Source organism: Budorcas taxicolor, chromosome 18 (genome assembly GCF_023091745.1).
Source record: "Budorcas taxicolor isolate Tak-1 chromosome 18, Takin1.1, whole genome shotgun sequence".
In the NCBI taxonomy this organism is placed as follows: domain Eukaryota; kingdom Metazoa; phylum Chordata; class Mammalia; order Artiodactyla; family Bovidae; genus Budorcas; species Budorcas taxicolor.
The window spans coordinates 40291329-40363417 of NC_068927.1; positions in this window are offsets into that span (position 1 = coordinate 40291329).

Genomic DNA, 72089 nt, shown 5'->3' on the forward strand with positions numbered 1-72089 from the left:
TTCAATTCAGTTCAGTTCGGTTCAGTCACTCAGTTGTGTCCGACTCTTTGCAATCCTATGAACTGCAGCATGCCAGACCTCCCTGTCCATCACCAACTGCCGGAGTCTACCCAAACCCATGTTCATTGAGTTGGTGATGCCATCCAACCATCTCATCCTCTGTTGTCCCCTTCTCCTCCTGCCCTCAATCTTTCCCAGCATCAGGGTCTTTTTAAATGAGTCAGCTCTTTGCATCAGGTGGGCAAAGTATTGGAGTTGCAGCTTCAACATCAGTCCTTCCAATGAACACCCAGGACTGATCTCCTTTAGGATGGGCTGGTTGGATCTCCTTGCTATCCAAGGGACTCTCAAGAATCTTCTCCAACACCACATTTCAAAAGCATCAATTCTTCGGCACTCAGCTTTCTTTACAATCCAACATTCACATCCATACATGACTACTGGAAAAACCATAGCCTTGACTAGATGGACCTTTGTTGGCAAAGTAATGTCTCTGCTTTTTAATATGCTGTCTAGGTTGGTCATCATTTTCCTTCCGAGGAGTAAGCATCTTAATTTCATGGCTGCAGTCACCATCTGCAGTGATTTTGGAGCCCAGAAAAATAAAGTCAGCCACTGTTTCCACTGTTTCCCCATCTGTTTCCATGAAGTGATGGGACCAGATGCCATGATCTTCATTTTCTGAATGTTGAGCTTTAAGCCAACTTTTTCACTCTCCTCTTTCACTTTCATCAAGAGGCTCTTTATTTTTTCTTCACTTTCTGCCATAAGGGTGGTGTCATCTGCATATCTGAGGTTATTGACATTTCTCCCAGCAATCTTGATTCCAGCTTGTGCTTCCTCCAGCCCAGCGTTTCTCATAATGTACTCTGCATATAAGTTAAGTAAGCAGGGTGACAATATACAGCCTTGACGTACTCCTTTTCCTATTTGGAACCAGTCTGTTGTTTCATGTCCAGTTGTAACTGTTGCTTCCTGACCTGCACACAGGTTTCTCAAGAGGCAGGTCAGGTGGTCTGGTATTCCCATCTCATTCAGAATTTTCCACAGTTTATTGTGATCCACACAGTCAAAGGCTTCAGCATAGTCAATAAAGCAGAAATAGATGTTTTCTGGAACTCTCTTGCTTTTTCCATGATCCAGCGGATGTTGGCAATTTGATCTCTGGTTCCTCTGCCTTTTCTAAAACCAGCTTGAACATCTAAAACTTCACGGTTCATGTATTGCTGAAGCCTGGCTTGGAGAATTTTGAGCATTACTTTACTAGCGTGTGAGATAAATGCAATTGTGTGGTAGTTTGAGCATTCTTTGGCACTGCCTTTCTTTGGAATTGGAATGAAAACTGGCCTTTTCCAGTCCTGTGGCCACTGCTGAGTTTTCCAAATTTGCTGACATATTGAGTGCTGACATATTGAGTATGACATATTGACTTACTCTTCACACAGCCTCATTAGTTGCAGCTCGCAGGCTCTAGAGCACAGGCTCAGTAGCTGTGGCCCCAGGGCTTAGCTGCTCCAAGGTAGGGATCGAACCCATGCTTCATGCATTGACAGGTGGATTCTTTACCACTGAACCGCCAGGGAAGCCCACTACCATCTTTATTGAGTACAGCAAGGGAACAGAGGTTTATTTTAAAATAACATGGTGCATCTGTGGGAGAGGGAGAGAGCGGGATGATTTGGGAGAATGGCATTGAAACATGTATAATATCATATAAGAAACGAATTGCCAGTCTAGGTTCGATGCAGGATACAGGATGCTTGGGGTTGGTGCACTGGGATAACCCAGAGGGATGGTATGGGGAAGGAGGTGGGAGGGGGGTTCAGGAGTGGGAACTTATGTACACCCGTGGTGGATTCATGTTGATGTATGGCAAAACCAATACAGTATTGTAAAGTAAAAAAATAAAATAATAAAAATAAATAAAATGGGTAACCAAAAGGACCTACTGTATAGCACAGGGAACTTTGCTCAATATTACGTAACAACCTAAATGGGAAAATAATTTGAAAAAGAATAGATACACATATATGTATAACTGAATCAGTTTGCTGTACACCTGAAATTAACATAACATTGTTAATCAACTATACTTCAACATAAAATAAAAAGTTTTTTAAAAAGAAAAATAAATAAAATAACATGGTGAATGGATTAGATAGAGAGGTATGTGCAAGTTTAAAGGACACAAGGAGTAATGGCAAGGTATGCAGAAACTAATTACAATGGAAACAGTTACCACCCACCCCCAAGCCTGAAGGGACTAGGGGAGGAATGGAGCTTACCAGAGATCCCTTGAGCGCTGAGCACAGAAGAAAGGTTGTCAGATGGAAGCTTTAGTCATGAATAACCTAGCCCCTGCCAGAATACCAGAACAATGGCAAACCAAGGTCAAGTAGGAGGAATAAATGCCCAGATCTCCTCTTGCCCTTCTACCCCTACCTTCTACCACCTGCCCTTCTACCTCCATGCCTCCACTGCACAGGTAAGTCCAGACAATGCAGTCAATTGAGGTTAACTCCTCAGCTAGAGAAGAGCCAAGAATGGATCTGAAAGTAACCAGAATAACTAGCACACCTTCCTCAGACAGTTATGCTCATCCATCCATACGTTCACATCTTAATTCATGCCAGAGATTATCTCTAATATTATATAAGACTATCATAAACATAAATCCCATTTCTCATTCATTCTAAACGCTACACTTAGGCAACACAGTACATCCCAATGTCATACGTTTTAGTCTCAACCTACCCATCCAACATCACCCCTGCTAACAATTTTGAACTTCATTCTCTAAATAATAAGAGATTCATGGTTGTTTGTTTCTTTGGGAAAATGAATCTGGAAAGATGTACTTCAGTTGAAAGCCATTGGTGGCAGGGAGAATATTCACTTGTTGACACCCAAACAAGTGAATTTGGATTCAGGAGTTATTAATAGATTCTTTTTTTTTTAGTGGCCTAATATTTGTATATAATCTACACACATTCTCCTGTGTATTTTTTTTAACTTTATTTATTTATTTAGACTGGGCTGGGTCTTCATTTTGGCACACAGGCTTTTCATTGCTCTGCACGTGCTTTCGCTGGTTGTGGAGAGCAGAGGCTACTGTCTAGCTGTGGTGCTCCAACTCAGTAGTTGAAGCTCACGGGCTTAGTTGTCCTGCAACATGTGTGATCGTCCCTGACCAGAGATTGAACCCATGTCCCCTGCATTTGCAGGTGGATTCTTAACCACTGGACCCCCAGGAAGTCGTGAAATAGATTTATAGGATTTGGTGACAGATTGGAAATGATGAGGGAAGAAGGAAGAATAGAGAATGAAGCTAATGTTTCTAATTTTGGAGGCTAGATCAATTGTTACACCATTCATAAAGTTAAAGCAAATGTAGAAGAACAGCTTCTGGTAAGAGAATATAATGAATTTAGTTATGGACATGTTAAATTTGAGATGTCCCAAGGAAATCTCTGAAGACAAACTCAGTGAGAATTATGACCAAGATGGCTCTCTATAGGTTCCTTTTTTTGAGCACTACCTCCCAACCCCTATTTCACACAAAAACAATAATTACTAGATATAAAAATAAAATTAAGAGATATGGTGTTCTCATAAATGAGATAAATACTCTTGAGGTCAAAAAATGAAACAAAAACTCAAATTAGTAAGAGGCAAGAAGGGCTTGAATTCATGGATGAGGAGGTTCTGGGAGTGGAGACAGTGATGACTGTAAGGTCAGTCCCTAAGATAGTTGTTCTTTGTGCAGAAGGAAGTGGGAAACAGGAGCCAAACTGGATTTCTGAAACCAGAGACTGAGGTGGGGACTCCCCACAGCCCAGACTGAAGGAAGGGCTGCTTCCAAGTCTTGCAAGGGGCTGCAGGAGAAGCTAGAAAATCTCAGTACCAGAAAATAAAAGTCTTATTGCTAGCTCAGTGATTATACAGTGATGTTCCCAATACCACGGTGACACAGGTGTCCTCGATCCCACATTTGATGTGGGACCCTGAGAGGTTGCCTGAAGTCAATTACAAACCATTTATATAGGAAGGAGGGATGAGGAAGAGAGAAGGAAATAAGAACAGTTAAAAAACCTCCCCATTAGAAAGACCTGGTAAACTAAAGTTCAAAAACATACACTTATGATAATAAAAATAAAAATTTAATCAGAACATAAATTAAATGATATTGATTTAATAGCCTAGTTTGACAAAGACTTTAAAATACCACATTTATCTATATCCCACCCCCATAGGAAAGTGTTCTTTAATGCATGACCCAAAACATCCATTATTCTCTTGATCAGGAATAAAAGAGTCTCCTTTTCTCAGGAGTCTGAAATCTGTTCCATCTAGTGACCTGTTGTAAGTGTCCTTTAGGTGGGGTATAACTGGGGTCCTGAATTTTTTTGTGCTAGTCATAATTGTTGAACCTCTCAGGAGTAGAAGGCTGCTTCTTCACCTGTTGCCCTTTCTACCTTTGTTCCTGGCAAAGGAACTTCTGGTTTTCCAGCATCACCCTAGTAATGAAGTCCTGTACCGCTGAAGCCTGGTAGCCATTTCTGGAGCCTTGATAGCTGGAGAACCCAGATTCTCTGTGACATTCTGGAAGCCTTCCCCAGCGGAGTAATTGTGCTCCCAAGAATCCTAGGACACAGAGCTGGCATTTTTCCTGCTTTGCTGAGGAGGAAAATGGATAAATTTGTTTATCCATTTATTGGCTGTGTGGCTTTGGACAAGTTGCTTAATCTCTCCAGTAATCCAGTTTTCTTAACTCTAAAATGGAAATATGTTGCTTACTGTGACTACTACCTTCTGGAACATAGTAGGTTTTTCATTAAAGCCTGCACCGCAGTTTTAAATTTCATCAGTGTTAAGTTTTTCTTTGAGGGAAGATTTTATATTTTTTAATTTGGTAAAATCCACTCAGAAGTCTTGTAACATGGTGAGTGATTAAACTGAGTAATACTGCCTAGGATTTTAAAAAATGGGGTGTTAAGAGGCTTATTTTCTCATATATCTTGTGTGCTGACACTGAGAGCAATTCTGTAAGAGAAATTTCAAAAATGCTTTAGCAACGATTAGTGCTGGTAGAGTTAGTGTATAATCTCCCAAGGTGACAACTTTGCCGTGTGGTATGTAAATTCTGATTTCTTGTTCTATATCATGTATTTCACCAAATTTGTATGTACCCTATAAGTTTATGCATACTTCTTTCTTTAACTACTAAATATTTTCCCTAATGGATTTTCATTTGAGGTAGTAATTTTTTTTTTTTTTCTAGCCTAGAAAAACCACTATACCACTAAACCCAAGAGACAGAGATAGAGCAGCCGTGTGCTCCTAGACTAGATTCAAGAAGTGTGGATGGAGGAAGGTGGGATGGGGTCAGAAAATAGGTTGTTATTTTCATTGCTGGCAATTTAGATTCAGAGGCATTTCAACTGCAGTCCCCTCAAGTGTTGAATTGAATAAAAGTAGTAACAGAAACCGTGGGAAGGGTGGTTGGGGGAGGAGCTGTGAACTCTTCTAGCTAAACACAAAGAGACAGACAGCTTGTAAGAATGCATCCTCAGCTTGAAATAAAAGCCACAAGAAGCCTGAGAGCCAGCTTGTACTGAAACAAGATGCTGCAATAGTAAAACAAAACAGACTGAAGTCCATCTACATTGGCAGAGTAGTGTGATTATTGAGTATTTGCTCCTCCAACCAGAAGGGACTATGGAGACAACCATGTAAATGAGAGGAAGAATAAAGCACTGATGCATTTGCATCTTGCCTAACATAAATGATCTAAGAATAGACATATTTCACATGCATCTTTAGTAAGAAGGAATGTGTCTATAAAGATTTACTGCTTATTTTACACTCAACCAGCTTTCTTATTTGCATTGAACTAGACACTATGCTGTACAGATTCTGTCTGAGAAGCTTGTCTACAAAGATGTGATATTCCACATTCCATTTTTAAGCCAGCTTTCCTTAGAAATACTGTTAAAGATGGTGGGCAGTATCATAGCTAGCCTGCAAATGTGTTTTTAACAAATAATATACCTAAAGTAAAAGACAAATACAAGAGAAATGAATTAAAAATTATGTTGCAAGAAAAGTAGAAACATAAACAGGAAAAAATAATCAGATATTGATTTATTTTTCTTGTTTGTAATCTTGAGAAAAATGACTTAATTAGTAAAATGAAGAAAAAGACAAAGACCTGTACATTTATGAAGGACATTTTAATGTACTTTAGGGATTGTAGAGTTTCAGTGCACTGATGCTTTACTGTACCTGCGTATGTGTGTGTGTATGACTTAGTCACTCAGTCATGTCCAACTCTTTACAACGTCATGGACTGTAGGCCGCCAGGCTCCTGTGTCCATGGGATTCTCCAGGTAAGAATACTGGAGTGGGTTGCCATTTCCTTCTCCAGGGGATCTTCCTGACCCAAGGATTGAACCTGGGTCTCCGCATTGCAGGCAGATTCATTACCATCTGAACCACCAGGCAAACCCTTGTTATACCTAGTTTACCTCAAAAATATGATTTTCTTTTTCATTGATATATTTCAGAGTCATATACTAGACATTAATTAAGCCTTTTATGTACAAAAGGTACTGCAATATGTGCTGTAAGAGAAACAAGAATTGTTCGAGACAAGTAACCCTTTATCAAGTTACTGGCAATTTATTTGGAGAGATACAGCATACATGGTACAAAAGTGTATATAATCAATAAAGAGTCTGAAATGCAGTACTTGGATACAATCTCAAAAATGACAGAATGATCTCTGTTCGTCTCCAAGGCAAACCATTCAGTATCACAGTTATCCAACTCTATGCCCCAACCAGTAACGCTGGAGAAGCTGAAATTGAACAGTTTTATGAAGACCTACAAGATCTTTTAGAACTAACACCCAAAAAAGATGTCCTTTTCATTATAGGGGACTGGAATGCAAAAGTAGGAAGTCAAGAAACACCTGGAGTAACAGAAAAATTTGGCCTTGGAATGCGGAATGAAGCAGGGCAAAGACTAATAGAGTTTTGCCAAGAAAATGCACTGGTCATAGCAAACACCCTCTTCCAACAGCACAAGAGAAGACTCTACACATGGACATCACCAGATGGTCAACACCGAAATCAGATTGATTATATTCTATGCAGCCAAAGATGGAGAAGCTCTATACAGTCAACAGAAACAAGACCGGGAGCTGACTGTGGCTCAGATCATGAACTCCTTATTGCCAAATTCAGACTTACATTGAAGAAAGTAGGGAAAACCACTAGACCATTCAGGTATGACCTAAATCAAATCTCTTATGATTATACAGTGGAAGTGAGAAATAGATTTAAGAGTCTAGATCTGATAGATAGAGTGCCTGATGAACTATGGAATGAGGTTCATGACATTGTACAGGAGACAGGGATCAAGACCATCCCCATGGAAAAGAAATGCAAAAAAGCAAAATGGCTGTCTGGGGAGGCCTTACAAATAGTTGTGAAAAGAAGAGAGGCGAAAAGCAAAGGAGAAAAGGAAAGATATAAGCATCTGAATGCAGAGTTCCAAAGAATAGCAAGAAGAGATAAGAAAGCCTTCTTCAAAGATCAATGCAAAGAAATAGAGGAAAACAACAGAATGGGAAAGACTAGAGATCTCTTCAAGAAAATTAGAGATACCAAGGGAACATTTCATGCAAAGATGGGCTCGATAAAGGACAGAAATGGTCTGGACCTAACAGAAGCAGAAGATATTAAGAAGAGGTGGCAAGAATACACGGAAGAACTGTACAAAAAAGATCTTCACGATCCAGATAATCATGATGATGTGATCACTCATCTAGAGCCAGACATCTTGGAATGTGAAGTCAAGTGGGCCTTAGAAAGCATCACTACGAACAAAGCTAGTGGAGGTGATGGAATTCCAGTTGAGCTATTTCAAATCCTGAAAGATGATGCTGTGAAAGTGCTGCACTCAATATGCCAGCAAGTTTGGAAAACTCAGCAGTGGCCACAGGACTGGAAAAGGCCAGTTTTCATTCCAGTTCCAAAGAAAGGCAATGCCAAAGAATGCTCAAACTACCGCACAATTGCACTCATCTCACATGCTAGTAAAGTAATGCTCAAAATTCTCCAAGCCAGACTTCAGCAATACATGAAACGTGAACTCCCTGATGTTCAAGCTGGTTTTAGAAAAGGCAGAGGAACCAGAGATCAAATTGCCAACATCCACTGGATCATGGAAAAAGCAAGAGAGTTCCAGAAAAACATCTATTTCTCCTTTATTGACTATGCCAAAGCCTTTGACTGTGGATCACAATAAACTGTGGAAAATTCTGAAAGAGATGGGAATACCAGACCACCTGACCTGCCTCTTGAGAAACCTATATGCAGGTCAGGAAGCAACAGTTAGAACTGGACATGGAACAACAGACTGGTTCCCAAATAGGAAAAGGAGTACATCAAGACTGTATATTGTCACCCTGCTTGTTTAACTTATATGCAGAGTACATCATGAGAAACCGTGGATTGGAAGAAACACAAGCTGGAATCAAGATTGCCAGGAGAAATATCAATCACCTCAGATATGCAGATGACACCACCCTTATGGCAGAAAGTGAAGAGGAGCTAAAAAGCCTCTTGATGAAAGTGAAAGAGGAGAGTGAAAAAGTTGGCTTAACGCTCAACATTCAGAAAACTAAGATCATGGCATCTGGTCCCATCACTTCATGGGAAATAGATGGGGAAACAGTAGAAACAGTGTCAGACTGTATTTTCTTGGGCTCCAAAATCAATGCAGATGGTGACTGCAGCCATGAAATTAAAAGATGCTTACTCCTTGGAAGAAAAGTTATGACCAACCTAGATAGTATATTCAAAAGCAGAGACATTACTTTGCCGACTAAGGTCCACCTAGTCAAGGCTATGGTTTTTCCAGTAGTCATGTATGGATGTGAGAGTTGGACTGTGAAGAAAGCTGAGCGCCAAAGAATTGATGAGTTTGAACTGTGGTGTTGGAGAAGACTCTTGAGAGTCCCTTGGACTGCAAGGAGATCCAGCCAGTCCATTCTGAAGGAGATCAACCCGGGGATTTCTTTGGAAGGACTGATGCTAAAGCTGAAGCTCCAGTACTTTGGCCACCTCATGTGAAGAGTTGACTCATTGGAAAAGACTCTGATGCTGTGAGAGATTGGGGGCAGGAGGAGAAGGGGATGACCCAGGATGAGATGGCTGGATGGCATTACGGACTCGATGGACGTGAGTCTGAGTGAACTCCAGGAGATGGTGATGGACAGGGAGGCGTGGCGTGCTGCGATTCATGGGGTCGCAAAGAGTCGGACACAACTGAGCGGCTGAACTGAATTGAACTGTGCAGAAATACAGACTAACAGAGAGATATAACATGGAGATGTGGGAGAAGCATTAACCTCAAAGACACACAGCCTTGGTTATTAATACAGACTCCACTGCCTCTGGGCTTCCCAGGTGGTGCATTGGTAAAGAATCTGCCTGCCAATGCAGGAAATGCAAGAGATACAGTTTAGATCCTTGAATCAGGAAGATACCCTGGAGTAGGAAATGACAACCCACCCTAGTATTATTACCTGGAAAATTCCAAGGACACAGGAGCCGGGCAGGCTACAATCCATGAGGTCACAAAGAGTCAGACATGACTGAGCATGGGTGCATGTGAGTGCATGCACACACACACAGTACTGCCTCCAGCTAAATAACCATGAGTAAATGTCTTTAATTTCTTGGAGCTATGGTTTTCTTACCTATAGATTGGGGATGATGTGATTTAGAAATATTAAGTGAGATAATGCAAATGGCATGCCTAATAAAGACACAAGGTCAGTATTTGGTTGGTATTGGTTTTCACCCTTCCTATAGTTAACAGAGGCATGAAAAGACTCTCTCTATCTTTACCAGGTAGTGAGGAGTAGATATTTGAAAAGGACCTTAAAAGCCTAATAGATTGCATTTCTTTTATTTTTTAGCTGCCCAACATCTAAACTCCCTTCTGATAACTGGAACATTCCTTATGAATTTTGTAAAAACACCACACACTCATTTTCCAGATCTCTTTCCAGCTGGACTTCACCCATCAGCCGTTGCAGCTATGAGCAGCATTCTCATATTTTGATATTAATGTTTCAATTCTAGGTGATACCAAGTAGATTCCAGACTGAGGTTCTTTATGCATTCCCACTACATTCCATCTTCTTATGTACACTTCCTTCCCTGCCAACAATTTTCTTTGGCTAAATATCCTAAATTATTCTGGTGTTTGCCTTTACAATTTTAAATGATTATTTTAAAAAACTAATTCCTTGTCTTATTATCCTATGAGGGTATAAAAATAGTTATAAAAATACTGCATCTACCCCTCCTTCCATCACTTCTCTCCATTGTCCCATAAAATTTTTGGTAGTTGTATAATTTTTATTTTGTCAATTAAAAAATTTTAATTCTTTTTAAGGTTTTACATTTACATTATGATCCGTTTTTAGTTAATCTTTGTATATGGTGCAATGTTTGATGAGTTGTTGTTGCTGTTTTTTTGCAAAGAGGCATTCAAGTTTTCTAATGCCATTTGTTGTTCCATGCCATACAGCATGTGGGATCTTAGTTCCCTGATCAGGGATGGAAACTGCACCCCGTGCATTGGAAGGTGGAGTCCTAACCACTGGACTGCCAGGAAGGTCCCTTGTCAATGTTTTTTAACATTTATAATGTTAGTCTTCCATGTGTTACGTGTATGGTGACTCTTAAAACCAAAGATAAAATGCAGTTTCTAAGCGATGATTGTATAGTCACCATAGAACCATGCAGAATGATTCAATCAGTAGAGAAATACATGTAATCCGAGATCATTAAAAGTTTGTTATTTGAAGGAGAATATCTCAAGCACCAAAATTCTTACTCAGTTCTCTTCACATATCTTTCCATTTTCCTTTACTTCTTACTGTCATATTTGGTTACCATTGTGGGGGTGGGGGGTTGTAGTGTATATAATCCTCTTCTTAGGGTTCTTTTGCCATTTACTCAGAATAATTTACTTAAGTAATTTTTAAATATAGGATATGTGGGTGGTAAACTTTCTGAGTGCTTACATATCCAAGAATTTAATTCCACATTCATATTTAATTGATAGTTGGCTTAAGTAAAGTTTATTTGCTGCTAAAGAACTTTCGGGCTTCCCTATTAGCTCAGTTGGTAAAGAACCTGCCTGCAATGCAGAAGACCCTGGTTCAATCCCTGGGTCAGGAAGATCCCCTGGAGAAGGAAATGGCAACCCACTCCAGTACTCTTGCCTGGAGAATTCCATGGACAGAGGAACCTGTCAGGCTACAGTCCATGGGATTGCAAAGTGTCAGACACAACTGTGTGACTAACTCATTTTCAAAGAACTTAGAAAGCATTGCTTTTGCTTCAAAGTCTACTATCCTCCAATGTTGCTGCTGAGATATAATCAGTCTTCTTTTTATTCATTATACCTAGCCTTTCCTCCTTCACCAAAAGCTATTAGAGTTTTCTCTTAATTCTTCAAGTTCTGAAATTTTACAAGGCTGTGTCTAGGTGTAAGTCATTATTCCCTTGGTCCCTTTGGTATTCAGTGATCCCTTCCAATCCAAAGATTTATGACTGTTTAAGGTCTGTCTAGTCAAGGCTATGGTTTTTCCAGTAGTCATGTATGGATGTGAGAGTTGGACTGTGAAGAAAGCTGAGCGCCAAAGAATTGATGAGTTTGAACTGTGGTGTTGGAGAAGACTCTTGAGAGTCCCTTGGACTGCAAGGAGATCCAGCCAGTCCATTCTGAAGGAGATCAACCCGGGGATTTCTTTGGAAGGACTGATGCTAAAGCTGAAGCTCCAGTACTTTGGCCACCTCATGTGAAGAGTTGACTCATTGGAAACGACTCTGATGCTGTGAGAGATTGGGGGCAGGAGGAGAAGGGGATGACCCAGGATGAGATGGCTGGATGGCATTACGGACTCGATGGACGTGAGTCTGAGTGAACTCCAGGAGATGGTGATGGACAGGGAGGCGTGGCGTGCTGCGATTCATGGGGTCGCAAAGAGTCGGACACGACTGAGTGACTGAACTGAAGGTCAGGGAAATTTTCACTATAGTCCATTATTTTTATGATTGTTTACTTCTCTTCATCATATTTATTTTCTTCTTGTGTAATTTCTATTATATATATGGCAGAGCTCCTGGCTCTATCCTCTTTGTATTTTAACTTTTATTTTACATTTTCTCTCATTTTTGTCTTCTTGTTCTACATTCTAAGAGATTTCTTTGACTTTATCTTCCAGTTCACCAATGTAGTATTCAGCTGTGTATATTCCATTAGTCAACTGCTGAGTTCATTTTTGAAGTTTTATTTCTAATTTCCAATATTTTTATTTTATTTTTTCTTCCCTATGGAAGATTATCTTATTGAATAAATATAATCACTTCTGAGATCTATCTGAGGATGATATAATAGCTTATCAAATCTATCTGGGATTATGAATTAGGATTTATATAAAATTCTTTTTTGTTTTCTCAAATAGCTGTGTTCCCTCCAGGATAAGTTTTTCTTTTTAGATATTTGCTACCTTCTCAACAAAATCAACATTTTGTTAATATTTTCAAATAGCTTATGTTCCTTTCTTGTCCATGCATCATTATGAATCAAGATCATAGATTCCTCTGTAGCTGATACATCTATTTGGCTAGTAGGTCTCACCAATGAAAAAGTGCTGATTGCCAGTTTCATGTAAATTCCTGACTAGGTTTTTATTTATCTATTTATTTTTAATTGAAGATTATTGCTTTACAGTATTGTGTTGGTTTCTATCAAACATCAACGTGAATCAGGTAAATGGGTGACTAGGTTTTGACTGACAGGTAGGGAGCAGGCAGGCTGGTTTGAAATTCCAGTGGTTATAAAAGGCAAGGAGACTTTCTTCTGGAGGTAAGACACTTTTTCATGCATGATTCCTGAGTGGAACTGTCCTCCTTTTTTGTGTCCAGGTCTTGCTTAGTAACACAGAAGTATTCAGTCTCTGTTCTTCCCTCTTTGTCCCCAGCACCCTCCAAGGAACCATCTCTGAGAGACAAATAACTTCCTTCAGAGAGTAGATCTCAGGCTTTGACCACAGAGCAAAAACTTATGCCAACAATTACTTGATTTAGACAGAAAAAAAGAAAAGGTACCAGGCTCAGAATGCTGTTCTTTAGTAAATTATTCAACTCTTACTATCTGTAAATGTTCAAAAGAACCCAGCTTATCTCTGGGACTGTGGGAGTTTTTTTAAAAAGCTACCTACCCATGTATTTCTTTTTCTATTTACCTTCATACCTATCTATGCATATGTTTATATATCCATATATTCTCTAACAATTAGCTTTGTATACCTTTTTATTATAAAATAAAGCTCAAATACAGAAAGCTATATGGAATAAATATTTATCTTAGTGAATTATTATAAGGCAAAGACCACCTTGATCACTAAATAGTGCTTTTCCAGCATCCCAGATGTCCCTCCACATTCGATCACAATTGTAGCCTTCTTCCTCCCTCCTGACTGTGATGTTAGACATTTGCATTTCTTTATGTTTTTATAACCCATGTATGCATCTCTAGACACTACTGTTTAATCTGCTTCTGTTTTCTTGATATGTCATTGAAGTCTCTATAGATTACCCCTCCATCCCTCTTCTTTCCCTACAATCTCTATTTGTGGAAGAACTCAGGCTATTTGAACTTTAAAATTTCTTCTTAGTATGGATTTTTCCAGTTTCATACTCATGGTACAGCTCATTGTGTTCCTTTGTCCCTTATATTTTCTGCAAGTTGGCAGTCGGATCCAGAGGTTGACCTCTGGAGTTTCAAACCCTTTGACAAGAATTGTGTTCCTCCATCCATAGACACGTAATGACTGGCTTTTTTTGCTTTTGCTTTTAAATGTCAACAACCATTACTGCTTAATGCCTAGATCTGTTAATCCATTGAGCATTGAAAAGTGGTGATAATTCTTATCTGTTTTGTTTTCATACATTACCTAAAACAGTTTTATAAAGACATTCTTGTCTATTATTTGGCTATCTAGTAGAACAATTCACAGGAAAAGAGCAAAATAAATGATTGATACTTTCTGTTTGTTTATCTTGTTGTCAAGTTAATAAATTAGCTCTCTATTATCCTCCCAGAATTACCAATTAATTGTTTTTAATAGATATAATTTTTGATTCATGGATTTAAACATATTTCATAGATTGCAATTCTTACAACTTTTAAAACTCAAACTATACCATTTCTGCCTATGGGATGAAGTCTCTTCAAGCTGGTTTCTAAGTGTTTTAACATGACCCTAATGATCTTTGATAGCTTTATTTAAAAATTTTTATTGAAATATAGTTTCAGTGCCTCCAGACACAGCCAAATGTCTGTTACCAGTCAAAATCATCCCCAATTGAGAACCATTGAATCAAAGTATCACACAAATTGTTGTCAAATTATAATAAGTACTTCCTACCTTAGTGATGCAAAGAACTGACTCATTGGAAAAGACCCTGATGCTGGGAAAGATTGAAGGCAGGAGGAGAAAGGGACAACAGAGGATGAGATGGTTGGATGGCATCACCAACTCGATGGACCTGAGTTTGAACAAGCTCTGGGAGTCAGTGATGGATGGACAGGGAGGACTGGTGTGCTGCAGTCCTTGGGATGGCAAAGAGTCAGATACAACTGAGTGACTGAACTGGCTGACTGACCTTAGTAAGTGGCTTCCCAGGTGGCACTAGTGGTAAAGAACCTTCTTGACAATTCAGAAGACCTAAGAGACACAGGTTTGATCTCTTGGTTGGGAAGATCCCCTGGAGGAGGGCATGGCAACACACTCCAGTATTCATGCCTGGAGAATCCCACAGACAGAGGAGCCTGACATGCTATGGTCCATAGGGTCACAAAGAGTCGGACACGACTGAAGCAAATTAGCACACACACGCGTTAGTAAACGGCTCTGCTCAATAGCTGGGACCAAAAATCTTGGAGTTGACCTTGACTCCTCTTTCTTTCAGTTCACATCTAATTTGCCAGAAAACCCTGATTCACCAACAAAATGTATCCTGATTCTGATTCTTCCTACCATCTCCGCTGCTACCATCCTAGTTCAAGCCACCATCATTTGTCACCTGGATACTATAATACCTTTCTAACTGGCATCTCTGTTTCCACATTTGCCTCCGCTGTGCTCTTTTCCCCCACTCGGTAACCAGAATTGGCCTTTTTCATGTAGATCAAATAATGTCATTCTCTGCTCAAAATCCTCCAATGATTCCTCATCACTCTTGGAATAAAATATAAGTCCTTACATGGCCTGCATGGCTCTACATGGCCCAACATGATATAGCCCCTGGCTACCTCTCTGAACTCATTTTTCTACAGCTTCTTCCCCTTACTAACTGCACTTCAGCCTTACCAACCCCGTTACTGTTTCTCAAATATGCCAAGCACGTTCCCATCTTTGGGCTTTATCTTTGCTGTTCTTTTAGCTAACAATTTTTTTTCTGTAAACTGGCCATGCACTGTGTCTAATTTTCTATTAGGTTGATGGTATTTTTCTTCTGGGTGTTCTATTTTAATTGAAACTGCTATTCCAAAAGAAACATCCTGAGCGGTCTGCTGGTAATTGACACTCTGGTGTGCTTTGGCCTCTAACACCAGTAGAGAAAGGAGAAAATGACAGGGACATGAGCTTGAAGGAAATGAGCCTTAAGGGAGAGATAGAAGAGCTCTCTGATCACAGTATCTTTGGGGACTCTTTTTTTGGTATCACTGATTTTCCTCATCCAGATCATTCCTGCAAGCCATCTTTCCTGCCAACTCTAAAAGACTTTGAATAGTGTGACTACCACTAGGACCGTGTCTGACCTCATCTAATGTTCTCTCTGTTCTCCCACTCGTCACCTGACCTCCCCCTGTTCAGTGAATAAAACAGTCCTTGCCCAGAATCTCCATTTGTTGTCTCTTGCACTTGTTCTTCCTCTGACTATCTACATGGGTGTCCTCCAGTTAGTCATCTTCCAGTGACATCTTCCCTGACCACCCTACCTCAGATTTTAATACTTGCCCCCAGAGTTTTCTATTCTTCCTTGATTTATTTCTTCTCCTTAACCCTTGTCATTATCTAACATTCTAAAATTTTAACTTACTTATGTCACCTCCACGCGGGCAAAATATTTTTGTCTATTTTATTCACTGCTCTACCCCTGAAACCAAGAACAGTGACTGGTGCATGATTGTTACAAAAACTCTTTCTTAAATTAATGAATGAATTTAAAAGTGAGAGAGTCTTTGACATTCTATGAGCTCATACTCTCACTGAAGAGAACAGATGCAAACACTAATTCATAAGTAAAACACCTAGATATATAGTGTCTAGTGATGACTGAGGGAGTACCTAGAGCAACATAAGTAGAGACTGGTGATTTTCCTTTGCAATTTGTAATGGGCGGGGGAAAATGATGCCTGAGTTGTATCATAATATATTGTTAAACCTGGATTGGAAGAGACAAATATGAAGGCATTCCAGAAAGAAAGAGTACTATAAGTTGGGTTAGGTATGCAACCAATTAGGCTGTTCTGATTAGGACAGAGGATCTAAGTAGAAAGTAGTAAGAACTGGGACTTCTTGGAAGTCCAGTGGTTAAGAACCTGCCTTCCAATGCAGAGGATGCAGGTTTGATCCCTGGTCAGGGAACTAAGATCCCACATACTATGTGCACAGGGCAGGGGGAGGCGGCGGGTGGGGGGGCCACTAAGCCCACATGCTGGAACTACTGAGCCTGCATACTCTAGAACCTACCGGCCACAACTCAAGAGAAACACAACAAAGATCCTGTGTGCCACAACTAAGACCTGATGCAACCAAATAAAATAAAAATTAAGCTTAGCTAATACCCGAGTGATCCACACAATCAAAGGCTTTGGTGTAGTCAGTCAAGCAGAAATAGTTGTTTTTCTGGAACTCTCATCCTTTTTCCATGATCCAAGGATGTTTGCAGTTTGATCTCTAGTTCCTATGTCTTTTCTAAATGCAGCTTGAGCATCTGGAAGTTCACAGTTCACATACTGCTGAAGCCTGGCTTGGAGGATTTTGAGCATTACTATACTAGCATGTGAGATGAGTGCAATTGTGTGATAGTTTGAGTATTCTTTGGCATCAACAAACTATGGAAAATTCTTAAAAAGATGGGAATACCAAACCACCTGACCTGCCTCCTGAGAAATCTGTATGCAGGTCAAGAACAACAGTTAGAACTGGGCATGGAACAACAGACTGGTTCCAAATAGGAAAAGGAGTACGTCAAGGCTGTGTATTGTCACCCTGCTTATTTAACTTATATGCAGAGCACATAATGCAAAATGCCAGGCTGGATGCAGCACAAGCTGGAATCAAGATTGCAGGGAGTAATATCAATAATCTCAGATATGCAGATGACACCATCCTTATGGCAGAAAGCGAAAAAGAACTAATGAGCCTTTTGATGAAAGTGAAACAGGAGAGTGAAAAACTTGACTTAAAACTCAACATTCAGAAAACTAAGATCATGGCATCCGGTCCCATCAGTTCATGGCAAATAGATGGGAAAATAATGGAAACAGTGAGAGACTTTATTTTCCAAAATCACTGCAGATGGTGACTGCAAGCATGAAATTAAAAGCAGCTTACTCCTTGGATGAAAAGCTATGACAAACCTAGATAACATATTAAAAAGCAGAGACATGACTTTGCCAACAAAAGTCCGTCGAGTCAAAGCTGTGGTTTTTCCAGTAGGCATGTATGGATATGAGATTTGGACTATAAAGAAAGCTGAGCGCCGAATAACTGATGCTTTTGAACTGATGTTGGAGAAGACTCTTGAGAGTCCTTTGGACTGCAAGGAGATCCAACCAATCAATCCTAAAGGAAATCAGTCCTGAATATTCACTAGGAGGACTGATGCTGAAGCTGAAACTCTAATACTTTGGCCACCTGATGTGAAGAAGTGACTCATTTGAAAAGACCCTGATGCTGGGAAAGATTGAAGGCAGGAGAAGGGGACGACAGAGGATGAGATGATTGGATGGCATCACCGACTTGATGGACATGAGATTGAGTAAACTCCGGGAGTTGGTGATGGACAGGGAAGCCTGGTGTGCTGCAGTCCATGGGGTCACAAAGAGTTGGACAGGACTGAGCGACTGAACTGACTGAATTGAATACCTTTGTATATCAGTCGGGGTCCCAGCAAGAAATAGCTGTCATACTCAGAGTGGGAGTTCAAGGAGGGCGTACTAAAACACTTAATTTTAAGATTTAGGCAGGGGTGCAGAAAAAAAGCAAGGAATAATGCAGTATTCTAGATCTGAAGCTAGTAACAAAACAGGGGAGCTGTCATCACCCTAGCCTTGAAGGTGAGGGAGAAGAGAGGTATGTACAGAGGACATCTTGGGATGTGTTGTGATGTTCAGTCAAAGGACCGAGCTGCTCTCAGGTGATCTACAGAGAGGGAGCCGACCTCCTCCCGCCCACTGATCCCTTCATTAACCTACTGGAAGCCAGAGCAAGGGGCCAGTTGATGCCTTTGTTCCATAGAGTTCAGCCTCTGCAGCAGGAAGCAGAGTGAAGAAGGACACAAAGTTGATCTGGAGGGGCAAATGGAAAGCTTCCAGCAGCTAAGGTAACTTAAAAACTGTGCTAGGGAGCCTTGAGAAGCTCTCATAGAGGTCATCATCTCTTTGGTTGAGAAATGTTGCAGCTTTTTTCCCGACTGTACACTAATTATATCCTTCTTACAAGACTATTTTGACCACATCTTCATGATGAAAACATTGCTTAATCTAGCATTTGGTTAGTACAACACATAACACAAAATTACAGAGGTTCAAAGCATATCAATACAGACATTTTAAAAAAGTGAAATCAAATCACCAGCTATTAAATAGGTGATTCAGTAACCAGTAAAAATCTATGAGCCAAAGCCATTTTTTAACAAATAAGTAACAGCCTCAGTAAAAATAAACTATTTTCTCTTTATTGAGCCCTATTGTTTATATTCTACCTCCTAACACTCTTCCATTCCAGCTGTCAACTCTGCCGTTTTTCATTGCTTCAAATCTTCACCTATATTGGCTATTGGGGGTTATCTATTTCTGTGTGTATGTTTATGGTTACATAAAAGTATTGGTTATGTGCATGAAGGAAAAATAGACTTTATAGCTTTACCAAAAGAGACTAGACACCTATAATCCCTTCTCACTCATACCTATTGTGGGATTCTATGCCAGTTCTTGGTGATTCTTCCTTGACAAAACATTGTGTCACAGCTTCACTATCAGGGGACAGAAAGAAAAATAATTGGACACATGCACAGACAACCACTGTCTTTGTCTTTAGCTGTGCACCTAGAGCACTTGGAGCAGGGTCTCTTTTCTATCTATTATGACATAAGCAGCTGTACAAAATTTACGTGTACTGAAAACACAGTTAAGTTGTTTACAATAGCGGCTGTAAGCCCTCTCACTATTTAGTGATTCTTAAATTGGCTTAATTCTCGTTTTCAGTTTCTTTACTTCTACAGTATTATTTTGTTCCTACTACAGTGCAGATTAGCCTTAAATAGTTCAGGGCCTTAGGACAAAGAGTAAACATTACAGTTATTATATAATATTCAAAATTCTTTCAGAATTCTGGCTCTACCCAGGACAGTATTCTGAACTTTCTAATAGGTACAGATAATTCATGTGACCTTCAGCTCCTTTTTGACATAAGCCATTTGCTATGGTTATTTAATTTCAATTAATTCTAAGATATTTACTGATGCCTCCGTTTGCAAGCCTCTGAATGGACCCAAAGATGAACTGTATCCACGCTAAATCTTAAGGAGCTTACAGTCTAATAGATAGAAAAATATCTTTAATACAAATATGAATTAGGTTAGTCAGAGCCAAAACACAGTGATGTGGAACTTCAAAGGTGAGAAAGATCATGTGATTTGAGATTGAACAGAAGGATGAGTGGGCTTCCCTGGTAGCTCAGCAGGTGAAGAATCTGCCTGTAATGCAGGAGACCCTGATTCGATTCCTGGGTCGGGAAGATCCCCTGAAAAAGGGATAGACTACCCACTCCAATATTCTTGGGCTTCCCTGGTGGCTCAGACGGTAAAGAATCCACCTGCAAAGCGGGAGACCTGGGTTGGATCCCTAGATTGGAAAGATCCCCTGGAGAAGGGCATGGAAACCCATGCCAGTATTCTTGCTTAGAGAATCCTCATGGCAGGCTATGGTCTATGGGGTGCAAAGAATCGGACACAACTGAGCAACCAACCACAGCACAGCGCAGAAGGATGAGTAGGATTTTAATAGGTAAGGAACAGCTATGGCAAGAAAGCAATCGCTTTGTGGGGGGAGGGGGAAAACAGCTGAAAGAGCTCCTGTTTATTCAGCTTAAAATGAAAGTAATATTACTTACCTCACTGACTTTTTCTGAGGATTAAATGAAAGAATGAATGTAAGGCACTTTGCAAAGCTCATAAAAAGAGCACAATAAATGTTAGCTTTAAAAATACCCCTCTCGAAGAATGTGGGGAAGAGATAGTTAGGGAGTTTGGGACCAACATGGACACACTGCTATATTTAAAATGGATAACCAACATGGACCTATTGTATAGCCCAGGGAACTCTCCTCAATGTTATGTGGCAGCCTGGATGGAAGGGGAGTTTGGGAGGAGAATGGATACATGTATATGTATGACTGAGTCCCTTCGCTGTTCACCTGAAACTATCACAAAATTGTAAATCAGCCATACTCCAGTATAAAATAAAAACTTAAAAAAATACCCCTCTCAAAGTTCTAGCAGCAGGAATGCTCATGCTCAGTCACTGAGTCGTGTCCAACTCTCTGTCACCCCATGGACTGTAGCCTGCCAGGCTCCTCTGTCCGTGGGATTCTCCAGGCACAAATACTGGAGTGGGTTGCCATTCCCTGCTCCAGGGGATCTCCCCCACCCAGGCATCGAACCCGAGTCTCTTGCATTGCAGGCGGATTCTTGACCGTCTGAGCTATCGGGAAAGCAGCAGGAATAGACAGGTGGTATTGGGGAAGTCGGACACTACACCAAAGCATCGGGTTAGTGGAGAGGAGTAAGGAGAGAGAAGACAGCAGAAGAAAGTAGAGTGAGAACTCTCATTCACCAAACATTTATTAAATACATTTTACTTCCTGGAAAAACAGGGGGAAACGGTATTAGAAACTAAAACTGACCTGTCAGGGCAAAGACTGTCTTTGCTTGTTTCCCACTGATTGTCCCCAGTGCCCACACAAAACAGAGCCAGGGACACATTTGGTGTGGAATGACTGTGTGTGGAATGATTTTACCTTATTGGAGAGATAAGAAGAGATTCCCCAATACTTAGCAGAAGGAAAGCAGTCTCCGCAGAGACAAGCAGAGGAAGAAGAAGGAAAACACTCAAATCTCAAAGCCTTCACTATGAGTGTGTGTGAGTGTGTGTATGTGTGCTTACAGATGTAAGTGCATTTCTGATGGACGGTGGATATGTACAATGGGTATGTGGAAGCAGGCTAGAGCAGTGGATGAGGGAGAGAATGTTATCTCTTTCTCTAGCTTTCAGCAGAGATAAGCTAATAAGGGTGGCATCTGAGGGAAGAGGCTGCAGAAATGAAAGGGGAAGGGTTTGAGAAAACTGAGAAAGGGCAATAAAACTGAGAATACGGCAATATAAAATCCCTGTCCCTCCAAAATTCAAGGTGTTCACATACACGCATACCCTGTGTGAGTGTTTCATATAAACCAAGCGCCAAGTACTTGTGTAGTACTAAGTACCACACCTGGATTGGTACAGATCAGGGGGAAGGGACAGGCCAAAAGAAGTTCGATACCAGTGACATCAAATGTACGGTAGGAGCTGGACTTCAAGCCACTCGAACGCAGGAGTTTACAAAAATCTGGAAGAAGGCATTGGACTTCCCATCACATGAGAATTTCAATATTAAATTGGAAATTTAGTATCAAATGCAAGATAACTTTGGCTGTTTTGGTCATAGTAACTGATAGCCTGCTGGATAAATTTGGCCCTGGAATCACCTCCTCCAGAACAGAATGTCATTTCCTCCCGTCCCACATAGGTTTTGTGCCTCTCCTGGATATTCTGTCATCACCTTTATTATGGTTTTTCTCCTATATTGTAATTATTTATGTTTCCGCCTTCCCTGATAGATCGAACATCCAGGACTGAGCCATGTCCAAGCTCATCAACATCAGTGCAGCTAGGAGGCTGCTGCTGGAGTTACATGTTTGTAAAGAGCCACTGAGGGCCATTAGAGAAAGGAGTCAGAAATCTGTTAGGAACAGAACAAGCAAAACAAAAAAGTAAAAACATCAGAGACATTATCAGGGATGCAGGAGTCATGTTTTGGCATCACCAAATGGTATAGCCAGCCACATAGCCACATTTGTCTCCAGATCTCTAAAACAAGGTGTTTTGGGATCTGTTTTGGTTTCCATCCACTTGGTTTATCTACTACCACTATTTTCTGAAATTTTCAGAAAAAAAATTTTTTTTAATTTAAACAGTCACAACAGTGAAAAGAATTTTAATTCCTTTTTCTGAAAGGCTGTATTTATTTTTAACTGTCCTGGAAAGGATGGATGCGTGCTTCAGACACACAGTTAACTACTTAGTCCACAAAAAGAAAAAGAAAAACTTCTAGTGGTTGTAACACAAAGCCAAGGGTCTGTGTTATGCCTTTGTGTTGATGACAAGGTTTGTGAGGGTATTTTTTCCCTGCTTTTACTCTCTTGCCATCAAAGGAAGAACCAATTAGGCCAAATAATAATATTTAAAATCTGACAGCCCTTGGGAGCCTGAAATGAAAACCTAAATCTGCCACGCGGATGCTTTAGAGCCTGTGTTCTAAGCGTGACCAGGGACTCACCCCAGCCTGAAGCCACACACACTCCCAGTGCCTGGGCACAGCAGAACTAATTAGAGAGAGAGAGCTAGCATTCTCTGCCTTGAATGTCACTCTTTGTATTCATTGATGCAAGTTAGAATCCCTCTTCATGTCATATGAGAACAAAAGCAGAATAGCCTAGAACACAGTGAATAGCACGGAATACTCAACTGGTCCTTGTAACTGCCTACAACAAAGCAAAAAGGGTTTGAGAGGGATTTTAACATGTGAAGTGTTTGTGCAGAGACTTAGGACTTCTGTGACTGTGTGTACAGAAGAATTAAACAGCAAAAACAATTTGAAGAATTTGTGTATTTTGTTGCTGTGATGCTGTGACTTCTCCCTATAGCCTCTCTCTCTCTCTTTTTTTTTTTAACTTTAGATGTGTCTTTGGGTAAAGGGATAAAATTGTTAAGTCTTTTATAGGAGAGTAAAAACAGTGTTTAATGTGAGACAGATACTACAAATTGCTTTTATCGAATTAGCCCAAGAATGCAGTACTTTGTGTGTTTGTGTGTGTCTTGTGTGTGTGTCACAGGCAGCTCTGTGTACATACACCGGCATCAGGGCTAAAGGGTGCATGAATGTGAATATTTTCCTGCATTGCCGTCAGGTGTGTTTGTGTCCTAGCACAGCTACGCCTATAAGTCCGTGTGTGTCTAAGTATGATCATGTGCAAAAGAAAGGGCTTCCTGCTCTATTATTCCAAGCAATTAAACTCCGACAGCACTAGGATGAAGGGGCGGCCCTGATTTTCTATTCCTTTGCAGTAATTGTCTCGGCAATCATCTTTGATCAGGGAAGAGCAGAGGAGGAGAGTCCTGAAAGTTGACATCCCCGGTATAAATATACACATTTACATACACAGGGGCAGCACAGCTCCACGGCTTTTTTACTGACGTCTCTGACCTGAAACCACTGTAGCTCCATTGACACTTCATTTAATTGAATCCTTCCCTAGCAGTGCAAAAGCCAGAGGACTTGAAAGGGGGGAGGGGAGAGGAAGGATGGGTAATCAAGGCAGACTCTTCTGCCTGAGTGTCTAGAAATGACAGGGAAGTAATTGCTTTTGAAAAGCTAAAAAAATAAAAAGATAGCCCAATTTGTTTCTATTTAATGAGATGCTAAAAGGGGAAGGGGGTTTGCCCCAAACATACCAAAATCCCGCCTCCAGAAAATAAAACCGATTTGGATTTCTGCACCCACAGGAATGGAACGATGTTTTTAAAAGAAGAAAGAAAGTACAATCGTACGAAAGAAAAACCCAGAGACTTCCTTGGTTCAAAATGGCCAGAGACAATGGTAAGTTCATTCTGAGCCCAGAGCCACAGCACAGCCCCTTTTGTCAGCTTCAAATCAGTGAGCCGGAGGGTCGAATCCGTTTAACCTGCCTCCGTGACACATCACCCACCCTCCTGACCCCAGAGCGGCCTCATTTTTATGGATGCAGAAGCTCATGGTGTAATTCATTCCCCTACACACCCCACTCATTCAGTCTCCTGCTTTTGCCACAAAGGTGCACTGCATATTCTCTGCCGGCTGAAAGGATGAGATATCAGTCTGCTTCCTGCTTAATGCAGGAGCTGCCCTGCCTTACAGCTGAAGAGTAATGTCTCTTACCCAGTGTCAATCTGGGGCCTGTGTCAGCCATGCAAACAAGCACATGTCCACAAATTTGGGGTCTGAAAGAAATCAGTGTGGACCTGAAGGAATGAAGAAGCAGGTTTAGGAAAAATAAAATCTAAAGGATATTTAATAACCTTTGCCTCCTTTGCCATCAGCTCTCCATAATTTTTTTTTATTTGTATTTTAATGAAAACATGAGAGCATGTGCACAGCCAGCAGCTGCTTTGCCTTTTGATTTTAGTAACATCTAAAACGAACGAAAAAAAACCAACATAATAACAGTATATTTCCAGTATATAGCACCTTTACAAAGCACTCTCACATACACTGTTAAATTTATTTAGACCTTTCAACAACCTTGAATAGTAGCAATAGCAGCAGCTTTATAACCCCTTTTACAGATCAGGAAACTGAGGCCCACATAATTTAAAGAACTCATAATTTTTCACTGTTGACAAGGAGAACAGAAGAGATTTCTGAGGTGTAGTAGGAGGGGCCCGCTTCTAGGCTCCATTTTAGAGAGCTCTGCTCTGGCCCTTCTCTGGCTGCATCTCATTCCTTCCTGTTGTTTGAGGATGAGATGAAGGGAGGTACCCACTCATTGCTTACCAGCCCCCCACCACCTCCAGATCACACTCTGCTACCCAGGACTCTAGAATCTCAAGTGTGCTTCTGAGCCCTGTATGGGACTCTTCCCTAGGGCTGCTTGCTGCAGCAAGAGGTGAATGTTGGATGTGCAGGCAGAGTGTTCACATACATGTTCATGAAATCATTCATCACAAGGAGCAAAACCAGTGTAGGAAGAGGAGGGAAATGGATTGGAATCTGGGACTGCAAGCTGATTCCCCACACTACTGTAATCTAAGGTCCAAGGATTCTTAATAGTACCTGGCCTTCCAGGGTGTTATGAAGATATGCATATGTGTACATATATGTGTGTATCAGTTTAGTTCAGTTCAGTCACTCAGTCGTGTCCGACTCTTTGCAACCTCATGAATCGCAGCACGCCAGGCCTCCCTGTCCATCACCAACTCCCGGAGTTCACCATCCAGCCATCTCATCCTCTGTTGTCCCCTTCTCCTCTTGCCCCCAATCCCTCCCAGCATCAGAGTCTTTTCCAATGAGTCACACAAATATACAAGTAGGAAGACAGAATATATTTTATGCAACCATTTTATATATTATAACTTTAAAATTGGATGGCTCAGATGGTAAAGAATCTGCTGCAATGCAGGAGACTCAGGTTCGATTCCTGGGTTGGAAAGATGCCTTGGAATAGGAGGCAATGGCAACCCACTCCAGTATTATTGCTCAGCGAATCTCATGGACAGAGGAGCCTGGTGGGCTCAAAGAGTCAGACAGGACTGAGCAACTTCCACTTGATATATAACTTATAAACATTTAGATATATGGTATAATATGTACACTTCCATTGACTCTCTCACCCCAGGTTCTGCAAATGTTAGAGGTAGACCAGTTAAACTGACATTAGTATACATGGTAGAGATAATCATGATAGTGTGATCACTCACCTAGAGCCAGACATTCTGGAATGTGAAGTCAAGTGGGCCTTGGAAAGCATCACTACGAACAAAGCTAGTGGAGGTGATGGCATTCCAGTTGAGCTATTTCAAACCCTGAAAGATGATGCTGTAAAAGTGCTACACTCAATATGCTAGCAAATTTGGAAACTCAGCAGTGGCCACAGGACTGGAAAAGGTCAGTTTTCATTCCAATCCATAAGAAAGGTAATGCTAAAGAATGCTCAAACTACCACACAATTGCACTCATCTCATATGCTAGTAAAGTCATGCTCAAAATTCTCCAAGCCAGGCTTCAGCAATACATGAACCGTGAACTTCCTGATGTTCAAGCTGGTTTTAGAAAAGGCAGAGGAACCAGAGATCAAATTGCCAACATCCGCTGGATCATGGAAAAAGCAAGAGAGTTCCAGAAAAACATCTATTTCTGCTTTATTGACTATGCCAAAGCCTTTGACTGTGTGGATCACAAGAAACTGTGGAAAATTCTGAAAGAGATGGGAATACCAGACCACCTATCTGCCTCTTGAGAAATCTGTATGCAGGTCAGGAAGCGGCAGTTAGAACTGGAAATGGAACAACAGACTGGTTCCAAATAGGAAAAGGAGTACGTCAAGGCGGTATATTGTCACCCTGCTTATTTAACTTATATGCAGAGTGTATCATGAGAAATGCTGGACTGGAAGAAACACAAGCTGGAATCAAGTTTGCTGGGAGAAATATCAATAAGCTCAGATATGCAGATGACACCACCCTTATGGCAGAAAGTGAAGAGGAACTAAAAAGCCTCTTGATGAAAGTGAAAGAGGAGAGTGAAAAAGTTGGCCTAAAGCTCAACATTCAGAAAACGAAGATCATGGCATCTGGTCCCATCACTTCATGGGAAATAGATGGGGAACAGAATTGATGCTTTTGAACTGTGGTGTTGGAGAAGACTCTTGAGAGTCCCGTGGACTGCAAGGAGATCCAACCAGTCCATTCTGAAGGAGATCAGCCCTGGGATATCTTTGGAAGGAACGAAGCTAAAGCTGAAACTCCAGTACTTTGGCCACCTCATGCGAAGAGTTGATTCATTAGAAAAGATTCTGATGTTGGGAGGGATTAGGGGCAGGAGGAGAAGGGGATGACAGAGGATGAGATGGCTGGATGGCATCACTGACTCAATGGACGTGAGTCTGAGTTAACTCCGGGAGTTGGAGATGGACAGGGACACCTGGCATGCTGCGATTCATGGGGTCACAAGGAGTCGGACATGACTGAGTGACTGAACTGAGATAATCTAGATTGGTGTAAATTTCCATTAACTCTTTTAAAATGCTCAAACAATTTATTGGCCTTCATAATTCCAGCAGTTTTTCCAACAATTCATTAAATTCTAAGGTATAAATGTCTTCAATAATAAGGATACTAATAATGGCTCTGATGATAAACAAGGGTTTTATGTTTTATAAGTGTACTAGCACAAGCCATAGGTTAATTACATTGCCAAATTCCTAAATACTACTAACATCAGTTCAGTTCAGTTCAGTCGCTCAGTCATGCCACTCAAACTCAACGTCCGTTGAGTCGGTGATGCCATCCAGCCATCTCATCCTCTGTCATCCCCTTCTCCTCTGCCCCCAATCCCTCCCATCATCAGAGTCTTTTCCAATGAGTCAACTCTTTGCATGAGGTGGCCAAAGTACTGGAGTTTCAGTTTTAGCATTGTTCCTTCCAAAGAAATCCCAGGGCTGATCTCCTTCAGAATGGACTGGTTGGATCTCCTTGCAGTCCACGGGACTCTCAAGAGTCTTCTCCAACACCACCATGTTCAAAAGCATCAATTCTTCAGCGCTCAGCTTTCTTCACAGTCCAACTCTCACATTCATACATGACCACTGGAAAAACCATAGCCTTGACTAGACGGACCTTTGTTGGCAAAATAATGTCTCTGCTTTTCAATATGCTAACTAGGTTGGTCATAACTTTTCTTCCAAGGAGTAAGCGTCTTTTAATTTCATGGCTGCAACCACCATCTGCAGTGATTTTGGAGCCCCAAAAAAATAAAGTCTAACACTGTTTCCACTGTTTTCCCATCTATTTCCCATGAAGTGATGGGACCAGATGCCATGATCTTCATTTTCTGAATGTTGAGCTTTAGGCCAACTTTTTCACTCTCCTCTTTCACTTTCATCAAGAGGTTTTTTAGTTCCTCTTCACTTTCTGCCATAAGGGTGGTGTCATCTGCATATCTGAGGTTATTGAATACTATCATGCTGCATGCTAAATCACTCAGTCGTGTCTCACTCTATGCACTGTAGTCCACCAGATCCTCTGTCCACTGGGTTCTCCAAGCAAGAATACTGGAGTGGGCTGCCATTTCCTACTGCAGGGGATCGTCCCTACCCAGGGCTCAAACCAATGCCTCTTGCATTGGCAGGCAGATTCTTTAACACTGAGCCACCTGGGAAGCCCAAATAATACTACATTGCCCTCAAAATGTTAACATCTTGGGTAAAAGTGAAACATTTCCTCCAGGAAATTATTAATTCCTTTTCATCAATGAAAGCAGAAATAAAACTTTGCCCCAGATTCATGCCTAAGTTGATCAGTTGTCCCTTTTTAGCTGGAGGGTCAGTTCTAAGAGAAGGAAGGTAATCCAAAGTAGATGAGAAAATGCATTCGTGTGGCTCCGTTCAGGAGTTCACATTTGGTTTTCTATAGCAATCCTCCTGCTAACCTAAGGGACAAGCCAAGTCTCATCTCTTCCTTGAAGTTCTCTCTCCTAACACTGAACTTACATAACACTTCATATTTTTCCCACATGGAGATTACATGAGGTCACATGTGTAGGCAGAGTTGTAAAGCTTCTAGTACGGAACTGGGGGTTTCTTCTGGGTGCAATGATGAGTTCCTGGAAGGTTTGCTTTACTGGAAAGATGCTATCCAGTTTATGTTTTGTTCATTTTCCTATCTACCTCTTTATGCCAGACCATGAGACCTTTCAAGGGATAAACTGTCTTACTTGCCCTCAAATCTCCCAGTGTCTGAGCAAAGGACTTGTTTCTTAGCAGGCGCATAATAGTTATTGAATGAATGAGCCTGTAATGAATGTCTGCACCTGAGCCTAAGCAAGCTGCTTCAGAAAGAGACACAAAGGACTTCCTTGGTGGTCCAGTGGTGAGAAATCCACTGGCCAATGCAGGGGATACGGATTTGATCCCCGGTCCAGGAAGATTCCTCATGCCACAGGGCAATTAATCTTGTCCACCACAGTTACTGAAGCTCACACAGCTAGAGCCTGTGCTCCACAAGAGAAGCCACCACAGTGAGAAGCCTGCACACAGCAATGAAGACCCAGCACAGCCAAAATTAAACAAATAATTTTTTTTTAAACTACTAAAAAAAAAGACAAACACAAAAATTTCCTCAAACAGCTAGATACAGAATTAACTGTCTGAGCCAGCACACCCACTCCTAGGTGTTTATCCAGAATGATTGAATAACATATTCACGCATATATGTGTTCACGAATGTCCATAGCAGAACTATTCACAAAGCCAAAAGGGGTGACAACACAAATGTCCACCAACTGATGAATGGTTAAACAAAACATGGTATAACCACATAATGGAACATTAGTCATCCATAACAAGAAATGAAACAGATATATGCTACAACATGGGTGAACCTCAAAAAAAATTATGCTAAGTAAAAGAAACCAGACATCAAAGGTTAGGTAGGTCACATGCCATTTATGATGAAATATCCAGAATAGCTAAATCCATAGACATAGAAAGATGGAAGGTGGTTGCCAGAGGCTGGTGAGAGGAGGGAGTGACTGCTTAGTGGGTACAAGGTCTGCTTTGAGGGTGATGAAAATATTTTAGAACTAGATAGAGCTGTTAATTGGACATCATTGTGCATGAACTAAATGCCACTAAATTGTATACTCTAAATGGTTAATTTAATGTGATGTCAATTTCAGCTAAATAAACAGACACACAAACAAAATTTAAATCATGGGAGAAGCAGTTATAAATCCCATATTTTAAAATTTGGGGGGAAAAGGAAGAGAGAAATGGGAGAGAGAATTAAATAAAATAGTGACTCAAAAGTATTTTTGGAGGGAAGACTTGTGTGTGTTTTAAGGCAAAGAGGAGAGGACTGAGAGCAGTGTAAGTCTGCAGTCTTCCCAGATTTGGGAAGATGGAGACCAGACACCATGTGACAGTGAAGAGCTTCATCACACACTCTGGTAGAGTGTTGCAGTTGGGATAGTTCAAGGAAAAGTGCAACTGGAAGGAGCATTAGAAATGATCCAGTCCACACTCACTATTCACTAATGTGACGGCCACCTCTCCCTGTCCAAATGATTTACTTTACCAAGCCCACAGCTGTGCAATGGAAACCATGTCTCCAGACTTACTGAGCATTACAACTGTGTTTATTTTTACTGTATTGGTAGTTGGGATCATTCGCAAAGTCCATTTGCTGTTTAGCTGTTGCTTGTCCTTCAGTTTTCACTTTTTCATTCAACAAGTGTGTGTGGTAAAGTGCTAGGAGTTCAGAGGATAGCCATGTTTGGCTGGTGCACGCATGCTTAGTCGCTTCAGTCGTGTCTGACTCTTTGCAACCCCATGGACTGTAGCCCACCAGGCTCCTCTGTTCATGGGATTCTCCAGGCAAGAATACTAGAGCGAGTTGCCATTTCTTTCTCCAGGGGATCTTTTCAACCCAGGGATTGAACCCACGTCTCTTACATCTCCTGCATTGGCGAGTGGGTTCTTTACCACTAGCACCACCTGGGAATCCCAAGGTGAAGGTGAAGTCGCTCAGTCGTGTCCAACTCTTTGCGACCCCGTGGACTGTAACCTACTAGGCCTCTCTGTCCATGGGATTCTCCAGGCAAGAATACTGCAGTGGATTGCCGTTTCCTTCTCCAGGGGATCTTCCTGACCCAGGGATCAAACCCTGGTCTCCCGCATTGGAGGCAGATGCTTTAACCTCTGAGCCACCAGGGAAGCCCCTTGGGAAGCCCAAATATTTATTTATTTGTTTGATTGCATTGGATCTTCATTGTGACATTTGGGATCTTAGTTGTGGCATGTGGAATCTAATTTCTTGACCAGGGATGGAACCCAGGACCCCTGCATTGGGAATGTGGCATCTTAGCCACTGGACCCACCAGGGAGGTCCCAAAACTGAGTCTACTGAGAGTGGGATTTGAACCCACAAGGCACTAACCCTTTGGATCTTAAGTCCAACACCTTAACCATTCAGCCATCCTGCTTGCTGATGAATCGCACCTAACCCTAATTATAGCATGTGTGTCATTAATTCCCAAGGCCCAGTAGCCTTGCCAAGAAGCTAGCATGCTGGGAATTTATTTATCTTTTTAGATCTGAAGTCTGATAGCAAATGAAGTTTGTTCTGCGTGTGTGTATATGTGTAGTTATGGACATGCCTATGTATGAAAGTTTTTTTTTAACTAATTAATTAACTTTTAAAATATGGAATTACTGTTAGAAGTACAAAAGGTACACAGTGAAAATTCTCCTGTTCTGTGTTTCCCACCTATCCAGTAACTTTATTCAATGGGGATCCATGATATCCAGTTTTTGTGTGTCCTTCTAGAGTTATTGTATGCATATATAAGCAAACGTGCATGTGTGTTAAGTCGCTTTAGTCATGTCCAACTCTTTGCGACCCTATGGACTGTAGCCCTCCAGGCTCCTCTATTGTGGGCTTCTTCAGGCAAGAATACTGGAGTGTGTTGCCATGCCCTCCTCCAGGGGATTTTTCTGGACCCAGGGATCATACCCTTGTCTCTTAGGGCTCCTGCACCAGCAGGTGGGTTCTTTACCACTAGCACCCCCTGGGAAGCCCATACAAGCAAATACCTGTATGCATATACAGCCCTCCCCATTTTTATACAAATAACATGCCACATACCCTGCTCTGCACTTTTTTTGACATCGTGTTTATGGGTATTTATGGTTTTTCTGGACTTCTCCTGCTATCTATTTTATTTTCCTGAAATTGATACAGAGAAGGAATTTCAATGTAAGAGAGTCATCAGTCATTTCTACAGCTTCATGATATCCTGTTGTCAGATAAACCATTATGTATTTAACTAGTCTCCTCCTGAGAGACATTTAGGTAGTTTCTAGTCCTTTACTATTACAAAACTGCAATGCATAGCATTTTACATGTGCCATATTCCATGTGTGTACAGGTATATCAGTAGGATAAATTATAGAACTGAACTAGCTAGGGCAAAGGGTATGTACGTGTAATTTTAATGTATCTGGGAAAATTGCATCCCATTGAGTTTGGTGCTGGTTTCTACCCCCATCAGCAATATCTGAAAAAGTTTGCTCTGCCACATCTTCACCAGTAAATTGTTTTGTCAATAATTTGGGAGTTTTGCCAATATATTAAGTATAAAACGGTGTCTCAGTGAGTATTTAATTTGCATTTCTCTTGCTTTGAGTGAAATTGTTTTTCCTATGAACTACTTGCTTGTTTTCCATTAGGTTATTAAACTTTTGTACATTGATTTGTAGCAGGTCTTTATATATTATAGAAATTGGCAACTTATTTATGATATGAATTATAGAACCTCCCAATCTTTCATCTCTCTTTTTACTTTGATTATGATGGTTTTTGCCACATAGAAATTTGTTTTATGTTTATTATAGTGAAGTTTTGAATCTTTATATTATGACTTCTGAGTTTTGTCTCATATTTTGCAAGGACTTCTCTCACTCCAATATTATCCTTTTTAATTCTCTCCTTTCTTCTAGTAATTTTGTGGTTTTATTTGTATGTTTTTAATTTATCTGAAATTTATTTTGGTGCATGTGATGCATTGTTGGGTATTGTGCAAACATCATTTTTCCAGCACTGAGCACACAATAAACACAAATGCCATTTGTGTTTATCCCTCCAGTACAACTTGAATCAAAATATTGCTTTGAAAACTGAAGAAATCAGTATTGATTGAATTCCTATTATGTGCAAGGCATAATTTCAAAATGCTTTCTTTCTGATTTTCCCTTCAAGAATAAATGGAGATAGGATTTTAAGGTCTGATATCCAGAAACCTCTTTTAATAGGTAAAAAAATCTTTAACTATAAAGCATCTCTTGCTATCATTAGGAACTGGTTATAACTATTCAGTGAGACAGTGGGCTAATTCAAGCTGCAAGCAAAAAAACGCAAATAGTCCTTTGTAGGTATGAGTCCTCCTCTTTAACTAGGGCAAGAAAATTAAACAGATGAGAGGAAAAATCTTTAAAACCACAATATCTATGAACATGAGATGCTGCTATGTATATAAAGACAGTGATGATAGACATTATATGTAAACATTCACTTGAAATAGCGCTTGTGGGCTCAAAATGTACCAGTACCAAGAGATTGTAAAATAAGGCATTGTCTCTTAGGTAAACTTTGCTTTAGTATGAGAAAGAACACCATAAAGACTGAAAACCTCAAATCACATATTGTGAAAATTCCAGTTGTATAAATCATTAACAGGAGCTCTATGATTTGTTATAACTATTGATAAACTGTTCCTCCAGCCTTTCTTTACTGCATTCTGTATCACTGGCTATTTACTCCTTGACCTAAGAGCCTTCATGCTTCCAGCCCAAATCCACTAATTACCTGATGATGGGAATATCATTAGGATTCATCTCTTAGAAAAGGTTCTAATAAAAACCAAGTTGTACTCTATATTGTACAGATTCATAATATGCACATGTGTATGTGTGATTTATCCACATACAATGTTAAAGAAAATCTGTGGAGAGGAGGCAGGAATAAGAGCAAGAGGATAAGTCACAGACAGAGGAGAGAGCAAAATGCAAGAAGCAAATACAGGGATAGATAGCCACTCTTTTAAGGAACGTACAGGACTTCCCTGGTGGTCCAGTAGTTAAGAATCTGCCTGCCATTTCAGGGGATATGGGTTTAATCCCTTGTCCAGGAAGATCCCACATGCTATGGGGTAACTAAACCCTTGCACCACATCTTTGGAGCAGGCTCTCCTGGAGAAGCCCATGCTCTGCAATAATAGAAGCCACTGCAATGAGAAGCATGCGCACCACAACTAGAAGGTAGCCCCCCACTCGCTAAAACTAGAGAAAAGCCTGCGAGCAGCAGCAAAGACCAAGAACAATCAAAAATACATAAACAAACTTAAAAAAAGAACATACAGAAACTGAGAGTGGACAGAAAGGAGAGGCACTTACGGTTTGATACTGCCCATCTATATGATACATAGCTGATTGAAAGCACCTCCAGCAATACACCAAATTCTATAAATCATTATTTTCCAAGTATCTCTCTCCAACTAGGGTAAATGTGCATTTGTGAGCAGGTGAAAGACAAATATTATTAAGTTCAATTGTCTTTATATTGGCTGCTCAGAACACAATTTTCTCTGAAAGCACATGAAGAAAGAAATTCCCTATCAGTCCCTTTCCTTCTTAGGGCTATGAATGACTTTACATGCGTGCTCAATCACTCAGTTGTGTCCAGCTCTTTGTGACCCCCCCCTGGACTGTAGCCTGCCAGGCTCCTCTGTCCATAGGTTTTCCTAGGCAAGAATACTGGAGTAGGTTTCCATTTCCTCCTCCAGGGGATCTTCCCAACCCAGGGATCAAACCCATGTCTCCTGCATCTCCTGCATTGGCAGGCAGATTCTTTACCACTGAGCCTCTTGAGGATCCCATGAATGACTTTGTCCTATCTAAACCAGCTAAGGAAAGGCTAAGGGCATTTATCTTATGCTGGTTCTAATATAATATGAGAACATTTGGATGATTTCATTTTTTGTATCTGTCATCAGGGGATATCAATGGGATATTAATGCCCACACTGCAGAGGCTTTCTGATGGTAAATCAAATAACATGTTGTCTAGCAGGTAGCTAAACTTCAATAAAAGGTAATGATGATAGTGATGATGATCACTGTCTCATGAGATAGAGGTGAGTGAAATTGACCTGATTCCTCATGCTTGGAATGGTCTCAGTTCAGTTCAGTTGCTCAGTAGTGTCCAACTCTTTGTGACCCCATGGACTGCAGCACGCCAGGCTTCCCTATCCGTCACCAACTCCTGGAACTTGCTCAAACTCATGTCCATCGAGTCTGTGATGCCATCCAATCATGTCATCCTCTGTCGTTCCCTTCTCCTCCTGCCTTCAGTCTTTCCCAGCATCAGGGTCTTTTCCAGTGAGTCAGTTCTTTGCATCAGGAATTGTCTAGTTCCATATAAGTCTCTCCACTACCAAAAACCCTTATTGTAGATCAAGCCTGTGTCCATAAAGGAACTTCTTGGGATTTGTGAAGCAACATTGGTCCCTCCAGAGCAGCAGCTCAAACTGACCTGGTAACCTCTTGATGTTACCACATTGCTTATTCCTAGTTCTTTTGTGAGGCATAGAAATAATTTTTGAAACAGTAGCAATAAAAAAGTTTCTTATAAAATAATGAGCTTTCCTTATTTTGAGCTTTCCTTTGATGTTTGCCACCTCCCTCCCCTTATGGCTCTTTGACCACCATTGAAAAGGCCAGTGTCCTCAATTTGTGCCCAGCTGGAAAGAGAACACTGAATTGAAGAGTGCAAAGAAGCAAAGGAATCACACTGAGATGATATTAATATTTTCCTTTATGAGACATTTCAGCAGTCATAACAGAGAATGTCTTATGAGCTGACCATCAGTTTCAAATATGGAAAATGCTTCCTGGCTTTGGGGCATTCGTTATGCCCTTACATTTTAGATGTCACTAACAAAGCAAGTGAGAGGTTTGTCCTATATAAATAACATATTTAACATAAAGAGAGGAAAGATAAAGATGACTGCTTCCTAAGTCCTGATATGTACCAAGAGTCCTGAACATTTGGTGAGAGTCTCTCTTGATCTCAATGCATTATTCTTATCCCTCTCGGGTTCACTTTCTTTTTTTCATAATGTCTTGCTATTTTTTTATATGATTTTGATACCTTCTTTTATGTCTTTAATCACTTTCAATATACTTCTTTTGCAGTCCAGGTTGTCCTGTCACCCGAAGTTCTGAAGTTCTCAGTGGTCTAAATCTGCTCTTTGCTTTGCCTACCTCTCACTCATGGCTTTTAGTTTTATAACACGTTGGTACATCTTTGACGGGGCATTCTCTACAAGAAACCTAGGTGACCTATATGAAGCTGTGGCTCTCTGGAGCATTTTTTTGGATTTGCTCCTGCCAAATGTCACGGGGATATTACTAGCTTGAGACCAAGTTTGATTTTAATTCTTCAATTTCCAAGCCTGTAAAGCATAGTCACAGATTCTCAGGGGAGACTTTTTTCCCACACTTGGGCCAAGAAAAGACAACATATAGGTTTATTTTCCCTAGGCCATTCTTTTAAGGGTCACGGTTTTACGTTGGGATGATCAGTTCCAAATTCCTAACTTTCATGGGCCCTGTCCCTGTGTAGGGGTTTAAAACTAATCCCTGTGATCACTGAAACTGGGCAGTGCTCAACACAGATACATGTTCCATGGCTCACTCTTCTCATTTCAGTTCCCTCATTGTATCTGGGGAGAAGGCAATGGCACCCCACTCCAGTATTCTTGCCTGGAAAATCCCATGGACAGAGGAGCCTGGTAGGCTGCAGTCCATGAGGTCACTAAGAGTCTGGCATGACTGAGCGACTTCACTTTCACTTTTCACTTTCATGCATTGGAGAAGGAAATGGCAACCCACTCCAGTGTTCTTGCCTGGAGAATCCCAGGGACGGGGGAGCCTGGTGGGCTGCCATCTATGGGGTTGCACAGAGTCGGACACGACTGAAGTGACTTAGCAGCAGCAGTAGCAGCATTGTATCTGGAACTTGGAGGGTTCTGTACTTGCAAGCTTAGCCCTTTTTTTGGTCATGCTATGCAGCTTGCAGGACCTTAGTTCCTTGACCAGGGATCAAACCTGGGCCCCAGCAGTGAAAGAGCTGAGTTCCAACTACTGGACCACCAAGGAATTCCCCTTAGCCACTTATTTAAAAGAATGTATGTTCTATTTTATTTGGAACATCTTAACATTTTTTGGTGGAAGCCTTTTTTGGGTATCTGTTCCACCATATGGCTGGAAATGGAGCTATCAATTCATTCTTCATGCTGCAGCCAGAGAGAACTTTGCAACATACAGATATGATTTTGTTATCTGTCTTACTTAAAACTGGAATTGCTTCCTAATGATCTTAGGGTGGAAACTAAAATCCATAACCTACAAGCCCCTGAATGGACATTACCTGCTTCCCCATGCTCACATTGCACCATATCCCTTCTCATTCTCTGTGTTCTACTTACACTAGTGTTCTTTCCATTCCTAGAATGTACCTCACTCCATCTTACAACAGCAACTTTGCACATTCTTTTCCCCATTTCTGTTAACACCTTCATGTTCCCTTAGTTCACTCACCATTTAGATCTCAACCTGTTGCCATCAAAGTCACTGTGGAAGGAAAAGAGAATAAAGGGTCATGTGGGAGATTTTTATGAGCCAGGCCAGGCATGCATCATATCCACCCACATTCCACTGGGTGGAACTCAGTCAAAAGAGCTGGGAAATAAAAGATTACCTATGTATTCAGAAAGAAGAGGAGAAAATGGTTATTAGCAGGCACTCAAGTTTCTTCCGGGCTTCCCAGGTGGTGCAGTGGTAAAGAATCCACCAGCCAATACAGGAGATACAAGTTTGATCCCTGGATCAGGAAGATCCCCTGGAGGAGGAAATGGCAATTTACTCCAGTATTCTTGCCTGGGAAGTTGCATGGACAGAGGAGTCTGGTGGGCTACAGTCCATGGAATCGCAAAGAGTTGGACACGACTGAGCAACTGAGCATGCACATACGCACAAGTCTCTGCCACACCATTGTATTTTCAGCAAAGAAGAATTCCTGACAGTAGGAAATTCTCAATAAACACAGACTGAATGAATCAACAAGTGGATAGAGGATGGATAGGTGATGGAGGGTGGAGGATAGACAGATAGTTTTGTTGTAAATGGGTAGCTCATTGATTCAGCTAGGCTGTAAGTTCTTTGAGCACAGAGACTACAGCTATACTGTTCATCATTACAGAGAAGTTCTGGGCACATCTTAGAAGCTCACACAGGACTATATGATCCCCACTATTTGGAAGACTTCCTGGAAGAGATGGGCTCCTAGTGGATATTTAAAGAAGAGTAAGAAAAAAATTGGAAAAGCAATTTAAGAAGTGAATTTAGGGAAGGCATGGAATGAATGGGGGGAAAGTCGAAGTAAGGTTAACATGAATATGGTTGAGAGTAACAAGACAAGGAGGCTTCCCTCCTTCTCAGTGGTAAAGAATTTGCCTGCCAGTGCAGGAGATGTGGGTTTGATCCCTGGATCAGAAAGATCTCCTGAAGAAGGAAATGGCAACACAATCCAGTATTCCTGCCTGGGAAGTCCCATGGAGAGGAGCCTGGCAGGCTACAATCCAGTGGGGTCGCAAAAGAGTCAGACACAAATTAGCAACTAAACAACAAGAGAAAGAATCAGTGGAGAATGGAGAACCATACAGGGTAATGGCTCACCAGGCTAGTGTCATCTAATCACCAGATCTGCCAAGTCCCAGGCTCCATCATTTTCTCTTTTGATGCATTATAGCCTTAAAAAAGTGTTAGTCACTCAGTCATGTCTGAGTGACTCCTTGCGATCCCATGGACTGTAGCCCACCAGGCTCCTGGGCCCATTGGATTTCCCAGGCAAGAATACTGGAGTGGGTTGCCATTTCCATAGTCTTACACCTAGGAATAAGGGTGCTTCTTTAGTGAAATAGCTCTTTTTCCCCTCCTATTTTGATGCTTAGTGTCTAAACTGAATCCAATGTGCTCAGAAAGTATATGTCTGGATTGGCCTAGAAGCTGATACTACAGAAGGCAGTTTGCCCCTGGCCATGCAGAGTGGTGAACCACACTAGTTCCAGCCCCAGCTGTCAGGCCAGGATTTCGCCCTCGCCCTTCTCCAATCAATACATAGAACTGCCCGGTGCCATCAGGAAGGAGCTGTATTTTTTTAAATGAGTAAAATAGAACAACCAGAAAATTTCCATCTTTTACGTTACCCTCTGCTTTCTGCCCAGGAATGGAGACCCTCAAAAGCTACAGGTGAGCAACAAGAGGGTGCCACCCTCCCCTGACCTGAGAAGGGGCCGGAGCTAGAAGAGTAGTTCTACATTACAGCTCTACAGTACAGGCTTCTGAAATGCACTGTTGGAGTTAGTGACAGGGGAGCCGCTCTACCTCTGGGGCTACAGCCGTGCAGTGAGCTTTAGTGGATCAATACTTTAGTCTTGTCATGCTAATTGCTCATTGGTTGACATTCATGATCCTTCCTTGCTCCCTCCCTATGTAAACTCTTTACAGCTGGAACAGCGAGATGCAAAAAAATCCTGAGCCTTCAAAGCCAGATCGTGCAGAAGAGAAAGGGCCTGTCAGCTGAGGTATGGTGCTCCCCCATTTTCTTGCCCCCCTCCCTTAAAAAAAGCTTCATGTGGTTCTGCATGTGACGGTGTAATAGGGAGATGCGCAAAGAAATGCCTGGGGTGACACTCCTGCAACACGTAAACGGTATTACCTTTTCAGAACAAAACAATATCTCCTCTCTTTCTACACCCACCACCACAACCACCCCCAGAAAAAAACCAGAAAATAGAAAAATACCCACCATTTCTATCAGTTTGATTTCAGTCCTTCTGTTTCAGTGAATGGTTTGCCTTCCCCCAGCTCACAATGAACATGTACCTGCACTGTCCTCTTTGCTCCCAGACTAAGGCGTGTCAGACCGAGCTGCCATGTGTTTGTGTGTCTCTGTGTGTGTGTGTGTGTGCGCGTGTGCGCGTATATGTGTGATCACGCCTACCATATTGGCTTCCTGTCCCTGGAACATCAGCTTTTCTAGCTGGCTGAGCCTGTCCCCACAACCACTCGCCACTGAGACCACACCAACTCCTTCCCTGTAAGCATCAGGCCTGTGCTATGCAGGGTTTTGTTAAGCCGTTTAGTACTAATTGATTTTTTCCCCCGTTTTTTTCTTTCTTTCCTGGGCGGGTCAATAGCTGGATGCTTCAGGAGCAGAGGATCTATCAACTGCAGACCAAGCATGGGAGACGCAGGCAGACCTGGAACAGAAACCCAGCCCGCTCCAGCCGCTCCGACAGAACTTGGTAGCTGGATGGTCTGCAGCAGGACACATGCCACGGGCCACGGGGCAGGAAATGACCCAATCCTCGAGGTCTGGTAAGTTTCCTCACTTTTCGGAAAGTGAGGCAAATGATAACCAAGTCTATCTTTCCTTCCTTGGAAGAGTCACCAGCATTTCTGCTAATTTCAGTTAATGAGTTAAACATCAAAAACAGGATGCTCCCCTCACCCCCAGAGCAGATCTGAGAAGCTGGAGGGGCCATGAGGGAAGAATGGGAGTTCACGGGACAGACAAGGGCTAACCAAACTCTGATCTTACGGTGAGCCACTGCAGCCAAGCAGATGTCCTGAGTATCGATCCCTGCGTCTTGTTATTGATTTCCTCTTGGGGCCAAGAGTCGGGTGGACCTCCAGAGGACAAGAGGAGAACCGACACCCTCCCTGAGGGCCGAGCCGCCCTAATCGGTGATAACAGTGTTAAGTGGTCAGCCTGGAGAGGAGGCTTGCTTAGTTCTATTGATCTACACTCCCCAGAGATATAAATCCTTCTGAATTTTCTTCCATGGATATAAATATTTATAATTAAAATAGCCGAGGAGCCTCTTACAGGCACAGGGAGAGTGGTCCATCCAGGATGGTCTTTGATATTAGTGCCCTCCCTCTCCTGACTTTGTGTACTCTTCCCCCTCTCATGTATCTGTTTATAAATTTCATTCCTTCTTTTGAACCCCATGTGGCTCACCCTCAGAGTGACAGTCACAATATCTCAGGCTTATCAGATACTGGGAAAAATCCATCCTTTCCAAACACAGCCTGCAGCTGAGAAAGGGGTGCCGCTCTCCTCAGTCAAGGCTACAGTTTCTGCACTCGGGAGCCTGGACTCAAGGAGGGATGGGCTGTGTTTCGGGGGTGGGGACAGTAAGGGGAAGACTTCTTGAGTTGTTGCTTTGTTCTTGCTCTCACTGGGGGCATCAGCTTGGTTAGAGTAACAAACAGCTCAAATGTGTTAGCCCTAATGTGTTAACCTGTGCCAAGACCCTGTGTCGCCTCACCTGCTGTGTTAAATCTAGGAAGATAACTTGAAGGACCCCCAGATTCCTGTTTCTCAGCACCTCATAAATCTAAACTCACATGAAATGAACAGAGCATCCCTTTCCCAAGAGTATGGGAAAAGGAAGGATGCTTAGAACTTCTTTGGGAGCAAAGCCCTTGAAGCCAGCCAGCAAGAACAAAACCATTGACCAACGTTTTGTCCACTATCAGGACAACCTTATAGAGAATTGGAAATATTCAGCTTTAATGTTTAGAAATTTGGGTGGCAAGGGAGAATGGTCTTTCAAATCATTTGCTGTGCTGCAGAAACCGATGGTCTGCTTTGGTGTCCGGGATACAATCCTTTCCATTTTGGAAATTCTGACTCCTTCTATCAGGCATCTGCCTTGCTTCGGTGCTTAAATCTTGAACTGTGTGTCTTTGTGCTTCTGCCTCAGCAGGTTTCATTAATTTGTAATTGATGGCTACAAAATTGTTTAAGGACTTGTAGATTTTATGCTTGTCAAGGGTATGTTTTAATGGGTGTGTGTGCACCGTCTAGGATGCAGGGAGAATTGACTGAGTTTTGCTTCTCATTTTAGAATGTTTAGTCACTCAGGTCCATCTGTGTGAGTTAATAAATGTATGTCTTGGTATCTCTGTGCAACTGTCTATACTTGGAAAGCAATGAACATAAGCAGGTTAGAGCCCACAGTTCTCTACCATTAACTGTGTCTTTCCCAGATGCATATTAAGCTTTGCTATTTTTTCCTATTTATTCAGAGGTGGTAGTTTCAGAACCCAAATCTAGCCCATTTGTCTCTTTTAGCAAATGATTGAGGGTTAGGGATTATTCCAGTTGGCAGTCAAGGGTCAGCATTTTGGACTCCATTTGGCTTAGATAATTTATAAAAAATAAAACTCTAATAGGTATAATCACGGTAGCCTTGGCTTAAGAATGTTTCTAGGCATACTTGAGGTTGAAAAACACTTCAAGTATAAATGGAAGAATGTTCTGGTGAGTAACTTGTATGCTTCTGTGGTAATGGAGAGAATTGGAACGCAGCTCTCTTTGTTTGATTTATACGGCAACATCCAGAATGTGAAAGGTGTATTTTACTGTAGAAATAAACTTTCAACATTGAGCTAGATAATGGAAGACCCAGGCTAGTACTTAAATCCTTCTCTGCTAGGTTATAATGAAAAGCATAATTAAATAGAATGGTTTTTTTTTTTTTTAGGGAGAAAAACCCTGAGATTGGTCTCTTTTTCCCATTGTTTGCAATATTTGTCAACATGCACTTGTATGATTTCTCTGAAGAACAAGGTTATTTGGAGAAAGTGATCTAAATTTTAGAACTGAATGCACTTTGCTAATTAAATGTGGTTTTTGTGATCTTAGGGCCACTAAATCTAAATAGCACATACATAAATCCATTGTTGTCTTGTGCTACTGTTCCTACAGGTCATATTTGAAAGCTTGCTGCCCACCATAGGGAAATGATTTTATTATAGAATCAAACAGTGGCTTAGGATAACAATTGTTCAGTGTCTTCAGTCTTGTAGGAATTTAACCCCTATGTTATCGATATAGTCATATGCTATATTTGCCTTTTATGTTTTAATACATAATGATGTATTTATCAGTCCCATTTTCCTAATAGGTTTTATATTCAATATATTTTACAGTACAAGGAAAGAAATATTTCACTGTTGTTTCTATAATCATAACATAAAACATAATGTCAATATTTCACTGTTATCTCCATGAAACAATATATGTATCATGTTTCAAGCCTTCTTAAACATCTTGACATTTGATGTTGTCATTTATATCCTTAGAGCAAACTTAGGAGGCAAGTTAGAGCATGGGTCATTATCTCCATTTTACCAATAATAAACATGCACAATGTAACACAGATACTAGTGTCAGACTTGGGCTTATGACTTGAGGCTATGGACTCCTGGTCAAGTGCTCTTTCCAAAGCTGCCTGCAGCTACCATTAATGCTTGATAAAATTTTAGCATATTGTATATTTCCAACATCTATTACAACCACTAACATGGATATAAGGCAAATGTTGGTTAATCTTAACTGATCATTAGCTTTCTACTTATACAAGAAGAGGTTGCAAATACATAGTTCAGGCATCTTTATTTGGCCTTTAGCATACCACAACTAGCTGCAGAATCCAGTGTCACGACATACCTTTTTGTTAGGCTCAGAAATTCAGTGAGTTATTAATATGCCTAATCAATAGATTTGCTTCCTGTGAACATATCCCTGTCAAAACATATGACTATATATTATTCACTGTATTTAACTGTATGTCACAAAACCATTGTGTACATATTTAGTCTCCATACTTACCAACATTTCCTTTTAAAGAAACATTATGTATAAGTTGAAGCATCAAGATGAAATGCTTAAAATAAAGCATAAACTTTTCCTCTTTCTGAAAAAAGCACTGCTCCCTCCCTCAACCTTCTCGCTACTTCAGGGATTCTTAACCTTCTCGGTGCTGTAAACCCCACTGCCAGTCTGCCATAGACCTGAAGTCTATGGGCCTTTTCTCATAATATTTCTCATAAATGTATGAAATAAAATATATAGAATTACAAGGAAAACTAATTTATATTAAAATTCAGTTATCTAAATATTAAAATCAATTAAATATTAAAACCAATTTCTGTGTGATATGTGTGATTTTCATTAAAATGTTGATAGTTCCAGTGATGGATCTACAACTATAATTTTAAGGTGGTGCTAAGAATTAGAAATATTTTGAGATTACCTACAGGACTACATGATATGGCTGTGATTTGAAAATAGCTGTGGTTTCTAGATCTGCTGGAAAAGGAATAGGCTAATCACTCCAGTATTCTTGGGCTTCCCTCCTTCAGTTCAGTTCAGTCACTCAGTCATGTCCTACTCTTTGTAATCCCATGGACTGCAGCATGCCAGGCCTCCCTGTCATCACCAACTCCCAGAGTTTACTCAAACTCATGTCCATTGAGTCGGTGATGCCATCCAACCATCTCATCCTCTGTCTTCCCCTTCTCCTCCTGCCTTCAATCTTTCCCAGCATCGGAGTCTTTTCAAATGAGTCAGTTCTTTGTATCAGGTGGCCAAAGTATTGAAGTTTCAGCTTCAGCATCAGTCCTTCCAATGAATATTCAGGACTGATTTCCTTTAGGATGGACTGGTTGCATCTCCTTGCAGTCCAAGGAACTCTCAAGAGTCTTCTCCAACACCACAGTTCAAAAGCATCAGATGTTCAATGCTCAGCTTTCTTTATAGTCCAACTCTCACATCCATACATGACTACTGGAAAAACCATAGCCCTGACTAGACAAACCTTTATTGACAATATAATGTCTCTGCTTTTTAATATGCTGTCTACGTTGGTCATAGCTTTCTTCCAAGGAACAAGTGTCTTTTAATTCCATGGCTGCAGTCACTATCTGCAGTGATTTTGGAGCCCAAAAAATAAAGTCTCTCACTGTTTCCATTGTTTCCCCATCTATTTGCCATGAAGTGATGGGACCAGATGCCATGATCTTAGTTTTCTGAATGTTGAGCTTTAAGCCAACTTTTTCACTCTCCTCTTTCACTTTCATCAAAAGGCTCTTAAGTTCTTCTTCGCTTTCTGCCATAAGGGTGGTGTCATCTGCATATCCGAGGTTATTGATATTTCTCCCAGCAATCTTGATTCCAGCTGGTGCTTCCTCCAGCCCAGTGTTTCTCATGATGTACTCTACATATAAGTTAAATAAGCAGGGTGACAGTATACAGCCTTGCCGTACTCCTTTTCCTATTTGGAACCAGTCTGTTGTTTCATGTCCAGTTCTAACTGTTGTTTCCTGACCTGCATACAGATTTCTCAAGAGGCAGGTCAGGTGGTCTGGTATTCCCATCTCTTTCAGAATTCTCCACAGTTTGTTGAGATCCACACAGTCAAAGGCTTTGACATAGTCAATAAAGGAGAAATAGATGTTTTTCTGGAACTCTCTTGCTTTTTCCATGATCCAGCGGATGTTGGCAATTTGATCTCTGGTTTCTCTGCCTTTTCTAAAACCAGCTTGAACATCTGGAACTTCATGGTTCACATATTGTTGAAGCCTGGCTTGGAGAATTTTGAGCATTAATTCACTAGTGTGTGAGATGAGTGCAATTGTGTGGTAGTTTATGCATTCTTTGGCATTGCCTTTCTTTGAGATTGAAATGAAAACTGACCTTTTCCAGTCCTGTGGCCACTGCTGAGTTTTCCAAATTTGCTGACGTATTGAGTGCAACACTTCCACAGCATCATCTTTCAGGATTTGAAACAGCTCAACTGGAATTCCATCACCTCCACTAGCTTTGTTTGTAGTGATGCTTCCTAAGGCCCACTTGACTTCGCATTCCAGGATGTCTGGACAATTCTAGGTGCGTGATCACACCATCGTGATTATCTGGGTCATGATGATCTTTTTTGCATAGTTCTTCTGTGTATTCTTGCCACCTCTTCTTAATATCTTCTGCTTCTGTTAGGTCCAGACCATTTCTGTCCTTTATTGTGCCCATCTTTGTATAAAGTGTTCCCTTGGTATCTCTAATTTTCTTGAAGAGATCTCTAGTCTTTCCCATTCTATTGGTGTCCTCTATTTCTTTGCACTGATCACTGAGGAAGGCTTTCTTGTCTTTCCTTGCTATTCTTTGGAACTCTGCTTTCAAATGGGTATACCTTTCCTTTTTCCCTGGTGGTTCCACTTGCAATGTGGGAGACCTGGGTTGAAGACCTGAGTTTGATCCCTGGATTGGAAAGATCCCCTAGAGAAGGGAGTGGCTACCCAATCCAGTTCTGGCCTGGAGAATTCCATGGACTGTATAGTCTGTGGGGTCGCAAAGAGTCCAAGATGACTGAGCAACTTTAACTTTCACTTTCTGTTGGTGATGTTATCATGGCACTATTAACATTTCTGTGGTTTGTTTCCTACAGTTATAACTGAAGGAAAAGGTAACTTGTGGTTAAATATGAGAGAAAATAAAGGTGCAATTTTTTTTTCCCCATCCAAGTTCACAGACCCACTGAATTCTATCTATCCACTCTTTAAAGATGCCAGGTTAGGAACCCCTACTCTAGATAGTTCCTACTCCTTTTCCAAAACTCAGCTGAAACATCCTCTTCTAATGAACTTCACCAACCCTTCCCCAGATGGAGTTAGCTGCCACTCTTCTATGCCCCGGGAGCACTCACAGCCTCTCTAACCCAACACTTAGCATAACATAGGATCTACATCATTTTACTTGTCTGTCCTTCCCAGAGTGCACATTCTTGAAGGCTTGGGTCACGGCTTATATTACCACCACTCAGCACAGTGTCTGTCACATGGCAGGGGTTCACTAGATGTTGAAAAGGAAGAGAAAGGAAAATTCAGTGACAAGGGAGCCATAAGTCACAGAAGGTTAAAATTAACAAAAAATTAAAGTCAATAGCTTGAATGTTTACTTGAGTCAAATGTTCCAGTAACAGCACCTTCTACTTCCCTTTTACTGCAACTCTCAATTTATAGCCTCCTAAAAATCATAGTCCCATATTAAGGGGCTAATAATAATATGCCAGTTTCAGGCCTGTTTTCTTTTTTCTTTTAGTTTCTTAATAGTACAGCCAAGGGAATGAGTCTGTAGGGACATGGAAAGAAAGGACTTTCTTCACACCTTGAGCTTTTAGGGCTTTATCAGTCAAATTTAAAAAAAAAACAAGAAAAATGATTTTGATTTTAAGGCACATATACAAATATGTAAATTCTTCCTAAAACCATGTATACTCGAAGGTAATTGTTAACATTTCCTTGAAAAATAGACTACTACTAATAAAAGCCTCAAGTTCTCAGCACAATTTCTTTGTGTAGGATAAGCATAAATGCCTATACACAGGATGGTAGCCTTTTAGAGATGCACTCAACTTCTTAATATTAATGTCACATTAAAAAATCAGCATTTATTCATACATATTGACTTAGTGTCGTATGCACTTCTTTTTTCCCAGTAATAAATACTTGCCATCCCAACCCAAATAAATGGACATTTGCATGTCAATGTGAGGCTGCATACTTCTTGGATACAAGTTGATTTTGATCTACAGTGGACTTGTTTATTATAAGAAGAAGAAGATAGAGATCAAATGGAGATAAAACTGGGGAAAAATTTATAACCATTTTTATCATCTAGTAGCTGTTTCCCATTCCACATTCTTGTGCATGACTGTATATTGAACCTGAGTCTTTGATTACCAGTTCAGTAGCTTTCGATACACCTTTCTCTATAGAATATCTTATTGAACTATACTAGTCAACCAAAAATTTAGATTATGAAATGGAACCTTGACTTCATGAAGCTCATTTCACACCATCATTTAATAAGACACTGATATCCTATCAGGGTCGCTGGTGACTGTCCACAGATCAGGTGCCTAAATATCCTTGTGGACCTGATTCCTATTATAGCATTCACCTACTTTAATCCACTGAAGCAGAAAGCTGAAAAATCAGTATTCAAAGTCCTTTATTCCTAAACAGTGTTGGTGGAGCAAAGGAAAAAGAATGGACAGTAACTATAATGATAGGTAGGCAGAAGTAGCTCACATTGGAACTATGGGTCAAAGGATTAGTCTCAAAGCATCAATCCAGAGTTGAGCTTCATGTTTTGAAAGGTAGTCTACAGGTTGGGTTAACTGATAATCTTGTCCCTATGTTTCTCAGGATACATTGTTTATTGGATGCTTTCAGCCTTTACATACCTGCTTCTCCCTGATGTTATTATTCTCTGTCATTATTATTCCTCTCGTTTCTACTCTCCTTACTGTTTCGAAGCATCTTCTATTTTGAGTTAACCGTTACTTTAAATTTACTGATTTGGCATATAACCCTTGAACTATTCAGGATAAAACCCTACCCAAATCTAAAAGGTGAGAAATATTTTTTAGCAGGTAGGCAAATTGCTCTCACTACACAGAAAAACATTTGCTAAGACTTGTTTTACAAATAAATATAGGCATTCCTAGTTGATATAATTATGTGAGACTACAGCATGAGTTTATGTTTATAATAACCCTTAATTTATGCAATGCAGTCTTCCAGGCAGGAGGGAAGATATGGCTCTGGAAACACAATTCAAACAAGCAGACTGGCAAAGACGCTTTAAATTCTATACTGTATAACAAAAATGTATTTAAAAGAAACAAAGAGAGACCTGGACAAATAGATTGTTAATAGAATCATCACTTAAGAGATGGCATACAATAATTTGCTTATGAATTTTATGATCAACAGAAGTTTTTTTCAATCTTCCACATTTTAGATACTATTCAAAAATTATATTTTAAAAATAGAGAAGTAATTTCAAAACAGAACATTGTAAATATTTTCGAAACCATTCTCAGTAACTATCGGCTATAAAAGGGAGCCTCTGTGTCTAATAATACAAGATCAGATGTGAAGAGAGGAAAACTGAGAGTAGGCGGAGGATAACGGAGCCCAGAGCAGAAGGCAGCTTTGGGGATGGATAAAGGACAAATCATCCCAGACAAATGTGATCACTCTTTTAAATCGCATTACGAGATTAATGGATGAAGGGAATGCACTAGAGGTGATATATATGGATCTTACTAAAGCATTTGATACACTGCTCCATGAATTTCCACTTGCAAAATTAATTCAAATTGGGTAGAATATGTGCATGGTCACATAGGTTGAAAATTGGCTGAAGGACCATAAACAAAGAGTAATGACAAACGGTGGTCCCTCACATTTAGGTGGGAGACACTGTCCACCACAGCCCTGAGGACTAATGCCCACTTTGGTATCATATAACCACCTCACTAATGATCTGGGGAAAGGGAAGGAAATTAAAGAATTCACAGAGTTAGACATAGGAGGTGTCACAAACCAAGATACAATTAGAGCACAAGAATGAGTTAAAAATAAAAGTGGAGAGTAAAATTAAACACGAGTGATACTTAACCTCTTTTCATGACTAAAAGGACAAAGGATTACTAGGAATATAGTTACATATAATTTTCATTTTAATTGTTAAAACGCTGATTAGGGAAAGTCCATTTAAAACATACTGTCATTAAATACAGTGGTTCTTTGTTCAGTTAGAATATGAAATGTTATGCTGCTGGTTGCTCCAAATTTGAGTTCACATAAGGAATTCACAGACAGGCTGAAAAAGCAAGAGGTTGATTTCTGAGAAAAGAATTTAATTATATCCACTTAAGTGCAAAGCTATATATTAGGGTATCAGTGATTTCCGCACATACCTGGTGAGTTCACGGCAAATAATCACCTTGAGTGAACTTTGGCTTACTAAAAGAATTTTTCTCATATAAATGTCTCCAAACACCAACTTCCAGGACAACCTTCCTGTTATTTCTGATGTTGTTGAAATTGTTGAAACCGTGTAAAATGTCATTGTTTAGAAACTGAATGATTTTCCTTTAACATAGAGCAGGATGTTATTTAGAATAAAAGCCCTTTCACATTCACCATCTCATTGAATCCTCTTACCATCTCACCTCTACCCTGGGAAGGAGGTATCCCCAAATTACAGATGTGGAAGCTGGAACTCAAAAAGAATAACTGACTTGTCCAAGACTGTACTATTTTTAATAAATGTCAAAATCACTTCTAAAACCTACACTTTATCCCACACTTGGGATCTTTCCACTAAAGAACACTGTTTCCCATGAGTACACCATGAAAGAGACCATCTCGGAAGCCATGTACCAGGATGTGACCTTGGCCTTGACTGTTATTCCATGCTAAGTTAGAAAACATAATGGAAAGCACCTGATATGGAATCTGGGCTATGAAAGTCAATAACGTTTGGTTCCTTTTCTTTGCTTCTTACACTATTTATTCTTCATTCAGCAGACAGTTATCAAGTACATTAATGGGTGCTGGGCACTGTCCAGCTGCACACATCTTAATTTTTCTTCTTAATCATCTTGGTTCTTCCTCTTAAGCTAACATCTTTCAAGTTCACCCAAAACTCCATGAGAAAAGACCCCATGTCTACCTGTTGACTGCAATGTCCCCAACACCTAGCAAATACACAAACGTACTTCCTGAGTTAGAGAGAAAACATCCAGCCTCACCCCTCCAAAGTTCCCCTGAGCTCTGGCAAGGCTTATGTGCCTGCTTCCTTCCCACAGCACCAAATAAAACAACCCACAACTCCCTGCACACACTGAAAGGGGGAGGGAGGGAGACAGTCCTGGAAAGGGGTAGGAGGAAGCTAGATAATGAATGCATTTGTCAAATTACTTTTACTTCTCTGGCACCAAATCACCCCGATTGCCATGACTGATAACAAGTAAACCACCACACTGAAATAGTTGGCTACTGGGACACCCTTTGCTAAACAGTAAGAGACATTCTGCTGCTCCTTTGCCCACTGCCCAACTGCTCCAGAAAGCCCTGCAGAGGAGTAGCAGGAGCCCACTGCTCTGTGGCTTCTGGACAATCTTTTTTCTTGCAAATTTGGAAGGAAAGTCCACATTACAGAAAAGCTTGGTACTCCTTTGGTGAATAGGCCAAGCCAAGGACACAAGAAGGGAAGAATAGCCCAGGTAGGGATGCACAATATGGAGGCCCCCTTGCATAACCCAGGGTCAAGGTAAGGACCTGACCAGGGTCACCTCTTGTGCTGGGTCTGCAGTCAGTTCACATTCCCACTAAACAAAGACAAAACATGCGCATCTGCTCCATTCCTGCCCTTTACCCAGCCCTGCCTGGGAATATATTACATCACAGGTATTTCCGCCCACAATTGAATTAGTTATATTATTTTCGAAAAGAATATCTTTGTCATTTCCAACCCTCTTCTTCTGCATTAGGCTTATTACAGTTGGGTGAGTGCACCTGAAGTCTTCAGTGAAGTGTCAGGTGTAATTTAGCACTGGGAGATGAATTATGGGATTGCCCTTTAGGAAAAGGCTGGGAGCTCAGCCCTGCCTGTCAAATAGGTCCCTGCCTTCTAGCGAACTCTGCAGGTGAATGAATCAGTATTTGGCATATCAGCATTTCATAGAGCCTCCATGCTAATGTCTTTTTGAAATGAAACCGAGAAAGCTGTTAACCTCAGTTAGCCGAGTGTCCCCTCTGTGACCGGGATAAATCATCAATGTGGAGGCAGAGAACTCTGTTCTTATACTTTAGGGAATGAGAGCTGGGGCTATGGAGAAGCGGGTGGAAAGAGCCTCCAAATCTCAGAAAACTGAGGATTTTTATCTCCCTGAAAAGGATAAATAAATATTACTTCTCCTTACCTCCTGATTTAGCTGTTCTAAAGATATTTTGAATGATTTGATTCAGTTAGATAGCATATCCTTGCTTATCCTTATTTCCAAGCCTTTGATCCCAGTGAAGCCCCCCAAATACTTGTATTATCCTGCATATAATTATAGTATATGTGTGTATATGTATGTGGATATATACATATTTATGTATATATTGTATATTGCTGTTCTTTTTCAGTCGTTCAGTCATGTCCAACTCTTTGTGACCCCATATGTATATATTTATATATTTTATATATGTATAATCATATAATAATTAATGAATAATATGTGTTTTATGATAATATATAATAACATGATATATAATAGATATATAGATATTATATGTATATGGGAACTCCTAGAATCTCTTGCAACTGAAAATCTGGTGTTAACTACCAGAGTAGATATGGTCAGGTTACTAGGGATTCTCTGCGTGTGTGCTGTGTGCTCAGTCATGTCTGACTCTGCACCCTGCTGGTCTGTGGCCCGCCAGGCTCCTCTGTCCATGGGATTTTCCAAGCAAGAACACTGGAGTAGGTTGCCATGCCCTCCTCCAGGGGATCTTCCCGACCCAGGGATAGAACCTGCATCTCCTGCACTGCAGGTGGTTCCTTTACCACTGAGCCACTGGGAAAGCCTAGGGATTCTCTATTCTTATTAATTTTTGACTGACTTTCCCATGGTTCAGATTCAACATCTATACAAAATCCTCACATCAACCTTGTGAGGCAGGATTCATTTCTGTTTTTACATTTGAAGAAACTAGAATGCAGAGAAGTTAAGGGAGGGAAAACTGAGAGTCAAACCATGTCATCTTTTCTTCAGTCAGTAGATACCATACAACCATCAGTGGTCGGTGCCCGAGGGGTCGAGCGGGGGGTCTAACGGTTAGGATTCAGTGCTCTCTAACCATCAGTAGAGAGATGTGGTACTGGAATTCTTTTCCCATAGATACAAACAGATATGACCTAGGCTTGCAGCCTCCATCTTATCTTAAAGACTCTTGACTGCTTCCTTCTCCAGGTTTCCCTAAAGGAAGTCTATTTGATTACCACATATGTCTTCAGCCCTTGGTATTTATAATCAGTTGTACAATCACTTTTATTAGTTCCAGTGTGCATGTTATTCCCTTTCTCACTTCCTTCCCCTGAGCTATATGAGCTGGAAGAGGGAGAGATGACTGAGGTTAAGACCCATGACATGGGGCATGGAGCAAGACTCTAGGTGGATTACCAATCAGCAGAGAAACAAAATAGGTTACATGGACTGGAAGGTTTTTATAAGAGTCATGATAAGATTTACTCTCCAAAATTTCTTACATCCTAGAAAAAAATTTTAAGCGTAAATTATAAAAACGGTTGTAGAATGTTCACAGCATTCAAGTATTGTTCTCGGGAAAGACACTCTTGCATGTTCCCTATCAGTCTTTGGTTGGAGAGAGGAGGGATCAGAATACAAAGGAAACTGGTTTGTATGGACAGAGGTCAAACATTGACAGGATACAAGATAAAAAAGTGTTTGAAGTCCACCATTGGGTGCACTTGTATCATTTCACAATAATGAAAACTAGGGATCTGAAAGGTTAACCAGTTTGCTCGAGGTCACAAAACTTGTTAAATTGAAGAATTAGGACTTGAATGCAGGTCTTTTGGTGAGAATCCATCAGAGGTGGTCTAGTGGCTTGCTTTCCTTTGTTGAAATTCCCACGTGAGGGTCCTGAAGGAAAGAGAAGACAATGACCATCCAGTGTTACTTTATTTCCAGGCTTGTTTTTTCACTTTTGTTTACCTAGACCCAGGCCCTGCCCACCCACTACCATGCCTCACCCCACCTCCAGCCTTCCCTAACCTCCCCAGATAAACCTAACCATGTCTTTCCCTATGCTATGTCTTTGAACAAACCTCTGTAGTTGCACAAATCCCCAGATTACTCTACGTATTTGTTGTGTATATTCAAAATTTTTTTGCAACATATAACCTCAGGAGAGAAAGAGTTGTAAGTTTGAAAAAGATTGCATCGATACTATCTTAGAGACTTCTGTCATTGTTATAGTCATGTCATTCATCTTTTCATCTATAAACTTTCTTTCTAAATGTGGCCAGGTCTCACCTCCTACACAACCAGAGAACAGATATTAATCATGGCTCTACAGGGATTTAGTTTTACCAGGAGAGTTTTTCCATAATTCTCTTAGAGTAATAAATAAAAAACAAAACAGTTTTCTTGGTCTTTCAGGGTCTTACCGGGAAAACAAAGTACTTTGAGTACTTACAACAGAAGGAATTTAATGCAGGGAATTACATGGGGGAGCTGAGAAGCCCATGTGGATGGTGAAGTTAACAACCATGGGAAGCCTCTACCCTTCCACAGAGACAAAGGAAGTAAGTGATGCTACCAGAATCCAGGGGCCAGGGTCCTCTCAAGTCCAAGCTGCAGAGGAGATACAGTCACCACTGGAGTTGCATCTCACAGCAGAGGAAAGGGGGAAATGTGCCTGGTTTATCTCTCCCACTGTCCTTTCTCCTCTAACTCCTCTCATTGACCAAACCTCTTTGGTAGCCAGTTGACTTTGGAGTCTAGCCTGTAGGGATTACCGCTCCCAGCCACACAGAACAGAATAGGGAAAGAATGAGGATTGGAAAACAAGCCCAGAAACAGCACAGAAGCCTCCCCATAGAAAAAGACCTATACTTTGGCCTCTGTGGCTCAACTGATAAAAAAATCTGCCTACAATGCGGGAGACCTGGGTTCGATCCCTGGATTGGGAAGAGCCCCTGGAGAAGGAAAAGGCTACCCACTCCAGTGTTCTGGCCTAAAGAATTCCATGGACTGTATAATCCATGGGTTTGCAAAGAGTCAGACATGACTGAGCGACTTTCACTTTGGCCTCTAGTTATTACTAAGTTGTACCTCTCAGCTATCTGACTTGAGTTCTTTCCAGTTCTGGTTAGGATGGTCATGTCAGTACAGTAACAAGATTGCATAGCAATGATGATAAACATTATTAGATTTTGTAGAATATGTAATGAAATTGAAGACAGAATCCCTGATTAGATGTAGTTTACCCATACATTTATAATTAATTGGAGAAGACTTCCTGAAAGGTGAATCTTAGAAGAGGGGGTAAAAAGTTTCCCAGAAAGGAGGTAAGTAGAGTGTTTTAGGGAGAGTGAGTAGCCTAAAGAAGTGGGAAGAACATTTTGAATGGCACACAGATATCTTTAGCTGGAATAGATTCTGGGTGGGCTTGAGTAACAGAGAAATGAACAGAAAACTTTGGAGGACTGACAGAGAACTTTAAATTTGATCAACAGAGATCACAGTAAACTTTCCATGTGAAAAATGGTGTTGCGTTCAGCTAATCCTAGAAAGAGTACTAGGAAGCTGTTGGCATAATCTAGCTATAAGGTAGAGAAGGTAAAGCAGGTTGATGTGAAGGGGAATCATAGTAAGATAACTAAGAGTACAGGTGCTGCAGCAAGATTTCCCGGGTTCAGATCCCAAGTCTACCACTTTCTAGCTCCTTCTTTGGGAGACAATAAGAGTACTTACCCTGTAATGTTCCAAGCTTCAATTTTGTGCTTGACACATGATAAATGTTAGCTATTATTGAAATCATATTAGTGGATGAGCTTACCAAGGAAGGAAGGGAGAAAAAATAAAATGCCCTTCAGGCAGCTCCGATGAATATTTGGAACCGTTTGTAATCTAAATTGTAGTTGAAATCACTATGAATGCATAAACTGCCTGGGTGAGTTCAGAGGAAAGAAAAACAGAAAGCCCAGGATGGACAGAGGAGACAATAGAAAGAGCAGTCAAAAAAATAATAAGAAAACTCCATGGACCAGCATATTAAAACCTCAGAGAATAATAGTCGTATGAAACAATGGTCGCTCAGCAGGATATTGAAAATCCTGGATGAATGTCTTCTTTTCAGTTTGCTGAGTTGGTTCTCTGCTTGCTCTGGCCTAGGTATTATCATCATTTTTGCACATTACAGCATTTTAAATGGTGTTACTGGAGTAAGAGCCAATCACAATGTTGTATATGTGCCTGTCATCAGCGAGCATTACAACTAAGTGATACATTATTTGTCCGTAAGGAATTGAGTATAATCTCTAAATCTTCCAAGGGGACTAATTTGGAGATGACAAGAGCACATTTTTTCCCATAGGGTACCAGATCCACCCTTGGCTGATACCAGTTTCCTTCCTTTCCACTGAAGGCTGGAGACAGTAAGGAGAGGGAGCTCAGGAGATGAAGCCACGAAGTAGCCGACTTTGCTGCAAATGGTCTAGCATCAGTCCGATGCCTGCTCCAGCTAAGGCTGCCTGTCTTGTGACAGGTGGTCATTTTGCCTGAGGTTTGGAGTGAATGGTAGAGCACTGGCCTAGGGGTGGAGATAAAGAAAATAGATAAGAAAGAGAGACATGAGAGGACAGACTCTGTAGGGTTTTTGTGTGTTCAGTTTCCATTACTGCTTAAAGAATGGTTGTGTAGAACTTCAATTAGTGGCAGCTTGGTGAATGCACTTTTCTTTGTTTCAACCTTAACTGAAAGCAGTAGGATTAATGTGCTTAGAGGGACAGAAGCCACCATAGACGGGGAAGGATCTTACCAAGGCAATCAAAGAAGTAGGTTTTGCAGGTCTCGAGGCTGTGTATCATAGCAAGAGAGAGCCATTTCATTTATTCTCCATAAGCACCTTACAGTTCTTGTCTCTATACACCACATGAGCCAACAATTAATTGTTGGAAGAAGAGGCTTGCAGTGGTTTAGCATCTCTTATAATTAGGGTGACTATATAATTTATCCTTCAAACCTTCTAGTTTTTATATTTACTTATTTATATATTTTTTTTTTTTTTTTTTATTGCACTGGGTCTTTGTTGCTTTGTGAGGGCTTTATCTAGTTGCAGCAAGCACAGGCTACTCTTCACTGTAGTGCACAGGCTTCTCATTGTGGTGGCTTCTGTTGTTGTGGAGCACAGGCTCTAGGCACACCGGCTTCAGTAGTTGCAGCACGTGGGCTCAGTAGTTGTGGCTCACAGACTTTGTTGCTCTGCAGCAGGTGTAATATTCACAGACCAGGTATTGAACCTGTGTCCCCTGCATTGGCAGGTGGATTCTTATCCACTGAGCCACCAGGGAAGTCCCAAACCTTCCATTGATACGATGAATACTTTCATTGGGACAACAAGCATAAAGTGAGTCTATCCCAGACTGATTGGAATATGTAATCATCCTACTTACAACCCATTTCAAAAGCGTTTTTGTTCATGTAGCACTGTAAGGTACAGACTCTGGAGCCAGACTCACTATGTTCAAATCCCAGTTCTGCTGACAACTAGCTATGTGACCTTGACACGTCACTTAACTTCTTGGCAACTCAGTATCTTTAGCAGTGAAATGAGGCATAATGATTGCTCTGACATCTGAGGGCTAAAAGTACTAAGGGAGTTAGTGTGCAGACAGGCACTTAGAACAATTCCTAGTAGATAGTGTGAGCCAAGTTCTTACTGTTCTTGTTATTTCAAACTCTGTAGGATAAGGAACCTAATCTTACAGACCTGACACCTGCCTTCTTGCTCCATGCCCTGACATGAATTTGCATTCAGCAAGAGCTTATTGAATGGTGGGACGAATAAGAAAAAGAAGGAAAGAATAAAAAAAAAAAAGGAACACAATTTTTATCCTTTACTTTCATTTTTCTTGATTCTTTATTCCCTCACTATTTTTAGGTTGCTTTGTAGCACAAGGACACTGAAACGCACTCAAAAATTCTTTCAAATGCCTCTCTAACCTAGCCCTTACTATACTCTGGAATCCCTTGGTGTTGAGCTTTCCTGTTATTAGCTGGCCTGTAACCAACACTGGACACTTCTCACAATCGGCTCTTTCATCTGCCTGACTCTACCAAGCTTGGAGACCTTGCTCTAGAAAGTTACATCCCCTCCATCTTGAGCCTCCCTCCGACCCCTCTAGGTCATCACAGAGCACTAAGCTGAACTCCCTGTGCAGCAACAGGGAGTTGCTTCCCAGCAGCTTTCCACTAACTAGCTATTTTACACATGGTAGTGTACCCCACTCCAGTACTCTTGCCTGGAAAATCCCGTGGACGGAGGAGCCTGGTGGGCTGCAGTCCATGGGGTGGCTAAGAGTTGGACACCACTGAGCGACCTTACTTTCACTTTTCACTTTCATGCGTTGGAGAAGGAAATGGCAACCCACTCCAGTGTTCTTGCCTGGAGAATCCCAGGGACAGGGGAGCCTGGTGGGCTGCCATCGATGGGGTCGCACAGAGTTGGACACAACTGAAGTGACTTAGCAGCAGCAGCAGCAGCAGTGTACTTATATCAGTGCTACTCTCTTAATTCATCCCACCCTCTCCTCCCACCCCTACAGCCCCCGCCATATCCACAAATTTGTTCTTTACATCTGCATCTCTATTCCGGCCCTGCAGATAGTTTCATCAGTACCGTTTTTCTAGATTAATATTTATTTATTTTATTTGGCTGTGCTGAGTCAGTGGCAGCACACAGGCTCTTTGATCTTCACTGCAGCATTTGGGATCCTTAGTTGCAGCGAGCAACATCTTTTCTTTTCTTTTTTTTATTTTTAGTTACAGCATGCAGAATCTTTAAGTTGCAGCATGTATGATCTAGTTTCCTAACCAAGAATCAAACCTGGAACCCCTGCATTGGGAGCATGGAGTCTTAGCCACTGGGACTACCAGGGAAGTCCCTACTATTAACACTTTAATCCCTATATCCAGTGACTTCTTCTGAGGCCTTGTCCTCCTCAGTCTCCCTAGCATGGTATGTTGCTGATCACTGTGTTTTTCATGAAATATGTTCGTTAGCGTCCTTAACTTGGGTTCATCTTGTACCCTTTTGCCTCTTTAATATATCTTTGCCTCTTCTATCTGCCAAGACAGAGGTGCTCCTCCAAAGTTCAACTCTTCCCTTTATGATCACTCAAGTCCTTTGATGATCTCAAACATTTCTAGGCCCTTGACAATCTCCTCAGTGCAGATGGCCCCAGATCTACATTCCTAGCCCAACAAATCTCCCATGCTTCTAGTCTACCTTTTTAGCATTCTGCTGTACTTCTTCATTTACTATAAACTAGTCTCTTCTTCTCAACATACTCCCAGACCAGTTCTACCTTCTGGGTTTCCTGTCTCTGATAATAGCATCTTCATCTTCCCTTCCCATCCCCCAGACTTCAAAGTTCAAATTACTTTTATGTGTCATTCACCTAACTGGTCTCCAGATTCCATTAGTCTCCTAATTAGTCTCAATTCTACCTCTGTCTCTCTCAAATCCATACCTTCACTTCTGTAACCACTGCTGCTAGCCAGGGTGCCATCTCTCATCTCACATAACACACCAGCCTGCTAACTGCTCCCATTTCTTCCACACTATTTTTCCAATTTATCCTGAATCTTCCACCACTCCCTTTCCCAGTAATGTTTTATAGACACAAAAGCACAAAGGCCACAATCTAGATACTCTTATTTTCCCAGATGTAATTTCTATTGTTGGTCTTTACACACACTGCTTTTCAGCTGATCAGAACTTCATGCTTCAGGATTTCCTGGTGGTCTCAGTGGATAAGCATCCCCCTGCAAATGCAGCAGACTCAGGTTTGATTCCCGGTCTGGGAAGACTCCACATGCTACAGAGCAACTGAGCCCATGTGCCACAACTACTGAGCCTGCATGCTGCAGCTACTGAAGCCTGCGCGCCTCTGCTTGTGCTCCACAGCAAGAGCAGCCCACGCACTGCAACAAAGAGTAGCACCGCTGTCCACAACTAGAGAAAGCCTCTGTCCAGCAACGAAGACTTAGTGAAACCAAAAACAAAAATAAATAAAATTTTTTGAAAAAAACATGTTTCAGAATAAGTCCCATACCCTCCACTTCTGAACACATCTTCTTGTATTAGTTTCCTGGAGCTTCTATAAGAAAACACCACAAAATAGGTGGTTTCAGACAACAGAAACATATACCTTCATAGTACCGGAGGCTAGCAGCCTGAAATCAAGGTGTCAGCAGAGTCATGTTCTCTGTAGAGGCTCTTGGGGAAGAATCCTTTCTTGCTTCTTCTGACTTTTGGTGGTTGCAGGCAATACTCCACGTTCCTTTAGCTTGTAAATGCTTCACTCCAATCTCTGCCTCCATCTTTATATGGTCTTCTCCTCTACCCAGGAGAGGGTCCAAATTTCACTACTCAATCTGTGTCCAAATACCCTGCTTCTTATAAGGACAGTAGTCATGCAATTAGGGCCAGCTCTAATCCAGTTCAACCTCATTGTAACTTGGTTACATCTGTAAACTCTATTTCCAAATGAAGCCATGCTCGCAGTTTTTGGTGAGTAGAACTTCAACCTGCCTTCCAAGGAGACACAGTTCAGCCCATAACACTTTCCCACAGAGGTGGATTCCTCCCTCCATCCAACCCCATCTGTCAAAATCCTTCTATTGCTTCAGAGTCTGGTTGATTTTCTCCTCTTTATCAAGTTGCTCATAATTCCTTCTCACCCCCTCCCTTAAAGTAATAGTGTATTTTGCCCCTTTTATCAGTTCAGTTCAATTTTTTTATGTTCAGTTCAGAATTTTTATGTTTTAAATATGTAAATAATTCTTCATTGTTAGGTTGTTAAAAAGATATGGTATTCCCAGTCCCATATTGGTTTCTTTTTGATTCTTGCAAATTTTAACTTGGAAAAAGATGGAATAACTCATGAGTATGTACCCATATCTTAATTAGAGTAGGTATCTATGCCAGTTTATCAAGTAGAGTTGAAATATATATTCATGTGTGTGTCTATGTGTGTATGTATATGTATTCATGCAATGGCTGAAATCTGACTAATCTTCTAAATAGATTGAGCACATGTTCAGTGAGAGCATTCTGACCCTGGGTTTTTAGTCAAGGACATAGTTCTCTCTTTAATGCATATTTAGGACTGACAGAATTACTAAGGATCAGCAGTCATGGGGAGAAAAGGGAAAACCAGTGAAACAGTAGACTGAAATGGCGTTTAAGGGCCAGTTTCTATGCATGCACTCACTCTACAGAAAAGATCCTAGGGGCTGTGGGGAAATAGGTGGCCTCCGGGCTGTGAGCTAATGTGGCACTGGCTGCTGTTTGCATAGCTGCACAGCCCTAGGAGAGACCTGGGAAAGCTAGCTTGAATTCCAATGAATATTTACAATTACACTGCTCCAGAGCCGAATGCAATCACAGTGCTCCAGTCTACAGGTTTTATGCATCAAAAGAAAATGAGAGGAGAGCAGCAAAGATGGAGTTGCCTTTGGAGCGACTTATAAACACAGATCTCACCGCTTGTGGCAGAACTAAAATGCTTTATTTCTGATAGGAGCAATTTATTCTTCAGGCACCCGCCTTGATACTAGAAAGTGCCTGACTGGGTTTTGAAGTGAGAAAGTCTTCAGTAGATGGTTTTTAATTCCGAGCAAGGGAGAGGTATGGAAGGAATTGTATAATTTTGGTTTTGCTTCCTAACAGAAGACCCCAGCGTAAGTGAGAAAACCCCTAAGCCTATCACAAACTCCCTCTTCTTTCAGTCTGTGTTTTTATCCTGGTCTCATAACTCGTCCTTTCTTCCCAGGGCAGCCCTGGGAAAATCTACCACCATTTAGTGTCCCGAGTTTAAAGCCTTTGGATATTGATTGTCAGCAATGCATGCAACCCCCTCACTCATTTCATCTCATGAGTTGTTGATTCACACCAAGGATCTGGAGAGAACTGGATGGGAAAAATTAGTCAGAGCCTCTTGGACCCAGTGAGGCAATTTTTAACTTTCAGAGGTGCAAGACTGGGTGAAATTGAATGTTTTAAAAGGACTCTGTCAGAACCTGGTTTTATGGCTCAGCTGACTAATCTCTTGGACTATTAAGATTTATATTGGATTACTGTTTTTGCTAGCAGCCTGGATTGATGCCCTAAACAGAAGTCCTCTCTGCTATCCATCCATACTTTTACCCACTTTGCCCATTTTCCCATCAAGATGCTGCTGTCTCACATCCATTCACCTTCTTGCTGACCCCTTCTACCACTAATCTACACATCCTTTCACATAACCTCTCTCCACTTGTTGGTATATATCCAAGCTCGGAGCTAAGGGAGAGCAGGGTCATGTGCCTGTATTTGTGTGACTAGCCATTGGTAAATCTGAGAAAGCATGTTTCCTTCTCAAATTATAATTCTTCAGATTCTCAGTTGGTTCTAGACACAGTAGAATTACCAAACCACTGGGAGGAGAAAGAAGCTTCAGGTCCCCATGGTGTCCATCTGCCTTCCCTTATTCTTTGTTACAGATAAATCGTATTTTTCCACCATATGTAAGTGATATGCAAACACAGCTTCAGGGAACTCCTCCTTTTAACAAGATTGCTCCCTCTAAACTTTCCTTCAAGGAAATTCTGTAGCCACTATAGTTGTCATTCAGTAAGTCCCTACTGTGTACAGAGCAGCGTATGGTCAATGAATGTACAATACATGTGTAAAAGTTTGTTGTAAAAATCCATGGACATAGGGTCGCTATATGTATGACAAAGAATCACCTTAAAGTAATATAATTGATTGGGTCTTTATTCTTATGGCCAAAGAAGTACTACACTTCAGCTTAGTAACCCCAGGAGGTAAAGATGTCCAACATTATTAGTCTCTGCTGCTAAGTCACTTCAGTCATCTCTAGAGAAATGGAGATCAAAACCACAATGAGATACCACTTTATACCCTCTGTGCTGTGCTGTGCTTAGTCTCTCAGTCATGTACAACTCTTTGCAACCCCATGGACTGCGGCACGCCAGACTTCTCTGTCCATCACCAACTCCCGAAGCCTACTAAAACTCATGTCCATCACGTCAGTGACGCCATCCAACCATCTCATCCTCTGTTGTCCCCTTCATCTCCTGCCTTCAATCTTTCCCAGCATTAGGGTCTTTTCAAATGAGTCGGTCATTCACATCAGGTGGCCAAAGTATTGGAGCTTCAGCTTCATCATCAGTCCTCCCAATGAATATTCAGGGTTGATTCCCTTTAGGATTGTCTGGTCTGATCTCCTTGCAGTTCAAGGGACTCTCAAGAGTCTTCTCCAATACCACAGTTCAAAAGCATCTATTCTTCAGTACTCAGCTTTCTTTGTAGTCCAACTCTCACATCCATACATGACTACTGGAAAAACCATACCTTTGTTGGCAAAGTAATGTCTCTGCTTTTTAATATGCTGTCTAGGTTGGTCATAGCTTTTCTTTCAAGGAACAAGTATCTTTTAATTTCATGGCTACAGTCACCATCTGCAGTGATTTTGGACTCCAAAAAAATAAAGTCTCTCACTGTTTTCCATTGTTTCCCCATCTATTTGCCATGAAATGATGGGACCAGATGCCATGATCTTAGAATTGAGTTTTAAGCCAACTTTTTCATTCTCCTCTTTCACTTTCATCAAGAGGCTCTTTAGTCCTTCTTCTCTTTCTGCCATAAGGGTGGTGTCATCTGCGTATCTGAGGTTATTGATATTTCTCCCAGCAATCTTGATTACAGCTTGTACTTCATCCAGCCCAGTATTTTGCATGATGTACTCTGCATATAAGTTAAATAAGCCGGGTGACAATACACAGCCTTGATGTACTCCTCTTCCTATTTGGAATCAGTCTGTTGTTCCACGTCCAGCTCTAACTGTTGCTTGCTACCTGCATACCAATTTCTCAGGAGGCAGGTCAGGTGGTCTGGTATTCCCATTGGTATATATTGGTGTATATATAAAATTGGGAATAGGTAAATATATAAGATGTCTGTGTGTGCACGTGTGTGTATGTGTATAATCAGACTCTGATTTTTAACAGGACAAGTAGAAGGAAATGCAAATAATTTTTTTCTACTTATTCAACAGACATTTATTGGACTCTTAATATATGGTACAAGTATCATACAACAAATTTTTCAAGATAATCCCTTATCTGATTAAATGGGGATAATCCAGATTTTTTGTAAATTCCAGAATTTAGACTAAAAGGAGGAGACCAAATAATCCACCACTACTTAAGAGCAAATTTTGGGGACTTCTCTGGCAGTCTAGTGGTTAAGACTTTGCCCTCCAATGAATGGGGTGAAGGTTTGATCCCTGGTAGAGGGGCTAAGATAAAACATGCCTGTGGCCAAAAAACTGAAACATGAAACAGAAATAATATTGTAACAGTATTGTAATAATCTTGTAATATTGTAAATTCAATAAAACCTTTAAAAATGCTCCACATCAAGAAAAAATTCTTTAAAAAAACAGCAAACTGTGTAAGATAATCAACAGAGACTAGTATAGTATTCCCCTGAGAAGTTCTTGGTCATTTTTTTTTTTGTAATTATTTTTTAGAGTTCCTAAAAGTACCTTTGACCAAAAGTGGCATAATTAATTGTCTAGATAATAATTTGTGTATGGTTTCCATTGACCTACAAAGAAGAATCCATCTCCAACTCTTCCATCAATTTTAGGTCCTCCAACGCTAGGTACTGTTACATTATACGAAAATGGTTCCTGTTGGCCTTATTAACTGATGAAAACTGCATATTAATACAAAAGAAAGATATTATAGGTATTGGTGGTACCTTTGAAATCCTGTCCACTGTGCTAATGATCTTTGGGTAAAAGAAGTCACTTGTGTATTTCTATAGAATTATTTTAGATTTCTGCCATTTTTCTTTCTGCTAAAAATGTACTAAGTAAAGTCATAATAACTAGCTAACTAATTGCCTCCCCCACTGATGTTCAACTTCTATAGCAACTGGTTTCTAGTGGAAATTTAGCCAGAAAATTATTTCTGTGAACTCAAGTGAAACTCTAATGATACCACATAAGAGAAAAACTGCTACCATCATACAAAAAAAGTTAGCGCAGAGCACATTGATATCTAAGAGAGGCCCTTTCAACCCTGCAGGCAGTGGTGTTTTCAAAAGTTTGCAAGCTGACTATTTTATCTGGTATTGTTTGAATGTTCAGATGTCCCCGAGAAGGACAGATAGCATTTTTTTCTAACCTTGAAATAGACATTCAATGGAAATGGGAAATAATGAGATTTCCCTGTACATTTCTGCTAATACATCAGTTATCTCTAAAGGTTCATACATCCAAGATTTAGTTCCTTGGTCAGTTTTGATCCCCAACCCACCTTCCAAAACTATTAGTTTGTATTGATGATATATGACTTGTACTTATCAAGGGAAAAAAATGTTATTTATATACAAAGTTATAATCCACCTGGATTCCTACCTCTGGATAACTATTGGTCAGTCACATCATCCTTTTATGTTTATGAGTACATTTATAAAACACACATAGAATACACAAAATGATACCCAGAGGAATAAAGGAACCAACATTTATTGTAAACATACTTCATGCCAGCCGTTGTACTTGATGTTTCATTTTAGTCCTCAAAATAACTTTACGATCAATGAGATTCCCATGTTACGGACAAGAAAATGGAAGTTCAGAGATACTCAGCCTGTTACCTTTGATGAATGGTGGTACAAAGATTCAAACCCAAGTGGAAAGTCAGAATCTTTTAAAATGTTAAAGGTCTTACACACACCCCTCCCACCCATTATATGTCAGATATCATTATCTCCTCTCTTCCCTGTCCTCCAATCCTGCAAAGCTGCCCCCACCTCAAGGTCTTTGCAGTGGCTGTTCTAGCTAGCCATATCTAAGTGGCTCACCCCCTCACATTCTCATGTCTTGACGCAAATATAACCTAATGAGTGAGGTTTCTCCTGATCATCCTATTTAAAACCATAGCCCACTCCCCAGTTCCAATCTTTCTTAACTTTCCATTTTCTTTTTCTGTAGTGTTTTCTACCTTCTAATGTTATCTTTATTGTTTGCTGAAGACCCAGAGAGAAGGAAAGTAGCTCTTTGTTCTCTGCCTGCTTGTAGCCTCCTAGGCCCAAAGAAGAGGTCTGTGTTCTGTTTGGCATTTGCAGTCTTGAGGGATGAAAAGTAAATCTGAGCTTGGATTACATTTCAAGTTGGTTAAAATTCAGAATTTCATAATGAACAGTCAGACGGCTTAATGGATTGTGTGCTCTGCTCTCAAGGTTAGATATTTGTTGAAATTCAGCATGGAACTAATGCATCTTTGAAAGTCATCTTAAACTTTCTAATAACCCCTAAGCCTGTTGGAAGAAAGGCAATGACAGAAAACAAGTTCTTATCACTTCATTGATGTAGTTCTTTGGAGGTCTGAAATGAACTCACTTTTTTCAGTTTATTAAAGATATGTAATTTGGGGCTGACTCGGCATATAATATGGGAAAATAATGTATCAAAAACTTTGGAAATGGTTAAGTAAACAAACCTTAAAAAATCCACAAACTGTCTCCTTTCAGACTTTTTTCAATGTGTGTGTGTGATTATATACTAGGAGGAAAGTTAGTGAGTCATTATTTCTGAATTGGTGATCATTATTTTCTTTAAAGCCTTTGACTGTATAGATCACAACAAACTGGAAAATTCTTAAACAGATGGGAATACCAGACCACCTTACCTGTCTCTTGAGAAACCTGTATGCAGGTCAAGAAGCAACAGTTAGAACCGGACATGGAAAAATGGACTGGTTTCAAATTGGGACAGGAGTACATCAAGGCTGTATATTATCTCTCTGCTTATTTAACTTATATGCAGAGTATATCATACAAAATACTGGGCTGGAGGAAGCACAAGCTGGAATCAAGATTGCTGGGAGAAATATCAATAACCTCAAATACACAGATGATACCACCCTTATGGCAGAAAGTGAAGAGGAATTAAAAAGCCTTTTGATAAAGGTGAAAGAGGAGAGTGAAAAAGCTGGCTTAAAACTCAGGGTTCAAAAAACTAAGATCATGGCATCTGGTCCCATCACTTCATGGCAAATAGATGAGGGTGGGGGGGTGGGATGGAAACAGCAACAGGCTTTTTTTTCTTGGACTCCAAAATCACCACAGATGGTGACTGCAGCCATGAAATTAAAAGATGCTTGCTCCTTGGAAGAAAAGCTATGACAAACCTAGACAGCATATTAAAAGCAGAGACTTGACTTTACCAACAAGGGTCCATCTGGTCAAAGCTATAGTTTTTCCAGTAGTCATGTATGGATGTGAGAATTGGACCGTCAAGAAAGCTGAGTGCCTTTCACAGAGCTAGAACAAATAATTTCACAATTTGTATGGAAATACCAAAAACCTCAAATAGCCAAAGCAATCTTGAGAAAGAAGAAAGAAACTGGAGGAATCAACCTGCCTGACTTCAGGCTCTACTACAAAGCCACAGTCATCAAGACAGTATGGTACTGGCACAAAGACAGAAATATAGATCAATGGAACAAAATAGAAAGCCCAGTGATAAATCCATGCACCTATGTTCACCTTATCTTTGACAAAGGAGGCAAGAATATACAATGGAGAAAAGACAATCTCTTTAACAAGTGGTGCTGGGAAAACTGGTCAACCACTTGTAAAAGAATGAAACTAGAACACTTTCTAACACCATACACAAAAATAAACTCAAAGTGGATTAAAGATCTAAACGTAAGACCAGAAACTATTAAACTCCTAGAGGAGAGCATAGGCAAAACACTCTCCGACATAAATCACAGCAGGATCCTCTATGACCCACCTCCCAGAGTAACGGAAATAAAAGCAAAAATACACAAATGGGACCTAATTAAACTTAAAAGCTTCTGCACAACAAAGGAAACTATAAGCAAGGTGAAGAGACAGCCTTCTGAATGGGAGAAAATAATAGCAAATGAAGCAACTGACAAACAACCAATCTCAAAAATATACAAGCAATTCCTGAAGCTCAATTCCAGAAAAATAAACGACCCAATCAAAAAATGGGCCAAAGAACTAAATAGACATTTCTCCAAAGAAGACATACAGATGGCTAACAAACACATGAAAAGATGCTCAACATCACTTGTTATCAGGGAAATGCAAATCAAAACCACAGTGAGGTACCATTTCACGCCAGTCAGAATGGCTGCGATCCAAAAATCTACAAGCAATGAATGCTGGAGAGGGTGTGGAGAAAAGGGAACCCTCCTACACTGTTGGTGGGAATGCAAACTAGTACAGCCACTATGGAGAACAGTGTGGAGATTCCTTAAAAAACTGGAAATAGAACTGCCTTATGACCCAGCAATCCCACGGCTGGGCATACACACCGAGGAAACCAGAACTGAAAGAGACACATGTACCCCAATATTCATCACAGCACTGTTTATAATAGCCAGGACATGGAGGCAACCATCAGCAGATGAATGGATAAGAAAGCTGTGATACATGCACACAATGGATTATTACTCAACCGTTGAAAAGAATACATTTGAATTAGTTCTAATGAGGTGGATGAAACTGGAGCCGATTATACAGAGTGAAGTAAGCCAGAAAGAAAAACACCAATACAGAATACTAACACATATATATGGAATTTGGAAAGATGGTAATGACAACCCTGTATGCGAGACAGCAAAAGAGACACAGATGTATAGAACAGTCTTTTGGACTCTGTGAGAGAGGGAGAGGGTGGGATGATTTGGGGGAATGGCATGGAAACATGTATAATATCATATAAGAAACGAATCACCAGTCCAGGTTCGATACAGGATCCTTGGGGCTGGTGCACTGGGATGACCCGGAGGGATGGTATGGGGAGGGAGGTGGTAGGGGGGTTCAGGATGGGGAATACGTGTACGCCCGTGGCAGATTCATGTTGATGTGTGGCAGAACCAATACAATATTGTAAAGTAATTAGCCTCCAATTAAAATAAATAAATTTAAATTTTAAAAAAAGAATAAAAGTATTAACTGATTCAGTTAAGGAATAAAAAAAGCTGAATGCCGAAGAATTGATGCTTTTGAATGGTTGGAGAAGACTCATGTGAGTCCCTTGGACTGCAAGAAGATCCAACTGGTCAATCCTAAAGGAAATCAGTCCTGAATATTCATTAGAAGGATTGATGCTGAAGCTGAAGCTCCAATACTTTGGCAACCTGATGTGAAGAACTGACTTATTTGAAAAGACCCTAATGCTGGGAAAGATTGAAGGCAGGAGGAGAAGGGACTGACAAAGGATGAGATGGTTGGATGGCATCACCAACTCAATGGACATGAGTTTAAGTAAGCTCCAGGAGTTGGTGATGAACAGGGAAGCCTGGCGCGCTGTAGTCCATGGGGTTGCAAAGAGTCGGACATGACTAACTAGCTGAACAACAACAAATTTTCTTTATATTTGAAAATTTTCAAAGTTTTTTTTTTACCATAAATTTGTATTGTTTCTATAACCACAAGATCAACTAATTTTATTGCTCGTGTTTGGAAATTATACATCATTTTCTTTGACGATCTACAAAAGATATTCCCTATATTCATCATGTTGCTTTGAATCTGTTTGCTCTCTCTTAAGCCTTGCCATGACAGTAAAAGCAACAAAAGTGTTTTACTACTTAAAAGACATTCTAATAGTTTTTCATGCTAAAAACCATTTTAAAAATCATGAAGAACCATTTATTCAGCGAGCTTTTCTTCTTCTCGAGCTAACGAAAACATATACTCAGACATAGTAGGTATGCTTTTCAAACTTTGGAGAATGGATCCATAGCAAGTGGTGCCCCCATCTCCCATCTCCCTACATATTCATCTACTTCAAATTTTCTTTAATTTCTTCATAAATTTACCAAAGGTCCTGGGGTCACGTCTAAACTACTTGTCTTGTCAACTTAACAGATTGAAAAAAAAAAAAAAGACCCAGCCAGGAGAGACTGAAATGGAGGGACCTCGTTTCAAGCCCAGGCTTTCAGAGAAGTAAGCCACATACCTAATCCTCCCTAATAGATTCCAGAAAGAACATGGTGGAAATTTCCCTTGATCTTATTTTTTTTTTCTTACACAAATTTAATACTTTGATCGCTTATAACCAAAAAACAGTATTTAAAGAAACAGCACAGGTCACTTTTATTATATTCAGCACAGTTAGCAAGATACTACCTTGAGTAGCTGTTAAAAGGGATCACACTTCAAAAAGTAACTGACCTAAACTCTCCTTCCTGCTTTGCTCCCCAGTGAGTCTTGGCCATATGCAGCCCTCCCTTGTGTCTCACACATGGAAGAGATACAGTAGGGTCCTGGGAAGCATGAGAATCTAGGCCACTGTGATTAAAACCAACTCAAACATTATTTTAATGCCTGTGTTTAGTTTGCTAAGAATTCTCAACTTCAGTGGGCGCCTAAGGGCTGACAGCTCCACTCTGAAATGAATCAGATGTTGATTTATAGGGAAGAACACTTGAAAGTGATTACACCTGCCCTGGTCCCATCTGGTTGGGAGATGATGAAATGGAGTTCTGTGTCTCTGCTTTCAAAGTATTTGTAATGATTTGATCATAAGCAACATTATGAAACATATATATCTGAAAGAAGAAACTGTATCATGAGTAGCCTAATGTTACCTAATTTCTTTTGTTAATCCCACCAGGAACACCATTGTAAGAACTCTTGGACGGCACATGGTCACAAATTCATTCACCTTATCTGATGATATTCACATTCTAAGGTCATTTCATTGCTTTGCCCCCATGTTGTGGTTTAGTTTGTAAATTATCTGCCCGCAATAGTCTTAGGATAAGTGTGTAACTGGGTTAATGTTTTTTACAACCTGCAGGAACACCAATTTGAATTTTTAAATATCCAACGCATAAACTGGTTGTAGAAATTCTGTCAGCATCTACTAACCATTGTTCCATACATTTCTGGACAAAACGGAATCAACAAACATCTTGGTACATGATCTTCCTGGAATGTTTTTGTGGCTTTCTCACATTATTTTGGAAAATAATGTTGTTGCTATCATTTCAGAGCGCTTACAGAAGCAGACTTGGTATTGAAGTTCTGATTCATTTATAAAGCCATACGTTACAAATCACAGCTTTCTGTTTGATATGAGGTGGATCATGGCAGATGTTAAACTGGAAGATTTTTGTATTCCCTGAGGTTCTGTGCTAGCAAAGAAAGGCACAGAAACCAAATTTCTAACTAACATTCATATTTCTTGTATGTGTCATTGTATTAGCAACTGTTCTCATTGTGTTCTTCAAACAAAATCATAGCCATCACCCTTTAAATTATTAAATTAAAGAGGATTAAAAAAGAGATATACACTTAGCCATCGTTTCATAAAGAGTGAAGAAGGCAAAAAAAATGATGAAATAGGTATATGGCTGGGGGACAGAAACAAAATCAAGCTCCTTGGAGCCTAATATTATATGAATATGAGCAAAAACCCATATGAAGTCACTTAATAATGAGGTCAAGAATGCTGAATAATTTAACATACCCTTGGATCTTGATTTGTGACTGTCCCAAACTAATATTTCACAAGCCACATTGCACCTTGTCACAGAGTCCTATTTCTCCCTCAAGATAATGCCCAAGTATTAATGGACCCAATTTGGTGGAAATTACCTAATTGGCTGCAGTCACTTCAACTTGAACATGACATTTTGGATTGTTCTATAGTCACAAGGATAAGTTAGAAGCTTGAGCAGCAGAATTGCTCATTGTGATAATTGTAGCAGAAGCTTGTGTTATCACTGAAGCTTATTATTTTGCAAGTTGTACACTCAGCTTTTTGTAAAATTTGAACTGTAAGGGAAAAATCCCTGAGGAGGCTTCTTTTCTCTTCTGGTTCCTCTAATACCCCCAGAGGAGGATGACCAAGCAAAATGCTATGTGATTGTGTTTAAGTGCCCTTAACAACATGCCACCTGATAAAATATCCTAATAGCATGAATTAAACAGTTGCTTAATTCTCTGTATTATTTAGTGTTTTGTGCTTATTCAGCCACCCAAATTACTGCTAGTGAATGACATCAGTAAAGGCACTCTTTCTGTCTCAGGGAAATTGTGTACCTACCTCTCCATTAGAGAGGTAAATGATGAGTAAGAAGTCTGCTTCTTACTAGCATTGTCATTGGCTTCCATGTTGTACATAAGCACTGCTGCTGCTGCTGCTAAGTTGCTTCAGTCGTGTCCAACTCTGTGAGACCCCATAGATGGTAGCCCACCAGGCTCCCCCGTTCCTGGGTTTCTCCGGCAAGAACACTGGAGTGGGTTGCCCTTTCCTTCTCCAGTGCATGAAAATGAAAAGTGAAAATGAAGCTGCTCAGTCGTGTCCAACTCTTAGCGACCCCATGGACTACAGCCTACCAGGCTCCTCTGTCCATGGGATTTTCCAGGCAAGAGTATTGGAGTGGGGTGCCATTGCCTTCTCTGGTACATAAGCACAGTAAGTATAAAAACAGTAAGC